This window comes from Homo sapiens, chromosome 2 (assembly GCF_000001405.40).
Source record: "Homo sapiens chromosome 2, GRCh38.p14 Primary Assembly".
NCBI classification, from domain to species: Eukaryota; Metazoa; Chordata; class Mammalia; order Primates; family Hominidae; genus Homo; species Homo sapiens.
The window spans coordinates 129,702,924-129,763,871 of record NC_000002.12 but is presented as its reverse complement, the minus strand read 5'-3'; the positions used below and the strand labels follow the sequence as shown (position 1 = coordinate 129,763,871).

The 60,948-nt window shown below is 47.9% G+C and overlaps 1 long non-coding RNA gene across 1 annotated transcript, besides 8 other annotated features; it reads left to right on the top strand.

Moving 5' to 3' along the window:
• Positions 4,957-5,579: an enhancer, noted in NCBI's record as "OCT4-NANOG-H3K27ac-H3K4me1 hESC enhancer chr2:130515866-130516488 (GRCh37/hg19 assembly coordinates)". NCBI's record gives its function as "activates a minimal SCP1, AML or CMV promoter by ChIP-STARR-seq in naive H9 embryonic stem cells {active_cell/tissue: H9 hESC(naive)}" and the evidence as "EXISTENCE:reporter gene assay evidence [ECO:0000049][PMID:30033119]".
• Positions 5,580-6,201: an enhancer, noted in NCBI's record as "OCT4-NANOG-H3K27ac-H3K4me1 hESC enhancer chr2:130515244-130515865 (GRCh37/hg19 assembly coordinates)". NCBI's record gives its function as "activates a minimal SCP1, AML or CMV promoter by ChIP-STARR-seq in naive H9 embryonic stem cells {active_cell/tissue: H9 hESC(naive)}" and the evidence as "EXISTENCE:reporter gene assay evidence [ECO:0000049][PMID:30033119]".
• Positions 15,540-16,152: an enhancer, noted in NCBI's record as "H3K27ac-H3K4me1 hESC enhancer chr2:130505293-130505905 (GRCh37/hg19 assembly coordinates)". NCBI's record gives its function as "activates a minimal SCP1, AML or CMV promoter by ChIP-STARR-seq in primed H9 embryonic stem cells {active_cell/tissue: H9 hESC(primed)}" and the evidence as "EXISTENCE:reporter gene assay evidence [ECO:0000049][PMID:30033119]".
• Positions 18,513-19,012: an enhancer, noted in NCBI's record as "H3K4me1 hESC enhancer chr2:130502433-130502932 (GRCh37/hg19 assembly coordinates)". NCBI's record gives its function as "activates a minimal SCP1, AML or CMV promoter by ChIP-STARR-seq in naive H9 embryonic stem cells {active_cell/tissue: H9 hESC(naive)}" and the evidence as "EXISTENCE:reporter gene assay evidence [ECO:0000049][PMID:30033119]".
• Positions 19,013-19,514: an enhancer, noted in NCBI's record as "H3K4me1 hESC enhancer chr2:130501931-130502432 (GRCh37/hg19 assembly coordinates)". NCBI's record gives its function as "activates a minimal SCP1, AML or CMV promoter by ChIP-STARR-seq in naive H9 embryonic stem cells {active_cell/tissue: H9 hESC(naive)}" and the evidence as "EXISTENCE:reporter gene assay evidence [ECO:0000049][PMID:30033119]".
• On the top strand, positions 19,982-20,904 carry LOC124907889 (uncharacterized). Its single transcript, XR_007087236.1, has 2 exons — positions 19,982-20,094; positions 20,617-20,904. It is a non-coding gene; the product is annotated as an uncharacterized LOC124907889 (long non-coding RNA).
• Positions 22,123-22,319: a silencer, noted in NCBI's record as "fragment chr2:130499126-130499322 (GRCh37/hg19 assembly coordinates)". NCBI's record gives its function as "represses an EF-1alpha promoter that drives an FKBP-Casp9 reporter gene in an ReSE screen in phorbol 12-myristate 13-acetate-treated (for megakaryocytic differentiation) K562 erythroleukemia cells {active_cell/tissue: K562(+PMA)}" and the evidence as "EXISTENCE:reporter gene assay evidence [ECO:0000049][PMID:32094911]".
• Positions 52,022-52,966: an enhancer, noted in NCBI's record as "H3K4me1 hESC enhancer chr2:130468479-130469423 (GRCh37/hg19 assembly coordinates)". NCBI's record gives its function as "activates a minimal SCP1, AML or CMV promoter by ChIP-STARR-seq in primed H9 embryonic stem cells {active_cell/tissue: H9 hESC(primed)}" and the evidence as "EXISTENCE:reporter gene assay evidence [ECO:0000049][PMID:30033119]".
• Positions 52,967-53,912: an enhancer, noted in NCBI's record as "NANOG-H3K27ac-H3K4me1 hESC enhancer chr2:130467533-130468478 (GRCh37/hg19 assembly coordinates)". NCBI's record gives its function as "activates a minimal SCP1, AML or CMV promoter by ChIP-STARR-seq in primed H9 embryonic stem cells {active_cell/tissue: H9 hESC(primed)}" and the evidence as "EXISTENCE:reporter gene assay evidence [ECO:0000049][PMID:30033119]".

Below are 60,948 nucleotides of genomic sequence, written 5' to 3'. Positions count from 1 at the left end.
GACAGAAATGCAAAACATGTCGTCAAGGAAAAGGCTGTCATCTCTACAGAGCCCCGTCCAGGGAGCCCTGACACCTTGGCCGAACCCACTCCACCTGTGGAAGCACACACTTAGAGGAGGTCTGAGGGTGCTCTCTGGGCAGCCCCATGTGCCCACCCACCCCTCACTCCATCTCCTTCCACCCAGATGGTGCCCAGTGCTGGTCATGCCAGGCCCTGTGGTGGGCACGGAGGTGCTGAGGTCAAGCACACAGGGGCACTTTCCATGCCTGGAGGGTGCGTTGGAGAAGCCCTGAGGTTCCAGGCTCTCAGGGCGCCATTTGGCATCCAGAGGGTGGCATGGAGTGTGCGTTGCTCATCTAAGTCATGATTCTACTGTTCTGTGGCAGACAAATTCCACAAATGCTTCATCTCATGGGACACTCTCCCCATTGCCCAGGCCACGTGGTTCATGCAAACCTGTGGTCAGGGCTCTGCTGGGCACAGTCCATCCTGCCACAGCCCAATGCGGGCCCACCCAGCCTGGCTGCTCCCTAGTGGGCTGAGCACTGAGCCACGTAACCTGCAAGGGCTTGGGGGCTTGGTGACCTTCAGAGGAGCACTGTCAGCTGCTGCTGTCCTTCCATGGGGATGCTCGCTGGGTTCACACAGGCAGGCACTAGTGTGTCATGCTGCTGAGCTCTTCCTGGTCCCAGGTAACATTTCCCCTTCTCTTTCCCCCACGCCTCTGCTCCCTGTGGGATGGTGTTAGGTGGGCGTCAGGAGGACGGCAACTTACGGCCTAAACTGTTCACATCAGTCAGGGCAGTAAGAGGGCCGGTAAAGTGCACTTGTTACATGGAGAGGCTTTGGGCCAGACAGCCTGGTTTTGACACCTCCTTGCTGTGAGACCCTGGGCCACAGGCTTGACTTCTCTGAGCCTCTTGGCATTTTTTTTTTTTAATCCCTCTCTGGCAGAGGAGGGGATGCTCATCAGATATTCTGTCTGCTCCCCACACTTCCTAGTCTTTTTGGGGGTCAGGCTGGGACAGGTGACTTGTTCTGGCTAATGAGCTGTGAGAATAAGTGCTGTGTATCACCTCTGAGCAAAAGCCTCCAGGAGCCAGTGCCCACCCTCCAGGGAACTGTGCGTTCTGGTTGATTCAGCTCCAGCCAGTGGTGCCTCCTCCACCTGAAGCCCTGAGGGAGATTAGACTTTGTGCAGTAAAGCCACTGGGATTGGGAGCATTGTCACCCTGGTGTGACAAGCCTGTCCTGGCCATGCTATCTTCTGCCACCACACTGTGTGTGAGGCCCACGGAAGGCCCACAGCAAATGCTGTCTGTTAAATGAATATACACGGCCTTACCTTGTTCAGGTAGCAGCAGACTAAGAGGACCTGGAATTAGTGGATTTCCCAAGGTGCCTCTTATCTGACCTCTGACATGTTCTAGAACATTCTACACATTAAAAGCCACAGAGCCCAAGGGGTTCAACAACTTTCCCAGGTCATGCTCTGGAGAAGCACCTTATGTGTTGTCAATGGCACTTCTCTTTCATCATTTAGCTGTTCCAGAAAGCATGCTAAGCACCTACTCTGCACTGTACACTGTGCTTGGGACTTGGCTGCAGTAAGCCTAGCTCCTGCTCTCAGCAAGCTGCCAGCAGTGGGCAGGAGCTGGGCAGCAGGGCCTGGTGATGGCAGTGCTGGGGTGTCTGAGACCAGCCCTGCAACCCTGCTCCATAGTGCCTGCACGGCTTTCCTGGTGCAGGTGCAGTTTTGCATCAAACATTTATTAAGCAGCTACTGTGTGCTAGCACTGTGCTAGGCTCCAGGGACCCATATTGCTGTGAGCTTAGTCCTGCCCACTAGAAGTGCTCAGTCAGGAAACAGGAATGTATAACAGCATTTCCGACTGGCTGTGGTGGGCCCCTCCTTCTGCCTTGTGATTCCACCTAGCTCCACAGGTGCCCAGTGATGGAGCCAGAGATATCACTGCATGGCCCCATCTCCCCTACAGGTGAGTGTCAGTGCTGGGCCCGGAGGTGCCCTCCCAGAACAGATGGCACCCAGCCATCAGCGCCTGGTCCCACCGGGGCTGTGACAAGAGGGTGCACGGCTGGCCATCTCGGACAAGTGGGGACAGTCCTGAGGGGTGTTCTGTGCTCCACAGGGCCCTGCTGCTTGGCCACAGCTGTGCAGCCTGATCAGCCCGGCTTCTTCCTTCCCAGGTTCTCCAGGCCTAGTGAACATCTCCTACCCAGGTGACATAGAATCTGCTGCCACTCGGTCCCCGTTGCCGATGATCAGCCCCTATCCCTCAGAGGTCCTCAGATACTCCCTTCGTGTTGTGGGCCACTGCCTGCATTTGGGCACCATCTTCCTGGACCCAGGTGCCTGCAGCAGCTGCTGCACTGTGGGTCCCCTTGCCCCTGGGCTCCTGCAGTTCCACATCTATGATGAGTGAGTCTTTTCTTTTCTTTTCTTTTCTTTTCTTTTCTTTTTTTTTGAGACGGAGTCTCGCTCTGTCGCCCAGGCCGGACTGCGGACTGCAGTGGCGCAATCTCGGCTCACTGCAAGCTCCGCTTCCCGGGTTCACGCCATTCTCCTGCCTCAGCCTCCCGAGTAGCTGGGACTACAGGCGCCCGCCACCGCGCCCGGCTAATTTTTTGTATTTTTTTTAGTAGAGATGGGGTTTCACCTTGTTAGCCAGGATGGTCTCGATCTCCTGACCTCATGATCCACCCGCCTCGGCCTCCCAAAGTGCTGGGATTACAGGCGTGAGCCACCGCGCCCGGCCGCGAGTCTTTTCTAAGGTTCCAGCTGACTAGTCACAACTCCCTAGATCAAAACTGTCCTGCTAAAGCTCAGGCTCTGCTTCCTGGAACGCAGGTCCCTGAGTCTCAGTCCCTGCCCTGCTGTGGCCCCATCATTCCCTGAGTCTTGCACGCCCTGTCTGGTGTTAGGAACGGAGAGGGTCATGCCTCAGCCCTGAGCCCTGCTGTGCTGGGATGTGCTCCAGAGCTTCTCCTGGATGGTGAGGTCCTGCGGAGCCAGGCCTGGTCTTGCTCACCTGGTCACCCAGTGGAGGGGCTGATGGCGGGCGGGGGCAGCCTGGCGGAGGCAGGTGGTGACCCTTCAGGAGCTGCCTCAGGACAACAGGCTGCCTTTGCTGGCATCAGTGATGATGAGGGTGGGTTGGGGCTGGTCTCCTGAACATCTGGGCTTCTGAACATGTTCAAGGACCCCCGGGGAACCACTGCTGTTTTTTTTTTTTTTTTTTGAGACGGAGTCTCGCTCTGTCACCCAGGCTGGAGTGCAGTGGCGGGATCTCGGCTCACTGCAAGCTCCGCCTCCCGGGTTCACGCCATTCTCCTGCCTCAGCCTCCCAAGTAGCTGGGACTACAGGCGCCCGCCACTACGCCCAGCTAATTTTTTGTATTTTTAGTAGAGATGGGGTTTCACCATTTTAGCCGGGATGGTCTCGATCTCCTGACCTCGTGATCCGCCCGCCTCGGCCTACCACTGCTGTTTAACGCCAGTGCTTGGCCCCGGCTGGCGTATGGTGACCAGTGTCCGTGAGAGACTGAGGGATAGCATGGACCCTGGCAAGGAGGTCACATATGAGTGAAGTACCTGAGACGCTAGTGCTCTGAGGGCTGGAGAGGGGACCGGAGCTTCACACATGGGGACCTCCTTGAAAGCCCAGTAGGAGCCCTGGGGGCCGAGCGAGAGTTTGCGTTACCATGGTTGGGTGTGGTGGGTGGTGTGTGTATGTGTGGGTGTATGTGTGTAGTGTGTGTGTGTGTATGCCTATGTGTGGTGTGTGTGGTGTGTATATGTGTGTGTGACGTGTGGTATGCATGTGGTATGAGATGTGTGCATGTGTGTGGTATGTGTATGGTGTGTGTGTGTGGTGTGTATGTGTGTGGTGTGCATGTGTGGTATATATGTGCTATGTGGTATATGTGTGTGTGTGTGTGTGGTGTGCCTGTGATGTGTTCATGTGAGTAGTGTATGTGTGCTTTGTGTGGTGTGTTCACGTGAATACTCTGTGCTGTGTGTGGTGTGTTCTTGTGAATGGTATATGTGTGGTATGTGTGGTATGTTCATGTGTGTGGTATATGTGTGGTGTGTGTGGTGTATGCATGTATGTGTGCACTGTGTGATGTTTATGTGTGTGGTGTGTTCATGTATATGGTATATGTGTGGTGTGTGTACGTGTGCAGTACATGTGTGTGTGGTGCATGTGTGGTGTGCTCATGTGAGTGGTATGTGTGTGGTGCATGCATGTGTATGGTATATGTGTGGTGTGTGTGTATGTGTGTATATGTGTGGCATGTGCTTGTGTGTGGTATGGGTGTGGTGTGTGTGTGGTGTATGCATGTGTGTGGTGTATATGTGGTGTGTGTTGTGTGTGTGTGTGTGTGTGTGTGTGTGCACACCCATGGGACATGGAGTGCTGAGGGCATAGAGGGCACCCAGGGGTTAACAGGTGCTGGGTTGGGTCTCAGCTGAGATCCCAGGATGGACTTGCCCACAGATGCCATGGACCCCCGGGGGGCCCTGTCTTCAATTCGCCCATGGTGACTGTGCGCTGCTGATGGGGTGTGTGGGGGATGTGTGGAATTGGGGGAAGCCTGGTTCTGCTGCTTCCCACTCCACAGGATGCCCCTAGGCACCTGGTGTCCTTACAGGGGATGAGCCATCCTTGCAGGGAACCCAGGGAGAGGCTTCCTCCACCCGGGTGATACCATATTCGCTTCCTCACCCAGCCTCCAGGACGGTGGGGCTGTGCTTCCTCCACCCGCGTGATACCATTTGTTTCCTCACCCAGCCTCCAGGAAGGTGGGGCTCTGCTGTCTACAGACAAGCATGCTGGGATTGCAGAAGTTGGTTGCCATCCTCGGGTTGCAGAACCACCAATAATAAGAAAAGTGAGCGCTCGGTCCTGGCTCCTGCAGGCAGCTGGGCTGCTGTGGGTGCTGGGTGAGGCAGGGGCTGTGAGGGTGTGGGGCATGGGTGCCCACCCTCCTGGACGCACACTGAACACTCACAGCACTCTGCTGGGGGTCCTCGCCCGACCTTGCAGATGAGCAAACTGAGGCTCAGATAGGCTAATGTTGCTGGAAAGTCGCTGGGCTACTTGGAAGGCTTGGGATTGGAGCCCAGGGGAGGGAGCCACCAAGAGCGGCACTCTCCCTCCGGTGTGATTTATGAGACGAGCAGGGCTCCTTTCGTTTTCAGCAGAGTTACATGTTTTCATTCCTGGATTAGCTTCAGCTTCTCCAGGACCCCTGTCAATTAACTGTGCTTGGAGCTACACTTTTAACAAAATTACACTTAATCAGACTATCTGTGGCCACGAGGGGGAATCTGAGAGGCTGGGATGCTGTCTCTGAGCTTCGGGTAATTAAAAATCCAGTATTCTCCATGAAGGAAAAAAGACCTAGAACCACGATGGCCTGAAAGTAAACATGATTAAAAAGTCCTCCTTCATAATCCTCATTCTCCTTTCCATTGCTGAGGTGTGGAAACTATTTCTTTTCTAGTCCTGGGCTGAATGTCAAAATTTACATTTAAATAGGCCTGTATTGTAGCGAGCCTGGGCCCTAATGAGAGTGTTAATGTGCCTAGTTTCAGAAGTGCAGCTTGATCAGCGTTCAGCCTGGAAACCGGTTCCAAGCTCTGTAATGCAGGTCTCTGGGCCAGAAGCTGCTCTGCCTGAGGCAGCGTCACGTTTTGCAGGCCACTTCCTTTGGGACCTCAGCAATCGAATGGCATCTTTATTCCCTGGTTCTCTGAGTGTGAGATGTGGCTCCTTTCTTTCCTCCTGCAAACCCTGGGGCAAGAGTGGGGAGGAAAGTGGGGTCTGTGGAGCCTGGGTGCTTTTCCACTCCCCAGCTGGAGCAAGCTGTTTGTCCATATCCACTGTTGCCACACTCCCATCTCTGGGGACCTGGGCAGGCTCGGTATGTTGAAGCCTCTTTAAGGAAGACCAGCTTAGCAGCTTAGCTGACCCTGGAATCCTAGAACACCCAGAGATGTCTTTTTAAAGGGAATGGCCACTTCAGCCTATACTGACAAGCGTTGTTGTGGCTCACGGTCAAGAGACTTTGGATTTGGGCAAAAAAAAGGAGGTTGAGCCGGGGCCTCTCCCAGCATGTGGTTCAAGGAACACATCTGTAGGTGTCTGATGCAGAGCCCACGAGGTGGCTTCAGCTGCAGCCACCATCTACTGTGGACCCACAGCTGTTGGCCGGCGTGGCACAGGTGCTGGGCACATCAAGGCTGAGTCTAATGGCATCGGTGTGTAATCGTCCCTCTCCCTCTTTGCAGATGGCAGATGAGGTGCTGGGTGGCCCCTCAGCCACCCCCAGGCCACCATTTAAATTCTAGTCAGAGCCAAGATTTGAACCAAGCTTGCCTGGTGCCTGGACCCACTAAGGGCAGAGCCATTTTTTGTGAAATTTCTCCCCACAGGTTGGAGACAGATGTCTGGGACACTTATTCTGGGCACATTCGGGAGAGAAAGCAGAGGGCTGCCTGCAAGAGTGGAAAGACTCCCGCAGTGGCTGGTCAGGCCACCCTCCCTGCCCCCAGCACTGTTGCTGGATTTGCTGGCTCACGTGCTCTTCCCCTCTCGGCAATGAAACCACCTTTGCAGAGTTACATGTAATGAGAAAAATCTAACATGACAGACTCCATCTTGCTTCTAGCCTCACAGGCTAAGTTGATTTTTTTGCTTATTCAAGTTTGGAGGCCAAGAGAGCTATGAAAGGAATTTGGTTTGTAGTTAAACTTTGAGGCAAGGAAAACTGACCCCTCCTTGTTTGGAGATTGAACTGCATCTATAAGACAAGGTTAGGATATGGTAGGGCCTGAGCTTTGCTGGAGAAGACTCAGAGGGAAACCATGACCTGCCATTGGTTTGCTGCCCCTGAATCAGGTAATTGGAGATTGCAAGGTTGGTTAACTTCCCCATCTACTCCTATAGATAACATCACTATTGTGAAATGTAAGGAATGGGTCTTTGAGATGTTTTGCAGATTTAGCATTTTGGCAGACCAAAAGACACCACCTGGACTGTGATCCCTTTCCCAGGAACCGACTTGGCTGCACAGAGACAGTGCTGACACTCCTGTGGTTTCATCCCCAGCCCAACCAATCAGGATTCCCTATTCCCTAGGCCCCTGCCTACCAAAGCATCGGAAAAACCCTAGCCTCTGAATTCTCAGGGAGACAGATTTGAGAATTCTCTCCCCACCTCCTCATTCGGCTGACCCTGCAATTATTAAATTCTTTGGTGCAATTCCTGCTAGTCTCAGTGCATTGTCTTTTTTGGGCAGTGGGCGAGAAGAACCCGGTTGGGCAATGACAGCAACAACAGTTCAAGATGTCTGCACTGTTCTCCCACCCCAAGCTCCTCCCTCACCCTCGGCGGGTGACCCCACTTCTCTGGGAACATGGAAGCCATTCTGGGGTTTCTCCAGTTTCCATCCGCAAGCCTGGCTGCCACCTGGCATCTGCAGCCATTTCTTCTTCCCTCCTTTTGTTACAGTGGAGGGCTGTGCTCATTCTCTTTCTGAGGCTGTCGGCCCTTCTGGGCTCTGGGTTCCTCCCCTTCTTTCTGCTCAGGGAACTCGCCTGTCCATGAACCCCTTACTCCCGCATCTCCAAACTCTCCCACCTCTTCCTTCCTACCCTTACATCTCTCTGGTCTTACACAGACAAAAACCAGCCAAGCAAACAAGAGAGTCATGTCCTCAGAGCCGAACTTCTCGAGTTCTCCTTCATGCCTCCCCCGTGCCCGTCTGCCGGCATTCCCTCCCTGCATGCATTCCCTCCATATGTGGTCTCACAGCTCCAGAGACCCCCAGGGATGGAGATCGTCATCTGCTCATCTTTAGCCCCATCTCTTATGGGAGCTTCAGATCCTATATCCAGTTGCTATCTGGACATCTTCACTTGGGATCCCCTGAGGCACCTGGAATTAGAGTGCCTGAGACCAAGTGGACCCTTGGGAGTTTCAGCCTGGCACACTCATGAGAGCATCTGCGGAAGCACTGGTGTATTTTAATTGTCTCTCTCCTCTCTCTCTGCCTCCCCGCATTAGACAGAACAAATCATATGCATTGGTTTTGAGTTTCTTTATCTTCAACAAAGGGTTACAGTCTCCATCTTAAGTTCTTCCTGGTGTCTCCAGAGAAGTGACTCTCAAACTGGGGCATGCATCAGAATCACCTAGAAGGCACTGAAACACAAATTGGTGGACGTCACCCCAGGTTTCAGATTCAGCAGATCTGGGCTGGGTCCTGAGAATTTGAACTTCCAATAGATTCCCAGTCCTGGGGACCACACTTTGAGAACCACTGTTTTTAGAGGATCAGATCAAATACTTGAAGAAAGAACTTCTCTTAGCTTAGAGCAAAATTGAACGTTTGCATGGACTTCCCTGGCCCCCTTCAGTTCTCCTCAAGTCCCCTGCAGGCCTCCAAGGAGTATCAGCCATAGAACATCCATCCTCGGCAAGGATGGGGCCAGCATTAGATATCTCTCAGCTTAACAGGAAAAGAGAGAAGATGGCAGAACAAATCATCAAACGATCAATTTACAATCGCCTAAGAGAGCAGCAGCTACACCGTAGCAATCAATACTCAATGCAGACGTGACGATTGAGAGAATGATTGATCTCCCTTCATCAGGACCAGCTCTTCTTGCAGCAGGGAGGGTGCCCTGTCCTCCAGGGGCATAACTGAGAGCCCCCCCCACAACTCTGCATGCACTTCCTGAGCCACAAATGTGCCAGGCACTGTGCTGAGTGCCGAGGTCAGAGATGGCAGAGCCCGCCTTTGTCCCAGGCATCTGGGGAGAGGCCAACAGACATTCCACATGGTGGGTGCTGAAAGGATGCACTTGTACTGAGCACCAAGTGTGTGCCAGGCCCTTATTCACAGCCATTGCCTCACCTGTGTTTGCAGAGGCCTGTGAAGGGGGTGCCTTTATCCCCGTTTTGTAGGTGAGGAACTGAGCAGGCCACACGTTTCTAGCCAGCACAGGGGATACAAGTGCTGTCTATAAAGAACTTACAGTTTATTTAAAGATACAAATCTATGACACAGAGTAAAATAATTGCCCAAGATTTGCCTGGACTGGACAGGCCAGCCTCGGAGCGCTCCCAGCCTCGCTGAAGTTAAATCCCTGGATTGAGGGGAATGGCGCAGTGGAGCACCCGCCCTGGGAAAGGGTGGGAGCAGTTGCAGCGAGCAGCGCAGAGCGGGCGCCGCACCTGGCATTCGGAAGGCACGTGATCACTTAAAGCGCCAAGGAATGTACTCACCTGTGAAGAGAAATGTACAGCTGGCATCTAACTGGAAACGTCCAACTGGGGTATTGGCAGACACAACTGCAGCTGATCCATTTTCTTGTGAGAAAATTAGCAGGGTTCCCACCAGACATGATGAATACATCAATTACAGCGGTCGGCCCTTATCCACGGGGGATACGTTCCAAGATGCCTGAAACCACTGATTGTGCCGAACCCTATATTCACTGTTTTTTTCTATGCACACATACCTATGATAAACCTTAATTAAAGTAAATTAGGTATAATAAATGAAAACAATAACTAATAATAAAATAAGACAATATGCTGCAAAAAGTTATGTGACTGTGGTCTTTCTTGATTTCAAAATACCTTATTGTGCTGTGCTCATCTATTTCCAGATTGTGGTTGACTATGGGTAACTAAAACATTGGAAAGCAAAACCTTGGATAAGGGGGACTCCTGAAATAGAATCCTGTGCAATGAAACAGAGCTTCCTGTTGGACGGAGGCAGTGAAAATCACAAACACATATACAATGCTTACTACATGTCAGCCACTGTCATAAATCTTTTTTTTTTTTTTTTTTTGAGATGGAGTCTCACTCTATCGCCCAGGCTGGAGTGCGGTGGCACGATCTTGGCTCACTGCAAGCTCTGCCTCCCGGGTTCACACCATTCTCCTGCCTCAGCCTCCCCAGTAGCTGGGACTACAGGCGCCTGCCACCCCCAGCTAATTTTTTATATTTTTAGTAGAGACAGGGTTTCACCGTGTTAGCCAGGATGGTCTCGATCTCCTGGCCCCGTGATCTGCCCGCCTCGGCCTCCCAGAGTGCTAGGATTAGAGGCGTGAGCCAACGTGCCTGGCCCACTGTCCTAAATCTTTACGTATGTTAGCTCATTAAATCCCTACAACAACCCTATATGGTGGAAAGTATTATTTTCCTCATTTCACACATAAGGAAACTGAGGCATGGGGAGGTTAAAGGACGTCTCTGAGGTCACACAGCTATCAAACATGCCTGGAGGCTTAGAGAATGTGCGGAATGCTTGGGGAAGAACATTTAGGTGGTAGTTTTCAAAATGTGGTTCCCACACCGGCAACTTCATCACCACCTGGGAATGTCGCAGCCCTCTGCATTTCACAGCTCTCCAGGTGAGTCCGGTAGAGGATAGAGTGTGAGAATCTCTGTTTCAGAGCATGCAGTGGCAGGTAAAGATGGCTCGCAGGAAAGGAGACCGAAGGAGGAGAGCTTTATCATCTTCAACACACGCTGATGGGATGTATTCCATGTCTGGCTTGGAAAACAATCTCTTCCTCTCCACTCTATTGGCAAAGTGGGCAGAGCTAGTTCCCCAGAAGGCTTGCATACTGAGGGAACAGCTGGTTAAACCTCTCCAGGGGAGGGGAGTTGTCCCTCAATGTTTGGCCTTGGGAGGGAAGCTGGTTGAGGGAGATGAGGGAAAGCGGAGAGGAGGAAGGAAGATTTGCAGAAAAATTGCACTGTCTGTGGGCAGGATACTCCAGGGCCCTCTTTCCGAACCACTCAGCCTCCATCTCGGTACCTCCCACCTTTGCAGAACTCCTGAGCTCCCTGAACGGCTCCTTTGCCGCCTCGCTCCTGGGCTGGACACACCGTCCGGCTTCCTTTGAGGTTCTAGCTTGTCTTCCTTTTGGCTATGGTTTGCATGAACCCTCAGCCAAAGTTTTCTTTGAGAATTATCAAATAGCATCATAACATCCTTCAGGGAGCTTCCCCCCTGCCCCTACGCTACCCGCCTAACCCGGAACCACTCTTTGTTGGGCCTTGCCAGCCTCAGAGACTCTCACTGAACTGGTCATGATGAATTCTGGGATGGGGAAGGGGCCCCTGTCACAACCAGCTCATCCTCATGGCAAATTTATCATCTCTAAGTTGTTTTTCTGCTAAAAGCATCTAAAAGGAGGCTGCAGAGGTTTATATCTTAATACTTGTGCTGTGAGTTCTTGACTTATGTGTGTGTGAGGGTTAGTGTGTTCATGCTTGCCTAATGGAGGGGCAGTCCTGGGGAACTGAAATATTTAGATTTCTATCTGTCAGACCCATTAAGTTATAAAGTGCATTTCAAATTGAAAATACTGTACAAGGGTTATTCCTGCTGTCTCAGGAATGTTTCAGTTAATTGGATCTTAATCTGGAGTCATAACCCATCTTGAATCGCTCCAGGGATTTTCTGCAATGAAGGCATGATTCCTGCTCTGCGGTCATGGCCATGCCTGCCCAGGCAAGGCTAATATAGAATACATTAAGTATTCAAAACACCTCACACAGGCAGACAATCTCACCTCCTCAGGTCAAATGACCCCAGGTGGTTTCTCCATTGCTATCTTTTTGCTGTGACATATTTAGACGATTCCTTCAGTTCCCCACAATGTTTTCCAGTGGGTATCAAGCTATTTTCTAATTTCACTAAGCCCAACTGTACTTGATGGAAATTCTCTGGACACTTTAGGAATTCTAAAGGTAAATAACTTATTTCTTTAAGCTATCCTAATGAGAAAATGATCTTACAAACTCTGAGTATTAACTTTTAAAACAATTTCAATAAAAGTTTAAAAACTGGGACTTGTGGGTACTATATCGTTTGAATTCTTGCATGTCTGAAGATTTTTCCACCTGCCATTTTTACTGCTAGTTTTACTATTTTTTAAATTTAGATTTTAATTTTAGATTCAGGGGTACATACGTAGGTTTGTAACAAGGGTATGTTGTGTGGTAATAAGGTTTGGGCTTCTATTGTTCCTGTTACCCAGATAATGAGCATAATATCCAATAGGAAGGTTTTAAGCCTTTGCCCCCTTCCCCCTCTTCCTCCTTCCTTCATTTTTGAGTCCCCAGTGTCTACTGTTTCCATCTTAAGTTCATGTGAACCCAAGATTTAACTCCCACTTATAAGTGAGAACATGTGGTATTTGGTTTCTGTTCCTGTGTTAGTTCACTTAGGGTAATGACCTCCAGCTGCAACTATGTTGCTGCAAAGGACATGACTTTGTTCTTTTTCTACGGCAATGGTGTATTCCATGGCATTATGTACCACATTTTCTTTATCCAGTCCACCATTGATGGGTATCTGAGTTGATTCCACATCTTTGCTATTGTGAATAGTGCTGTGATGAACATATGGGTGCAAGTGTCTTTTTGGTATAACAATTTACTTTCCTTTGCGAATACATCCAGTAATGAGATAGCTGGGTTGAGTGACAATTCTATTTTCAGTTCATTGGAAATTTCCAAACTGCTTTCTGCCTAATTGCATTGCCACCAACAGTATATAAACATATAATTTTCTCTACAACCTCTCCAACAGTTATTATTTTTTGACTTTTTAATAATAGCCATTCTGACTGGTAAGAGGTGGTATCTCATTGTGGTTTTGATTTGCATCTCTCTGGTGATTAGTAATGTTGAACATTTTCTCATATGTTTGTTGGCTGCTTGTATGTCTTCTTTTGAGAAGTGTCTGTTCATGTCCTTTGCCCACTTTTTAATGGGGTTGTTTCTTTCTTGTTGATTCATTTAAGTTCCTTATAGATTCTGGAGATTAGTCCTTTGTCGAGTACATGATTTGCAAATATTTTATCCCATTCTGTAGGTTGTCTGTTTATTCTGTTGAGAGGTGTTTTTTTGTTTGTTTCTTTTTTTTTTCTTTTTCTGTGCAAAAGCTCTTCAGTTAAGTCTCATTTGTCTATTTTTGATTTTGGGGTCTTCATCATAAATTATTTGCCTAGGCCAATGTCTAGAAGAGTATTTTCTGGATTTTCTTCTGGATTTTTGTAGTTTGAGGTGTTACATTTAAGTATTTAATCTACTTGCATTAATTTTTATATATGTTGATAGGCTAGCCAGTTTTCCCAGGACCATTTATTAAATAGTGTGTCCTTTCCCCATTTTTTTTTTTTTTTTTTTTGTTGACTGTCAAAGATGAGTTGGTTATAGGTATGTGGCTCTATTTCAGGAGTCTCTGTTCTGTTCCATTCGTTTATGTGTTTGTTTTTGTATCAGTACCATGCTGTTTGGGTTACTGTAGCCTTGTAGTATGTTTGAAGTTGGATAATGTGATGCCTCTGGCTTTATTTTTTCTGCGTAAAATTTCTTTGGCTATTTGGGCCCTTCTTTTTCCTTTTTGACTGTTGTTGCTTTAAAACCTATTTTATCTGATACAAGAATAGTGACTTCTGCTCTTTTTGTTTTCCATTTACATGATAGATCTTTCTCCATGCCTTTACTTTGAGACTATGGGTGTCGTGACTTGTGAGATGGGTCTCTTGCATAGAGCAGAAGGATGAGTCTTGTTTTTAATTACCAATTTGCCACTCTGTGTCTTTTAAGTGGGGCATTTAGGCCATTTACATCCAAGGTTACTATTAATATGTGAGGTTTCATTCCTGTCCTAGTGTTGTTAGCAAGTTACTTTATAGGGTCTGTGGGCTATGTGCTTGTGTGTGCTTTCATGGTAGCAAGTATCGTTCGTTCCTTTATTACCATATTTAAAACTCCCTTAAGCATCTCTTGTTGGGCCAGTCTGGTGGTGACAATTTTCCTTACTGATTGTTTTTCTGGGAAAGAGTTTATTTCACCTTCGTTTATGAAGCTTAGTGAGGCAGGATACGAAATTCTTGGCTGGCATTTTCTTTCTTTCAGAACGCTAAAAATGGGCCCCCAATCTCTTCTGCCTTATGAGGTTTCTGCGAGAGTCAACTGTTAGTGTGATGGATTTCCCTTTATGGGTAATATGACACTTTTCTCTAGCTGCCTTGAAGATTTTTTCTTTTGCATTGACCTTGGCTAGTTTGATGACTATGCGCCTTGGTAATGGTCATCATGTACAATATCTCCAGGAGTTCTCTGGATTTCTTGTATCTGCATATTGACCTCTCTCACAAGTTTGGGAAAATTTTCCTGAATTTTATCCTCAAATCTATTTTCCAAGTTGCTCCTTCTTTTCTTAAGTCATTTATTTGGTGACTTTACAAAATCCCATGTTTCTTGAAGGTTTTGTTCATTTTTAACATTCTTTTTTCTTTATTTTTGTCTGACTGGGTTGATTCAGAGCCCCAGTCTTTGAGCTCTGAAATTCTTTCTTCTGCTTGGTCTAGTCTGTTGTTAAGTCTTCCAACTATGTTTTGAAATTCCTATAGTGAAATTTTCATTTCCAGAAGTTCTGTTTGGTTCTTTTCTAACGTAGTTATGCTGTCTTTCAAAACTTGGATAATTTGTTCTGTTTTCTTTGTGTTGGATTTCAGCTTTCTATTGGAGCTCATTGAGTTTCTTTGCCACCCACATTCTGAATTCTCTGTCATTTCAGACATTTCATTCTAGTTAGGATCCATTGCTTGGTAGCTGGTGTTGATCCTTCGGAGGTGATGAGACACTCTGGCTTTTTGTATTGCTAGAGTTCTTGTGTAGGTTCCTTATTATCTGAGAGAGCTGCTGCTGCTGCTTCTTTCTTTTATGTTGAATTTGCTATTCTTTGAATGAAGCTTCTTGATTTTTAAGCTCTTTTTTCTCTTAAAGGAATGACTGTGGTGTATACTGTGTATGAACCATTGGCTTTGTCTCTGGGCGCTTTCAGTGTGCCAACGCACTGTACGTGTTCCTTGATTGCATACAGGTTCAGGCTGTTGTCCAGTAGGTGGAGCTTAAGATTAAGAGTTGGCAGGTACGGGTGGGGACAGAGGCAATGGAGAAGGGTGAAATGCACGTTCAGTGAGGATGGAGCTGCTGGAGCAGTCCCAGAAGCAGTCTCTTTTAGCCCATCCTCCCTGAACCCAGACAGGAAGAGCTGCTGCTGAGTCAACAACAGTGCATTAAGGAGGGAGGGCAACAAGGAAAGACCCCTCTCTGAGTCTGTTTCAGGCCAACGGTAGTGTCATGCCTGCATTTCCTTTGACTCAAGGGAGGCTTTGGCGGGCTGTGCTGGGTCCATCACTCTCTTAGGGGCCAAGGCTTAGCTCTCTGGGTCTGGGTGTTTTCACTAGCAAAGAGCCTGTCTGAGTTCCTTGGTTACTGTGGCCTCTGTATGGTGGCTTCCCCAGATGCTGGTTGTAGTGGCATATGCTGGGCGTGTGGGCAGGCCTGTGCCTCTTGTGGGGGCAGGGAGGCAGCAGTCTCAGGAGCTCCTCTAGTTCCCCATTGCTCTGCGTTGGTGTTAGCAGATTTTCTATTGTGCTGCCCCATTTGGCCTCTAAGCCAACGAGTGGCTCGGTGGCTTGTATGGGTAGGAGCTGGCTGTGGCACAAGCACCAGCTCTGAGTGGGAGTCCAGTGGGCAGCCACCAGTGCCCAGAGATGTTCCTAGGCGTGGAGCTAGAAAACCTCTTTGGCCCCAAGTAGCTCTGCATGGGAACCTCAGGTGGCTGCCTAAATTCCTAATCCAGGAGAGGGTGGGTTCCAGATGCCTGGCGGCCTGCCTGGGCATGAAGCAGAGAGGGCTCTCCTGTACCAGGATCTCTGCTCAGGAAGGGTGGGGCAACTCAGGCTTCTCATCTGGGTGAGCAGGTGCTCTGAATGCCTGGGGATGGAAAAGAGCGGGTCCTGATGCACCACAATTCCAGAGGAGCAGGCTGGGACCCCGGCAATGACGTGCACAGACCAGTTATAGGTTGCCAACTAGGCGCTGGCCACAAGTCTCTGGGACGAGGAGAAACCACGCTGCAGCAGCTCTCCTCCCACCTCAGACCTGTGACAGGGAAGATCACAATTCCAGTGCCTACTGCTGGGGCACTTTCCACACTTGCCATGAATTCTGGCTGTGTAGGCCCCTAACTTGCTCCAGAGGAAGCACTCCAGTCTCTGGCCTGAGACCAAAATGCATGCATGGCCATGCTGCTGGGTTGCCAAAGAATGACTGACTCTGTATGAGCCTGGATTAAAAAGGCCATCCTGCTCTCAGTCCCAGGTCTGGGAAAATGCCTGCAGCTTTTCTAGGTGTCTTTCTTTCTCAGTGTCTCCAAGCCTGTCTCTGAGTCAGCTCCAGGACTTGGGAGAGAAAAAGTGCTCCCCTCTTTGTGGGTTGCTTGGATCCCTAGGGGATAGGGGAGGTGTTCTGCCCCTCGCAGGTCCTGGGGCTTCACTCACTTTTCTCAGTGGCTGGATGGATACTGTCACGGGGCTTTCTGCCTGCCTTCTCCTCCCTAGGATCTGGGGTGTCCTTCACTGTTTTGTGGATTCCTATTTTCCTTCTTGAGTTAAAACTCAGAGTTGGTCTTTATGCACTATTTTGCTATTTCCAAGTAGCCAGGGCAAGCTAAAAGCCTCTAATCTGCCATGTTAGGGAAAAAACTAGTTTCATGCATGTTATAAGAAATTATTTTCATCAAATTGATACATTCCATTTTATGCTACTAAGTTAAGTGAGACTTCCAATGAGAAGCAGCGCCCACTTCCCACCCATCCCAATCTCTGGCCCTGCTTGCTATGAACAATCAGTTTCATTTCTTGTGGTTCTTACCTCCATATATAATCTGCACACACTGGATAGTTAAAAACATATGTATTGTGGTAAAATCCCCATAATATAAAACAGTTAACCATTTGATATGGTTTGGCTCTGTGTCCCCACCCAAATCTCATCTTGAATTGTAACTCCCACAATTGCCATGTGTCGTGGGAGGAACCTGGTGGGAGGTAATTGAATCATGGGGGCGGGTCTTTCCTGTGGTGTTCTCCTGATAATGAATAAGTCTCACGAGATCTGATGGTTTAAAAAATGGGATTTTCCCTGCACAAGCTCTCTCTTTGCCTGATGCCATTCATGTAAGATGTGACTTGCTTCTCCTTGCCTTCTGCCATGATTGTGAGGCCTCCCCAGCCATGTGGAACTGTGAGTCCATTAAACCTGTTTCTTTTGTAAATTTCCCAGTCTCAGGTATCTCTATCAGCAGTGTGAAAATGGACTAATACATCATTTTAAAGTCAACAATTCAGTGGCATTTGGTACACCCGTTCACAATGCTCTGCAACCAGCACCTCTATCTAGTTCTAAAACATTTTTGTCACTTCAAATTATGACCTCACACCCATTAAGAAATTACTCCCCATTTCTCCCTCCCTCCTGCTTTTGGAAATCACCAATCTACTTTCAGTCTGTATGGATTTATCTAACGGGGACATGTCATGCAAATGGACTCATTCAATATGTGACCTCTTGTATCTGATTTCATCCACTTAGTATATTGTTTTGGAGGTTCATCCATGTTGCAGGATGTATCAGTATTTCATGTCTTTTTATGGCTGAATAATATTCCATAGTATGGATATATCACAATCTGATTATCCATTTGTATTAGTCTGTTTTCACACTGCTATAAAGATACTACTTGAGACTAGGTAATTTATAAAGGAAAGAGGTTTAATTGACTCAGTTCTGCATGACTCGGGAGGCCTCAGGAAACTTACAATCATGGGAAGGAGAAGCAAGCACCTTCTTCACAAGATGGCAGGAGAGAGAGAGAGCGCAGGGGAAACTGCCACTTTTAAAACCATCAGGTCTCATGAGAACAGCATGGGGGAAGCCACCGCTGTGATCCAATCACCTCCCAACAGGTCTGTCCCTTGACACCTGGGGATTACAATTTGAGATGAGATTTGGGTGGGGACACAGAGCCAAATCATATCACTGTTCATCCATTGATGGACATTTGGGCTGTTTCTACCTTTGGGCTACTGTAAAGAGTGCTGCTATGAACATGGGTGTATGTGTATTTGTTTGAGTATCTGTTTTTATTCTTTTGGGTATGTATGTACATAGGAGGGGAATAGGTGGATCAAATGGTAATTCTATGTTTAACTTTTGGAGGAACAGCCATACTGTTTTCCATGGTGGCTGTATCATTTTATATTCCTACAGGCAATGTACGAGGGTTCAAATTCTCCACATCCTGCACAACACTTGTTATTTTATTTTTCTGAGTACTGCCATCCTAAATGGGTGTGAAATGGAATCTCACTGTGATTTTGATTTGCATTTCCCTAGTGACTAATGATGTTAATTTTTTTAATGTGCTTAGCCATTTGTATCTCTTCTTTGGAAAAATGTTCATTCAGATTCTTTGCCCATTTTAAAAATTGGGCTATTTAACTTTTTCTTATTGGTCTGTAAGAGTTCTTCATATATCTGGATACAAGTCCCTTATCAGATAAATGATTTGCAGATATTTTCTCCCATTCTCTTTCTCCCTCACCTGCAGGAAGCCTCACCTACAGGAGCCCTTACTTGTTGAGGGCCATGGGCCCTCTCATGTTATTATTTAACTAATATCAATAGCCCTGTTTCTGTATGGCGTCTTTGGACTCTTCCTGGATCCTGTTCTTCTCTCAGGAAAGCTGGCCCTGGGTTGGGCTTTGCTGCTCTGTCCCCTCTTCCTGCATTCAGGTACTTTGTGGAGCTTTGACCCTAGCAACACCTCCAGCTAATGTTCTGGGACAATCTACTCCTCTTTATTTAGATCCCCTCCCACCGCAGTGGCCCAGTCACACAGAAGGACAGTCATGCTTGTTTATCTACTCATAAGAGAAGGAGGAAACATTTCTTAGAGTGGAACATTGGCCATCAGCCTTCCTGGGCCTGCCGCGGGCTCACTGCTGTGTTGATTCAAGCTGTCCCTCAGCCTGGGTTAGCAGTGGGAGAGCTCTGCGGGTCCACTCCTTCCTGCAGGTGGAGCTCAGGCTTGGCCAGTGCTGCCTCTGGACACCCGCCCAGGCTACTCCCCCTTCTACTCTAAACAGATGTTAGCTTGTCATTGTGTTCACAGGCCGGCCTCATGTGGAGCCCCTAGGAACTGGTCAGAGACTTGAGCTGGCTCTGTTCAAGGGCTCCCCCATTCGCTTGATTATTCATTTATTCCACGAACGTTTCTGGAGGACCTGCTGTGGGCCTGGCACAGGTGACACTGTGGGGCCCTCTGCTATGGACTGAATACTTGTGTTCTCCCAGAATTTCCATGTTGAAATCTAACCCCCAGGGTGAAGGCATTAGGAGGTGGGGCCTTCAGGCCTCTGGGAAGTGATTGGGTTCTTGCGAGGGTGGGGCCCTTGAGAATCTTGAGAATGGGATCAATGCCCTTTTAAAAGAGGCCCCAGAAAGCTCACTGTCTCCTCCCGCTATGTGAGGCGCAGCAAGAAGGCGCCTTCAGGTGAGGAATGGATGGGAGGGTCTCACTGGAGGTAGGAGGCTGCGTGGTGGCCCAGGATGCCTGGAAAGGCCCTCAGGATGGTCTCTGCACACATCAAAGATGACCTCATCTATATGTAAAGATGTTTCTGTGAAAAGCAAAAACCAAAGCAAGCCCTTTCCCACCTGCAGAAAGGCCGTGTCATCTCTGCTGAGGCTCACTGCCCCAACCTGCAGTGATAATTAGCGCCTTTTCCATCACTTGCTCATGCTCAGTGGTGTCCAGGGTTTTTATTAACACAGGATGTCGTATCTGTATTTCACAAAGCTCATAATTGCATATGCCCCGTGCCTGTCTCCAATTCCTTTAAAATGTACCAGGCAATGCGCATTGTATTATCTACAATAGACACATTGATACCTTCCTAAATTAACACTTTGCATTTCTTCAGCAGATGTGAGCCATGAAAAATAGTCCAGCACATTTTGATTGTTCTGTTAATTAAAGTGTTTCTCCCCTGAATATAGAAATCAATGGTTAGCAGGCCCATGAATAATCTTTGGGGCATAATGAAGACTCTGATGGAAAAGAGGTTGTCAAGAAAGTTCTAGAGGAGGACTTTGGCCACAGCGATCTTGGGGTAAGGAGGGAGGATCCGGGACGCTGTTGGTATCATGGCTGGGGTGTCTTTCCAATGGAATAGTTGTATCTTGACACTGTTATCAGAATCCACACATATTCATGGGAATCTATGTGGTTTAGTTGCTTATAGGATGAATTACACACAGAGATAGGCTGGCTGACCTACCTAATACTACAACATAGAAATGCTTTTTTCTTTTAGCTAAAGTCAATTTTGTGTGTGTGTGTAGGGGGAGTGGGGATCCTAGGTCATTCGTTTGTCCACAGTAAATTTTATTGACTAAGAATCTGCTAATTGCATTTGACAGTTAATGGTTCCATTCATTTATCATGTAGGTTCATGCTTCCTATGTTCTTATTTGAACCTCACAACACTTGTGTAAGGTTTGAAAGACAGGTGTTAAAGCCCTCACTTAATACATGGGGGAAACGGAGATGGGGGTTACAAGTTCTTCCAAGTTCACCTGGAGTGTGAGCCAGGTCCCTTAGTCCAACACTGACTTCCCACGTCCTACCCCAGGAACAAATGTGCTTCGGGTGTGAGGAGAGACTTGCTTAATCAGAAGACTTTCCAGCTTCACTGCTCTGCAAGAATGTGGACAGGACGGAGGCCCACCTTCCAGAAGAAAACAGTAAGATCCGAGGTTTACGTTTATCCCTCATGCTTGAACTTTGTCTCCGACATGCAGCAGTAGCCAAAGACAAGACCTCAGAGCAAATGCACTGGAAACCCCGTCCCCAGGATAATCCCCTTTGAGGACTCGGCTCACAAATCCGTTCGTTATTAATACACATATGCATAACTGTATCCTTCTGTGTCCTGAAGGCTTTTGTCCTGATTCTCCACAGAGGCGGAGCCAGTACCGCTCCTCATTTGCGGATGAACACCTGCAGAGCACAAAGCCTCTGCACTCGTGGGGGCTGCAGACTGGGAGCTGCTCCTCGGCCCTAGACAGAATGTTTCTTCAATCCCTTTCCTGGTACCCACAGCCCGGCTGGATATAGTAGGCGAATCCTCCCCATCTAAAATGGCTCTGAAATCAGGCTGGGGAGAGAGAGTGCAAAGAAGGTCAGTACACTGAGCAAGTGCTCAGCTGGGACTGGGCGCCACCCTCCCAGACCTCACCTGCTTCACCTGCCACACGCAGCCACACGCAGCCACACAGCCCCTGATGGAGCCCTGTGCTAGGGAGGCTGGGAGGGGTGAAGTGGCCGCGGCTGAGGTGTGAGAAAGGATTGAGGAGGGTCCCCGTGGGCCTTAAGCCAGGCGTGCCATCATACCTGGCCAGCTAGAAGCTGAGAAGACCTTGGCCAGAGGTCTGCTGCTGTCACAGGACCTCAAACTGAGAAGCGTGGAGTCCATCCTCCTAGGAACAGTATAGCGCATCCCCAGGCGAGGCTGCAGTGGGCCTTCTGTGCCCTAACTAAATTGCCAGCCCTGGCTGTTAGAGCCTGGGGCGCTGGATGTGTGGGGAGTTCATTTCTTTTCTTTTTTCTTTTTCTTTTCTTTTTCTTTCTTTCTTTTTTTTTTTTTTTTTTTTTTGAGACAGAGTTTCACTCGTGTTGCTCAGGCTGGAGTGCAATGGTGTGATCTCAGCTCACTGCAACCTCCGTCTCCTGGAGGTCAAGCAATTCTCCTGCCTCAGCCTCCCAAGTAGTTGGGATTACAGGCATATGCCACCACGCCTGGATAATTTTTGTATTTTTAGTAGAGACGGCCACGTTGGCCAGGCTGGTCTTGAACTCCTGACCTCAGGTCATCCGCCCACCTCCGCCTCCCAAAGTGCTGGGATTACAGGCGTAAGCCACCGCACCCGGCCTGGAGTTTATTTCTCGAGGACCATGGTGTCCTGGCTCGTGCCTGAGCAGAGCTGAGCACACTGCTGTTCCTCTCCCCTGTGCTCCTTTCCTGGACCCTTAGGGTAATTGCTAGCCTCGGAACCGCCGGCCAGGAAAGCCGGGGCAAGTGTGGGGGTAGAGCAGTGTGGGCAAAGACTGTGGTGGCTGGGCTGGGTTGCAGCTGGGGAACAGGCAGGAGGAAGGGAGGGCCAGGGCTCTCTAGGAGTGCGCCTTAGTGTGGGAAAGCAAGCTGCCCAAGGCAGGGTGCACTCAGGTGGGCAGGGCAGAGGCAGAGGCCAGGTGGGAGGCTGTGTGCATCCTGCCTTCTAGGGTCTGTATTCTGAGGCTTTGACATCTAGTGTCTTGCTGACACTGAAGGGACAGCTCCTCCCAGGGTGTCAGTTCCTAGAGACAGGGAACAACTCTGTGCCTTTCCCATGCGAACCAAGCAATCCAGAGTCTTACCCACTCCTCTACGGGACTCTCATACTCCAGGCCACTGTCCCCCTTCCCTAGTCACCCCAAAGTCAGGTCAGAGAACTAGGGACAGCTGCTGCAGAACAGAGCCCCGAGGTTATGCAAAGCAGCCAGTCCTGGACCCGCGGACCCTTGCCTCTCCTCTTTCTTCCCACAAAACCACAGTGAAGACTCCTGCCCATGTTTCCCCTCCTTCTGCCTCCTGACCCACCTCCGTGTTTCTCCGTGGCCCAGTGTGGGTGATGTGCCTCCTCTGGGAACTGTGAGTACAGACTATCTAATGGCAGTCACCTCCTGGTCTGCTGGGCTTCATATGCCTTGGATTTTCTATTAATACACTATATTTTTAAGGCAGGGGCTGCAGAGACTCATGTTGGGGACCCGGGGCCAGATATACTCCTGCTCCCATGGCCTCCCAGCTGCTCCCTGGCCCAGGGTAAGAGCCAATTCCCTGCCCAGCTCTGCCATGCCTGTCTTTGGTCCTCAGAGTCCACTTGACTCCATCTTCAAAATATATCTTGGCCATAAATGCTCCTCACTGTGCCCACCTGGTCCAGCCCAGCACACCTTTCACCTGGGTTATGGTGGTAGCATCTCTACTGGGCTCCCCACCCCATCTTGTTTGCTGGGGTCCATTTCTTGTCCAGCAGCCAGCGTGCTGTTTCTATGCACAAAGGAGATCCTGGATGCCCCTGCTGGAGCCTTCCGGAGGCCTCTTCTGATGCCCAGGAGAGAGAGCACAGCCTTCTCGCGGTGCCCTGTAGGGCTCTGCGTGCCTTGGACACTGCCCACACTCTGGCCTCATGCCCATCCACACGCACCTTCTTGTCTCTCTCAAACATGCCACATCCTGTCTCAGGGCCTTGGCATCTGCTATTCCTGCCATTGGTGTGACTTTCTCTCACTTCTGCACACGATTGCCTGTTTCTTGTTATTCAGGCCTCTCCTCAGATGTCACCATCTCAGCGAGGCTGTCCTTGGCCACCCCTAATAGCACTTCCCTCACCTCTCCATGACACCCATTTCAGCTTCTCCATATCTGAAATTATCCTCTTTATCTGCTTAAGTGTTTATTGGCTACCTTTACCCAGTAGACTGAAAGCTCTTTGAGGGCAGCCGCTCTCCCTCATCCACATCGTGTTTCCAGTTTCTAGGACAAGGCTCGATGTTAGAAGTCAGTGAGCTTGCCTGACTGCTGGACTGCAGGCTGCTCTCAGACGCAGAAACACTGCCCCTTGTATTTCCCTTGGCTGTCTTTTAAATCACATCTCGTATATAAAGTTTTCATAAATGTAGCTCTATTTTCTAATGTGTAGCTATGGTCCTCTCTTTGGAGACAGACCTGCACGCTCTTGTTATCCCCTTCCATGGTGTGATATTCCCAATAGAACCAGAGTGAACGTTGTGGATCAGGGAGGCTACCTGGGGCCTCCAGCACTGCAGAAGCAACATTGAACTGCTCAGAATGCACGCCCTCTCCAGAAGGCTCCATCCCTCCCAGAATGCCAATTAAGGTGGAGAGGCTCCTGTCCCAAGAAAAAATAATCAAGCACCATGTCTTGGAAACAAATCGACACCTGGTCATAGGATCTATAAAACAAAGCGAGGTCTTAATAAAGCAGAAGGGAAATAGATCAAAATCTAAGACAAATGGAGTGTTCTTTGCAGCAAACTCATTCTTTCTTCCTTTACGTTCCCTCAGCTCTGGAAAGCTCTGTAATTAAAAAAAGTCAATATATGTGGGACTTTAAATAATTGATTGATGTTTAAAGCCCTGTCAGAAAGCTCTGTAGTAAGGCATCAAGTAATATTGAGTTTCCCCAGCAGAAGCATCACACGAATAGCCTGCCGGCCATTAATATGCACGCAGCCCTATGATAAACAGTTGTGGTTCTTTTTAATTGGTAAATAATTACAGGGACTATAAAACTGTGAGCTGTTACCCAGTTTCACATTTCGGTTAACCTCCTCCATACCGCGGGGGCTGGGATGGCCTAGCCCTATGTGGGCACAGGGTTGTCCATCAGAACCTGGGGAAGGTAGGGTCCTGGGGACAGCAGAGCTCTGTTCCAATACAGGGATCCTATCTTCTGGGGGAAAGCTCTTCCCTGTTTTCTGGGAAGGCATTTGGAAGTATTTTTCCTCTGCCCAAGCAGAGGTGCTTCACAGTTTGGGGCAAACTGAGTTTGAAGCAGTGGTGGGAACCTTGGGAGGAATGCCGGGCCAAGGCTGGGCTTGGGGATGAGTTGGAGAGGAGGTGGCGCTGCGCTCCAGATCTTGGAGAGCTGTGAGAAGTGGGGAACTAGGCCGCCTTCTGTGGACTGTGGGAAGTTCCAAGCTCCCTGGGCCACAGCCTGGCACTACCCCTCCGGGAAAGGGCAATTCTGTCTTCTCGCCCTCCCCTGCACAGCCTTCAGGGCCAGCTCAATGCCACCTCCCCATGACGCCTGCCCATGGTGTCCCAGCTGAAAGCCTGACAGCACCACCCGGCTGGCCCAAACCGTCTGCGAACACGTGGGGACGTGGGGACGTGGGGACGTGGGGACGTGTGGCTGGGGGAAGGTCTTGTCAAGGCCACATTTTAACATAATTGTTCACTTGAATTTCTCCTCTATGGCGTGCATTTTCAACAGGGTGATATCGTCCTCCAGGGAGAGAAGATTGGTTCCTGGGAGTGCAAATCAACAGATTTTACAATGGTCCATGGCCTCCAGGCCTTGGTCCTACATGGCAAACTCATTCCTCAGTGCTTAATTTCTCTCTAATTAAATTAAATTACTGCACATCTGACATCGTCACTGACATTACTTCTCTTTTCTGTGAACAGCTTTAACAATCTCTACTGCTTTTCCTATTCGTTTCCTTAATTTCTCTCTTAAAATTAATCTCAGTTTTTCTTCTTAGGGGGTGATGATGATAATCACAGTGAAAAGTTGAGAAGCGCTGCCCCGAGGAGGGGTTGAATCAGCTCTCTGGCCTGTGGCATAATCCCAGGTCACAGCTGGCTTGAGGACCCCAGGGAAACATGGAGGAGCACCTTCGAAGGGTCTCAGCAGGCAGAGTCTGCCCTAAGATGCATCCACAGAGGGTCTGGGCCAGTTGGGTGGTGCTGTGAGGCTTTCAGCTGGGGCACCGTGGGCAGGCGTCATGGGGAGGTGGCATTGAGCAGGCCCTGAAGACTGTGCAGGGGACGGCGAGAAGACAGAATTGCCTGTATCGGAGGCGTAGTGCCAGGCTGTGGCCCAGAGAGCACAGAACTTCCCCTGTTCCCTGGGATGGGTTCAGAATGGAAGGATGGAGCCCAGGAGGTGTCTGAGGCTGGAGAGGGGGACAGATGGGCTCGTGGGTCGTGGGCTCCACCTTGGGATCTGGATGTGGAGAGTGGCTCTCCCTCTGGACTCTGAGATGGTGAGGCCCTGTCCCAGCCTGAGCCCTGTGACCTGAGGGCTGGAACGTGCATGCCTTCTGCTTCACAACCTCCTGTAGAGTGAGCACTGTCCCCGCAGGAGGGCAGGAGGGCAGGAGGGCAGGAGAGCAGGAGGTGCGAGCCCCAAGGTCAGGGAATCAGTGGTTTTCAAGCAGTGGTCCAGGCAGGGCTGAAGCCAGGGAAGCAGTCTGTGGGCCATCCACTCCCAGCCAAATTGTGACATCGTCATTATAATAACATCTCTGCCCAGTGAGCCCAGGCTGCTCAGGTTGACCAGAAGCTTGCCAGCCACTTGAAGCCCTGGTGAACTCCTGCTTGCCTTCAACACCCCATGCAAGTGCCACATCCCTGGGAAGTCTCCCCACCTCCAGGCCCCAGATGAAGAGACCTGTTGGCCCTGGGTGGTGAGTGTGGGCACCTCGGCTCCCGCATGTGGCAGCAAGTCTTAGTTTGTTTGTTCTTCTGTGCCAACTTGACTCTGAGTTCCTTGAAGGCATCACCAGAATTCCAGTGCTTAGTGGAGGCTGCTTTATAGTATTTGTTCAGTTGAATTGAATATCCTTTAATTTTTCAGTTTATTTTATCTAACACATCTTTTTAAAGACTCAGGAGGAAAGAGACATATCTGGCCCCAAATTAAGGATGCTTAGGTGAGATCACATCTCTGGTGGTCTGGCATGATGGTGGTGGTGTAACTGGTCTACTCTCAGAGAATGGGCCAGTGGGACCAATGTAACTGGTCTACCCTTAGAGCAGCTGAGGGTAGGGAGGGTGAAAGCCCACCTGCCTTTGGGTGAAGAGACCTGGTTCTGGGTTCAGATCTGCTGCTCTGTTCATTTATACAATGGTAATAAAACTAATAATCCCAATAGTCCCTGACCAGCTCACACTAAGGACTTCTTCTGAGTCCCAAGAAAGCTAACATAACTAAGAACAGATGAGATTCCCATCTGGGTCTTTTCCACCAAGGACCAATCCTTTAGAAACCCCTACTAATGGTAGAAGAGGTGGCTCCTCAGAAAGCACAAAGACCTCACGTGTAGGCTTGGGAGCTACCAAGGATGGTGCCACAGAGCTCCATAAGGTCAGGAGCAGTGCCCAGAACTTGTCTGCTACTCTCTGAAGCCTGTCTCAGGCCTGGGAAGGTCATAGAGACAGTCAATGAAGACAGATGCTGCCCCTTCCTTTAAATGAACCCAATATGTGAAAATTGAATCTTTTATAAAGAAACAGGGAGACTTATTCATAAATATCCACCTCCTTAAATAAATATAAAATAAGATTTAATTTTCAAAAATTGGTTTGATTTTTCAAGAACCATATTCATGTACATATTGTCTAAACTGAGTACATCATTATTCATCTTGGTCACATGGAGCCCTAAGAGCATATACACATTCAAGGGCTTTGTTTCTTCACTGTAGAGGGAGGGTTTAAAGGTTAGACCACAAAAGCTAATTGCTAATCATCTCACAGAGGTTTTAAAAGAGTGCCACCATTTCTCACTTGTCCTGGAAAGTTTTACATACAGGCCCACTTACAGAGGAGAGGTGGATGTAAAGATCCTTTTTCCCCCACCAAAATGAAGGTCTTTATACTCTAAGGTTAGGCTTTCAACAGCTTCAACAATCTGCAACACAGTCTTAACTACAGTAATGAACACTACCACCACCACCACCACCATCACCATTACCATCACCATCACTATCATCATCACCACCACTATCACCACCACCATCATCACTGCCACCACATCACCATCCCTGTCACTGCCACCATGACCACCATCACCATGACCACCACCATCACCATGACCACCACCATCACCACCATCACCCAGCGCCACCATCACCACCATCCCTACCACCACCACCATCACTACCACCACCACCACCACAATCACCACCATCACTATCACCACCACCACCACCATCATTGCCACCATCACTATTATCACCACCACCACTATTACTATCACCACCATCACTGTCATCACCACCATCACCAAAACCACTATCACCACCATCATCACTATCACCACCATCACCATCCCTACTACCACCACCATTACCATTACTATCACTGCCACCATGACCACCACTGTCACCACTACCACCATTGCCACCGCCACCATCCCTACCACCACCACGACTGTGACCACTATCACCATCATCACTATCACTACCACCACCACCACCATCACTACCATCACCACCATCACTATCATCATTGCCACGACCATTGTCATCATCAGCATCACACATCATCACCACTATCACCACCATTGCCACCATCATCATCACTATCACCACCATCACCATCATCACTACTACCACCACCATCACCACCGTCACCCACTGCCACCATCACCACCATCCTTACCACCACCACCATCGCTACCACCACGACTATCACCACCACCATCACTACCACCACCACCATCACTATCACCACCACCACCATCACTACCACCACCACTATCACCACCACCATCACTACCACCACCACCACCATCACTACCACCACCATGACTATCATAATCAACATCACCAAAACTACCACCATCACCACTGTCACCAGCATCATCATTATCACCACCATTACCACTATCACCACCATCACCATCATCACTATCACCATCACCATCACCATCATTATCACTATCACTACCATCACCACCACCATCATCATTACTACCACCACCATCACCATTACTGTCACTACCACCATGACCACCATCACCATGACCACCACTGTCACCACTACCACCACCATCGCCACCACCACCATCACCATCATTATCACTATCACAACCATCACCACCACCACCACTACCACCACAGCTACTATTAATAAAGCACTTTGTGTAACATGATCTTATTTCTTTCAGAATAACAATATAAGGAAGGAATCATTATTTCTATTTAGTAAGTGAAATGAAATTTAGGGAACTGAAGAAAATTTGAGGGATACTATAGAACATTCCCATTCCATCATTCACTTAACAAATAATTACTGAGGCCCTCGTATCCCAGATATTGTTTTAAATCCTTTTACTAAATTAGTTAAAAAAAGGAATTCTTTGATTTTAAAAATGAAAAAATTAAAAAATACTAAGCACAACCTCAGTTGCTCTGTCATTGCCGGCCTGCATGCCAGCCTGGACGAGGCAGCTGGATCTGTGCTGACCTTGCCCATCTGACTCGTCCACCCTTGGGACTGACCTTTCTGGTCACTCTGCCCATCCCCTTCCCGACATGTATCTCCCTCCACCTCTCTGGCTGCTTAGCCTCAGCATGTGTGCTCTGACTGCTATTGGCTGTACCCTTCTCCTTTCAAGCCTTCTCATCTTTGTGGGGCAGTAATTACTTGACCCAGGAAAATTACTTTAACGGTTATTTGTCATCCGGGCCTCCTTCTCTCACAGCTGCAGCTTCTGATCTGTTGAGTGAGCAGAATGTAAGATGATGATCCTGCAACAGCTGAAAAAGTCCTGCAGGGGTTCATCGGGGTCCCCGCAGAGCTGCCAGGATCTTGGTCCCATTCCCAGCCCACCCCAGCCAGAGGCTCATCGCCCCTAAATTGCTACCTTTTTCCATTCCCACTCCAAAGCTTGCAGAAGAGCCACTAGCTCCATTTCCTTCATTTCCATCTATTTCATCTTTGGGGGCTCTAGCCTGTCCTCCCCAATGCATACATGACTGTCTTTTTACCCAGGAGCATCACCACTTTGGCCCGTTGTCTTTCTCCAGCTACTGCCTCAATTCCTCCTCAGCCGTCGCATTTCCTGAAAATGTTGTCTATTGTTGTGTGTTTGCTTCTTCACTTCTCTCTTTTGCTCAACCTAGTGAGTTTGGCCTCTGACACATCCCCAGTGCACTAGCACTTCATGTCCAGAGTCACCAATTAGTTGCCAAATGTGATGAACACTCGCAGATCTCCTCTTCTTTGTTCCTTCTGCAGGAGTGAGGATTACTGAGCACCGCATCTTTGAAATGCTTTCTGATTATCCTCTCACTCTTTGCGACCCCTCCCAGTGTCCCAATTCATGGCTGTGGCAGTCCTAGCGCTGCTCTGACACCAGGCTTGCCATTCCCTTGGCACATAGAAGGCTGCTCTTTCTCATCTTCTTGTGCTTGGGGGGCTCTGTGGTTGGATCTGAGCAGTGAGCTGTGAGTGGAAGTGAAGGGTATCCTGTTGCAGCTGGGACATTTAACTGCTGCCCTGCAGCCCTCCAGGGATTTCTTCCCCTCTCTGGCCTGGTAGCTGTCCTGTCCATCTGGCTCCTTACACAACCACAGCGAGTAGAATTCCCCTGCTAACCCACAGTGGCTTTATAGTTTCACCAACAAAATAAACCTGTATTGTTTTGAGCCTCAGAGGTTTGGGAGTTGTTTGTTGCAGTAGCTCAGCCCAGCTTATGTTGACTGATACATGGCTATTCTCTGTGCTTTAATAAATGAATGAATGAGTGAATTTATGCATTCATTCAGAAAATGTTTATTGAGTTTCTATGCTGTATTGAGGTAGAATACAGCAGCAGGTACTGATAGCAGACAAATGTGGTGTCTATCCAAAAGGACCTTACATCCCAGAAGGAGGACAGGCTGCAGACAGCTGAATGATATAGAAACAAGATAATTGCATACTGTGCCATGAGAGAGATACTCAGGGAATGGGAAGGAGCACAAACAGGAGGAGGGGCTGCCCTAGGATGCACTTTGTGGGTAGAAGGAACCCCAAGAGCAACTGCCTGAAGGTGTTTGAGAAGAGGGACAGACATGTAGGAAAGAGGGGCAGGGTGCACTTGGTGAGGCTGGAGGAGGAGGGCCAGGGACAGGAGAGAAAGTGGATGGTGTCGCAGGAGCCAAGAGGACACGGATTTTCAGAGGGAACATTCCCCTGCACTGAATATCATGAGAGGTCAGTATGGTGGGGAGGAACTGAGGCTCATCTAGAGAAAGTAGCAGAGCGAGTGGGAGGGGAAGTAGAGGCAGAGAGTTGGAGAATTCTTTTGGAAAGTTTTATGTGAGAAAAAAATAACAAGAGAAATGAGGAAGTCTTTAGAAGGCATTGTTTGTTTTTCCATGAGACAGTCCAGAGCATGGCTGATTGCTGGTGAGGATGACCCAGCAGATAGGGAGAGGCTGAAGAGCTTGCACCTGGATCTGCGCCCGTGCAAGGGTCGATGGCCATGGCTGGGATGCAGAAGCGCTGTCTCAGGGGAGACTGGAGGATGAGGTGCTGGACGCACGTGGGTGACTAGGAACTGGGTCTCTGGTGTCCGTCTGTGGTCCTACCTGCTCCCTAATCCCTAGCTCCTACACCAAAACCAAGCCTATTTTCTCTCCCCTTCCCAAATCTGCTCCTTTTCTAGGCCTTGCCCAGTCATAGGATTTAACTCTCAAGAGCTGATTAACTTAATGTTTCTACTGAGAATAATACAATGTACTATCAACACAGATACCTCCATTTATCTGTTTAGATAGTAATAACAGTCATCTTCCCTTGTGAGATGGCTTATATATCAAACAGCTGTCACATATGTCCTGGTATTTCCTTGCAGGGGCTCCCTGGGCAGGCAATATGGGTCTGACTTTACGGAGGAGGAGGGGGAGGCTTAGAGAGCTGGGAACTGCTTGTCTGCTGGGTGCTTTTCATTCTGGGATACCTGTTTTCGGCTGCTGTTCAACATTTTGACCTGTTGTAAAGAAAATGGAATTGTCAGTGGATGCTGATTTTAGTAATTTGGGAACAGAGCTAAATTTTCAAGTTCGTGTGTGCACTGGCTCTATTTCTTTAGAGTGACATGCTTAAGAAGCAAGGAGGAATGCACTAAAAGGAAAACTATTTCAGGTTAAGGAAGTATTAGCCCAGAGAGCATGGGGATTAAGGGATATAAATATATTCTGTACACAGCATGGTGCATAGCTCAGAGACATGGCTGGTTGGGTTGTACAATGGAGAGGAATTCTTTACAAAAAAAGTGATCTACGTCATCGATTATACCCCTGCAGCCAGAAAGAGCATTTCCTTTCTTCTTTCTCTTTTAATTTTTCTGGTGTGTGTTGGGGGTGCCTTCACGTTGTCTGCTGTTATCATAGGCTCACATCTAATAATCCAGCTCTAAGAACTGTACCCCAGCAGACCTTGGCATTATCTGTGCCAAGGTACAGCCTCCGGTCACGCCTGGTGCTCTGCCTGGTTCCCACAGTGTCTGCTGTATTTACTGTTCTTTATTTTTAACTTTTTTTTCTTTTTGGAGATGGAATTTAACTCTCGTCACCCAGGCTGGAGTGCAATGGTGCGATCTCGGCTCACTGCAACCTCTGCCTCCTGGGTTCAAGTGATTCTCCTACCTCAGCCTCCTGAGTAGCTGGGATTACAGGCACCCGCCACCAAACCCGGCTAATTTTGTATTTTTAGTAGAGATGGGGTTTCACCATATTGGCCAGGCTGGTCTCGAACTCCTGACCTCAGGTGGTCCTCCCACCTCGGCCTCCCAAAGTGCTGGGATTACAGGTATGAGCCACAGTGCCTGGCCTTTATTGTTCTTTAGAATACACTGCATTTGACTCTTCTCTCTCCTTGGCTGAAACTCCTTGGGAACAAGGACTGCTTCTTCTGCAGAGTAGATGCTGAGTAAATACTTACTGAGCACCATGTTTGTAGACATCAGCAAAGACTGGATAATCACTTCTCACTTTACACCTGAGAACCTGAGGCCCAGACATGCCCAGGCTTGGTGAAGTACTGACGCGAACGGAACTTGGTTCTTTTTAAATCTGTCCCTGCCGGGGCTCCCCCAGGCCTCTGCACTGGTTCCCCTGGGTGGTCCCTACTGCTCCACTTCTCCTCCTGCTGCCCAGAACTGACTTTCAGGACTTCCTTGTGGGCTAACATTTCAGAGAACATTTATCCAAAAAGCAATCAGCTCCTCCTGCTTAGCAGGTGGATTGCACTTCCCACCATTACAGAATTTCCACTTTTATTGGGTGATTGAAATGCCAAATCCCCAGGCTGGCAGAACAAATTAGGCTACTAACCATTAATACCTGCATGTGGGCTGTTTTCACTGTTAGCAAAGGACAGCTGCCCAAATTGTTTATCCTTGATGTTGGTGGGTATTGCAGAAAAAGAAAATTAGCTGGTGTTTTAGTAACTTTGGGGACTATTAAGGAGGTTTCCTTTTTGCAGGACTTCTCCAAGCTATGGACATGCTAACATACAACGTGACCTTCCCAAATAGCATTTCTAAGCATGCTTTTTGCAGAGCAAGCTTCTTGGGGTTAGCTTTGGATGGCTTTGCTCCATGCGAAGCTCCGGAAGAAACACAGTGCTGAATTTGCCTGAAAGACCCGGGCTGGAGCTGTCCCCATACTCACTAGCTTAGTGGCTCTGTGTGGGCCCTGGATTGCATTGTGCCTGGATCTCCTTATGTAAACATTGTGAATTACCTCCACCACACATTTAATGAGAAAGCATGAAGGCTGTTATCTAATGAAGAAAACTGAAACTATAAAACATTAGCATTTCATTGACCACATCACATCAGTGTCATATATTCATTAATTCCTTAAGACTTTGTCAAGCACCCTTTATGAAGATGCAGGGCTCTGGAGCTTGTGGAGCTAAGATGCAGGGAGGTCTGCTCTCATTGCTGGATTCCAAACTCAAGGCTCTGATGGATGGTTCCAGAGGCAGGCGCCTGCCCCATAGCTCTGCTTTTCCTGCTCTGCTTTGCGAACGTAGGACTCAATAGGGAAAAAAGACAACACATACTCTAAATTATCCTTGCATTTTGGGAATAAAACTTGGTAACTATTGGATGTGAGTTGTGTGTATTTTGTTTATGATAGTTACATCTTTGTTCTTTAAGTAAAGTTGGTTGTGTGGTTGTCTTCATGTGCTTCTTTCTCTGTACCTTGTGTGATCCTTGGGTTTATTTTGTCAATGTTGTTGTTGTTTATCTACATTCTTGTATGAAAAGCTTGATGGATTTACTTCCTATGTTTCTCACTCCTCATAATGCCGTCATGTTGAGGTAGAGCAGGATGGCAGGTCAGCAGGTCTGGAGGCCACATGCGAGGTTGGCACTGGGCAAGTAATGGATGAGTTCCTGGTGTGCAGGTGGTGGCTGTGGCTGGGGTTGGCCAGCATGACACATGTGGAGGTAAGAAGTGAGGACAGAGGCATTCTGAGAAGCTCAGACATCTTGAGTCAGGGCCCAGGAGGGTGAGTGCCACAGAGGCTGAGGAGCAGCTGGGGAGGCTGGAGATGTGGGAAGGTGGTGTGAGAGAGGCATTGTCACAAAAGCCAGGGAAGAGGCTGTTTCTAGAAGAGTCAGATTGCTGGGTGTCAGCGGCGCTTTTGCATTTTTTAAAGTGTCATTTTGATTGCATTTGTAGGGACTGATACTGTTGAATGGCTGCTTCCGTTTTGTAGCTGGGATTTTTCTTGCTATAGTTCTAAATGTCTTTTCCACAAAATAAAGAGGAATTTTTGAGAGACCAACCCTGGGGGAACTTTTCATTAAATTCATTAGCAGCTGAAGTGGGCACTAGAAATTTGAAGTTATGCTAATGAAAGTTTGTGTGATTGTGGGGATGAAGGGGAGGCAACATCTAAACAACCCCAGAATGATTCTACCACTCCGCGGTTTTAGTATTCATCGTGCACCTTTAAGTGCTATGTGTTCTGTGCCTGTTAATCACTGTTAATGACAGCGTGCATCTGGGATCTGGGCAGGACGCTCTGTGGTGAGGATGACAGTCGCTCACCAGCCTTAACCAAGATGAAGTGGTGGTAGACACTCCATTTAAAGTCTCATTTAACATTTTTAATTAGCCTCACCTTGGGTGGTGAACGCAGTTTGCATAATTCATGAGAGGGGTTGTGGTGGGAAAGAGCATGGCAGAAGGAAAGATGCACAAGCACGTTGATTTTCTTTTAGAAAATGCAGAAACAGCTGGCGGAAGAAACTGCAAAGCACAAAAGCACAGTTTTTATGTCAGAGCTTAAAAGGACCTCAGAGAGCCATCCTCTGGTTTGCTGCTGTCTTTACACAGTGGGGGAAACCAAAGGGCCAAGATGTGATGCAGTGGGCCGAAGATATCTAGGTCCCTGTGTGCAGCCGCCCCTGGCTTGGGCCTGGTGCCACCTGGCCCAGCATAGTCTGTTCCGCAGCCTATGCGGCAAGCATTTGGAAGGCTCACCTTTGACTTCCTCTCTCCACTGAGGGTTTTCCCTCTATGTGGGCCCCCCTTAAGTTGTCTGTGCTCCCCTATTGCCCTTTTTGCTTTTTTGAGGAGGGCCCATGCCCAGGCCTCACCCAGCGCCCCTCCTAGAGCTGTTCCCAATGACCACAGGTCCGTCTGCACAAACAGGGAACCCTGCTGGCTTTGACCCCATCACCCCTGCATGGTCAGGGGTGAGTCCCCAAGGCCCTACCATCTGCCTTGTATTGAACCTGTCAGAGGCGTTTGAACCAGAGCAACTTCATCTTCAATAGGAGCTGGGTAAAATGAGGCTGAAACCTACTAGGCTGCATTCCCAGGAGGTTAGGCATTCTGAGTCACCGGATGACATAGGAGGTCAGCATAAGATACAGGTCCAAAAGACCTTGCTGATGAAACAGCATGCGGTAAAGAAGCCGGCCAAAACCGGCCAAAACCACCCAAAACCTAGATGGCCACAAGAGTGACCTCTGGTCATCCTCACTGCCCATCATATGCTAATTATAATGCATTAGCATGCTCAGAGACACTCCAACCAGAGCCATGACAGTTTACAGATGCCATGGCAACGTCAATTCCCATATATGGTCTGAAAAAAGGAGGAATCCTCAGTTGTGGGGACTGCCTACCCCTTTTCCGGAAAGCTCTTGAATAATCCACCCCTTGTTTGGCATATCATCAAGAGGTAACTGTAAGTATCCTTAGTCGAGCAGCTCTGCCTACAGAGTAGCCATTCTTTTTTCTTTTCTTTTCTTTCTTTTTTTGTTTGAGACAGAGTCTCACTCTGTCACCCAGGCTGGAGCACAGTGGCACAATCCCGTCTCACTGCAACCTCTGCCTCCTGGGTTCAAGTGATTCTCCTGCCTCAGCCTCCCGAGTAGCTGGGATTACAGGCGTGTACCACCATACCTGGCTAATTTTTGTATTTTTGGTAGAGATGGGGTTTCACTATGTTAGCCAGGCTGATCTTGAACTCCTGACCTCAAGTGATCTGCCCGCCTCGGCCTGCCAAGGTGCTGGGATTACAGGCGTGAGCCATCGTGCCTGGCTGGAGTAGCCATTCTTTATTCCTTTACTTACTTAATAAACTTGCTTTCACTTTACTCTGTGGATTCTCCTTGAATTCCTTCCTGTGTAAGATCCAAGAACCCTCTCTTGGGATCTGGATCAGGACCCCTTTCCAGTAACAAACTTGCACAGAAAGCTGGTGACCTTCTCTATGGAGCTGTTCCCACAGGCCCAGGATGAGAAGGGGCAGGTTTGTGTGCTGTCCAGGCCCACAGGGTGAGCTGTCCAGCCATTGGTGCGATCCTGCACCCCGCAGCAACCTTCACAGAATCACACATGTGGCTCTGCTGCTGCTCCACCTTCCAACACTTATGCACAATGTGTCCTGTGGCCAGTGCTGCCTGGAACCACACAGGTCAGGTATCCTGGGAAGTGTCGTTCCAGCTTCATCCCATAGACATGGCACAAACTGCCACTGGAACGCTGGGAACAGAAAACAGTATTTTAGGGAAGATGGTGAATTTATTTTTGATTATGTTGAACTTGAGGTGCCTCTATGACCGCTACGAAGACCTCTGGTAGATAGAAGACAGTTCTGGAATACAGGGATACATTTGAGAGAGCTGATACTGACAATGGAAAAACCAAAATATTTAAATAGTTTATTCTAAGCTAATATGAGTGACCCCAGCCTGGGGAAACACTCTCAAAAGGTTGTGAGAAAGTGCGCCTGTGGCAGTCAAGTGACAGTTTGGTTTTATACATTCCAGGGAGACAGGAATGTCAGTAAAATCCTAAATCAATACATGGGAGATTTATGTAGGTTTGGCCTGAAAAGATGGGACATCTTGAAGTGGGGGCTCACAAGTCATAGGTGGGTTTAGGGATTATTTAGTTGGCAGTTGGTTAAAAGAGTTAAGCTTTGTCTAAAAACTTGGAGTCCATAAAGGGAATGCTTTTTTATTTTTATTTTTATTTTTATTTTTTTATTTGAAATGGAGTCTTGCTCTGTCACCCAGGCTGGAGTGCAGTGGCGCGATCTCGGCTCACTGCAACCTCTGCCTCCTGGGTTCCAGCGATTCTCCTGCCTCAGCCAGGTAGCTGGGATTACAGGCATGTGTCACCATGCTCAGCTAATTTTATGTATTTTTAGTAGAGACAGGGTTTCACCATGTTGGCCAAGCTGGTCTTGAACTCCTGACATCAAGTGATCGGCCTGCCTCGGCCTCCCAAAGTGTTGGGATTACAGGTGTGAGACACCGTGCCTGGCCAAGGAATGCTTAAGATAAGGGCTGCTGTTATCTGTCACGTGGTGCCATGCCAGAGTCAGGTTTACAAAAGTGAGCCACTGTATACTGAGTCCAGAAGACCTGTTTAACAAGGTTTTATGGCTTGTAAGGCATGACTCTCTGCAGGACCCTTTAGAAAGGAATCTGAGTAAGGAGAAAGGTCGGAGTCTAGTTCTCAAAACCATCAGAAGGGTAAGGTTGTTTTAGGGAAGAAAAGTCCTGGAAAGTTCCAAAGTCTATGTTAGCCAACTTGACTGCATAACAAACAACCCTGAAATCTCAGTGACTTGGGATAACATTTATTTCTAGCTCATGTTACATGTTGGCATTGTAGGGAAGGAAAAATAATTTTCTCCCCAACCCTCATGAGTTCTTATTTGGAGTAGAACAAAAGCAAAACAAATTTATTAACATGCATATTTCATGGGAGACACTCAGGGGATGTGTAATCCTCAAAGGGGTGGCTTTGGATTCTAGCTTATTCAACATCTTCAACAAAGAATTGTACATTTTTAGAGAAGTGACAAGACAAGGGAAGGACTCTGAGTCCTTGAGGCAAACAAATGGCAGATGAGACTCTTCAGCTGAGCTTGCTAACATCTCCCGGCAGTCAAGGGTCTCAAGTTGTCTTCAGTGCTTAACCTCTGTCCTCCTTGGTAGAGAGGGGAAGGTGGTGGGTTACCTTCTGTGTTTGTAAATATACGTCCTGCTTTTAGGCAAGAGGGAGAGCAGAGAGCTCTCCTGCCTCAGCTTCTTCTTAATTGCCTTCAGCTCAACATTCCTCGTGCAAAAGAGGCATGTTTTGGTGGGGGCATATTCTGGTCCTCTCCGTGCTGAGGTTGGTTGTACCGCTTGTCTCTGTTTGGCTCTGATTCCAACATCTCCTCCTTCCAGACCTGACTGAAGGAGTAGGCACTGCAGGAGCCAGGGAAAAGCAAGGTGAGATGCAATTGCTTTTTAAGCTTTGGCTTGGATGTGGCATATATAACTTGCACTTAGTCTCCTTTTGCCAAAACAAGTCCATGGATGTAGCATGTGCCCATGTATAAATGGGGCAGAGATGCACTCCTCCCACAGCAGGGCAACTACTTAAATCAGGGGGAAAGAGTTCATAAAGGTGAGCCACCTTCAGGTAACCAGGAGGCAGGTAGGTTGGGGTGTGGTAAGAGCAGAGAGTGTGAGGACCTGGTAGGGGATGAGGGGCTGCATCCGCTGCAAACTGTGCCTGAGTGTGGCCTTAATGCGTTAGCGTTAGTCCCGGGGAGAAATCTCGCTAGGCATTCAGTGTGCTTACTTAACTGAATATGAGTTGTAAATAATTGATTTCTCCTCCAGGCTATAATTTCCAAAGGCACCCTTTCATTTTCTTATTAATGTGTGGATTAGATGAGGAGGAGCTAAATTAAGATGCTCCGTTATTCAAGGACACCTTCAACCACGGCTTAGAAAGAACCAGGAACACTCACCATCCGGGTCACACACTTGTACATTCGTTTGGTCATGCAACAAAGACTTAAAACTAAAGGCACGGTTCCTTCCAAGAGCAGGCCTGGTGGATCCCATGTGGAAGAGCAGGAGGGATAGTTTGCACAGAGCATTGCTGAGGACAGAGGCTGGGAGTTTGGAAGCCCTGCCTCCTTGGCCATAGTCCTGAATTCACTGTGAGACGCTGGGGAGGACTGAGAGTAGGTAATCTCTGGGGAGAGACATTCTGTGTCAGGGATGGGCAAACTTTTTTGTAAAGGGCTGGAGCGTCAACACTTTAGACTATGGGGTCACGTAGTCTCCGTTCTAGGTAGCACCATACTCCTTTGCTGTCATTGCCCCAGAGCGGCCATAGACCATACATAAATGAATGGGCATGGTGTACTCCAGTAATACTTTATTTACAAACCACATGGTGGGCTGGACTGGGTTTGCTGGCCCCTGTTCTAGGTGCCTGAGTGAGGCCACAGCCTGCAGGAGGAGCCTGTAGAGGTGGAAGCTAGGGTGGGACACCAGCCCAGGGACTCGAGATGGTACCTGGTGGAGGTGAACAATGAGGGTCTGGCGCATTCGGAGGGCTGGGGCCCTGCTTGTCCTCTGTCACTGCCTTAGGCCTGCAGCGTTTCCATGCTCCTTGGGCAGCCTTGTTGCTGGGCAGCTGCAAGGTAAAGGTCACCCAGAGCCCCAGGTATGCCACCCCAATTCCATACAGTTCCCTCTCACAGGAACCTGTGGCTGAGGACAGGATCCTCTGCCAGGTTGCCATCCCCAATCCCCTTGGTGGGCGTGATGCAGCAGGTGAATGCCCAGCCTGGCCTCCTCTCTCCTGGCATCCTCCCCGAGTCTAGTCTGTGAATGCCCAGCTTGCCTGGAGCAGAGCACTCTGGGTGAAGGCTCTCCAAATCCAAGCCACCCTGGATGACTCTCCCCACCCCAGCAGTCAGAGCCTGGGAAGCAGAATTGGAGCAGGGCCACCTAAGGGCCACAGACCACAGGGCTTGAGGAGGTCCCAGGACATTGGGGTCAGAAGCCCAGCAGGCAGCATCTTGAGGCAGCCAGCGAGGCGGAATCCCTGCAGCCTGCCAGCCTTGCAGGAAGGGGATGGCAGAGCCAGCACAGTCCGATGCCTGTTCCTGCAGGGCTCCCAAGCCGGGGGTGCCTGCTCTCCCTTGCCCCATCTCTTGGGAGCTCGGCATGTCCCAGCAGGGCACACAGTGGAGGCTCAGCCATCTGGACCCTCCAGGGAGACACCTGCCGTGTGGAGGGCTGGGTACATCCTGATAACCTGCAGGTTTCAAATGACCCAAATATTCCAAAACACCTACGGAGGTTCTAGCCACACAGAACAAGTGAAAACAGACTTTCCATGGGGACATGGGCTTTCTGCCACCTCCTTGGCCCCTCTCCTCTTGGTATGAGGCCTCTCTGGGGCTCCTTCTTCCCAGTCTGCAGTTGCTTCAGCGCCTTTACAGAGAAGTGGAGCTGCTGCATTTCTCTAAGTTCTCACGTTCCTGCTGCTTGCCTTAACATACTGGCCTCCGGCAATGGATGCCTGGGAAACACATCAAATAGCACTAAATAAATACGAGAAAAATGGTTCCAAAATTAACCACAGGCCGGGACCCAGTGGCTGGTCTCCCTCTGGTCCTGCTGTGAAAGGGCCAAGCTGGTCTCACCAGGTACACGTGTCTCACCTTGGATGAATTCCCCTGACTTAGCTTTCATAGTAACAGCACAGCCCTCGGTGTGAAAATGCTCTGAGAGGTACACCCCAGAGGCCAAGACCCATGGAAATAAGACATCCTTCGGGCGGGGGCGGCAATAAAAAAAAAAGAGCTCCTCTGAGAAACACAAGGTTTGATCTGACTTTCCCACTGTTTCCTTCCCCCATCGTGCACTTTCCTCAAACCTTAGTTTGTTCTGAGAGAAGGTTTATGCTCTTTTCTTTGAAAATTAAGGACTTGGACATCTGATGCCTGGCAGCATGCATTTATTTTGTAAGTGGAAGAAAAGTCCAGGGCTCAGTCTGAGTTCATGCAGGTATTCATCGAGTTATCCCTTCCTTTCCCCCATCCCCTACCCACAATCACTGAGCACCTTCCAAGACAGCCCTCAGCCCCGCACCTCCCCGCCCTGCCTGGCGCAGCAGAGTTCTTTCCCGGCCCTGAGGATCCTGAGTGCAAAGAGCCCAGGGCGTTGGGAACTGGCTAGAGGGAGACGGGAAGGGGCAGGGACGCTGCACGCATGAGCAAAGTGCAGCGGGGCCTCAGGCTCTGGGGAGAGGAGAGGACAGTGAGGAGCAGAGGTGGCCCAGGAACCAGGAGTCTGCCATCTGCCTGCCCTGTGGTCCTCCCTCTAACTCCAATTCTCCTGTAGTCAAGGGCAGGAGTCAGGCACAAAGGCTGGGGTGAGGCCCCACAGAGAGGCCGACGCCCCGCTGAGGAAACGGGGGTTTTAACTTTGCTCTCCATCAGGAAGGCCTCCTCATTGGCCTGGCTGGGCGAAGGCTGCAGGACATTCCAGGGAAGAACAGTGACCTTTGCTGAATTTCTCGCATGGGCCAGCAGTGAAATTCCTCAAGGGCCATGACGAGTGTTACTGGCATATTTTACAAATGAGGAGACCAGGTCGTCAAAGTTCAGATAGCTGGGCCCCAAATACCATAGAGAGCAAGGGGTCGGTCCGCAATTCAGACCCTGGCTCATTTCACTGTATAGACTGTGTTCTTCCCAGCTTGGTGTTGGCACATGACTGTGCGGAGCAAAATGCAGGAGACCCACATGCCTGCCTTCCCGCACCTCCGACAGCAGTAGGGGTGGCAGCTTCCTCCTGCGCTGTTGGCCCTGACTGATGACTTCCCAAACCTCCGACAGCAGTAGGGGTGGCAGCTTCCTCCTGCGCTGTGGCCCTGACTGAGGTGTGGCCCTGAGGGGACCAGCTGCTGCGGGGGTGGGGCCGCTGGGCCTGCCCTGGGAGTGGGGTGTCCACGTGGGCGGGGTCTGCCGGTACAGAGGAGGTGTGCCTGGGCCCCTGTGCGTGACAGGCCCCGCTGTGGAGACGGCTCCCGCCCACCTCACCCCAGAAAGGCAAGCCTAGGCAGCCATCCCCGTCCCCAGCCAGAGGGGCCCTTCAGTGCAGGACTTAGGGAAGAAACAGAGTGGTTATATGAGAATAATTGAAGCCACCCCATGAAAAAGAACTATATATGGTTTACTACAGAATCAACTTACACATATATATGTTTCCACCTCTCAGTTTGCAGTTGCTCCTGGCTCATCCATATGTGTGAGATATTTAATATATACATGTGTATATATATATGCAGATATGTATGTGTGTATGAATGTGTCATATATGATGTATGTGTGTATATATAAGCATATATATGATACATGTGTATAGATATTGCATACAGCACATTCATACACATAGATCGTGCATATATACACACATGCATAGTATATGTCATATAACACACACACACATGCACACCCTCAGTGTCATTCTCCCTGTGGCAATGCCATGCCTGGCCCGGGCATCGGTGACAAAGCACATGCTTCCTCCTCATGCACAAGTCCCCACCTCTCTCTTTGCAGTTGCTCCCCACTCATGCAGTAAGCACTGAGTCCCTGCCAGCTGTCATTCTAAGGCTCCAGTGATAGCTTATTCTAATGTGAAGATGGAGAAAATGCTGAAATAGAAAGGGGCTTATGTTGCCTCAAGGTTTGCTCTGCAAAATGCCTACACCATGTCCTGTTACCTGTTTCATTCATGCCCATCACCTCCTATTTGGAGGTGGAGAAGACATGTTTAATGATTTGCTTGTGGCTGGAGGAAAACATGCTCCAGGTGAGCCATACGTTAACAATCCCTCTGCTGTGTGGGGGTGTGCTCTAGCCGTATCTACTATGCACCCCTCTTCTGTGGCTGGTGGAGCAGTCCAGGGCCTTGTTAGTTCACCTCCTATTCTCGGCTTACACCCAGGGAGATGTGCTAAATGCTTGGCAGTCAGGATGGCTGGACCCAGCCCACCAGGAGGACAGACCTGTCAGCAGGGAAGGGCCGGAGTACTGGCTGCACTGGTTGGACCTCCACACGGGACATTTGTCCATTCACTCTTCTAGAAACACACCTGTCAGCCCACCCCCTAGCCACATGCGTTTATCAAGGGCCATGGAACAGGTGCACATGTGTCCTACCACTAGGCTGTGTGCACCAGTGTGTTCCTTCATGTGTTGGAATCAAATTTAATCTGGCTCCAAATGAATTGCTAAAAAATTCAGTGTGGTCATATTTAAGATGGGGTTCAAGTTATCACTGCTAGGGTTTTTCAAGGGTCCTGCAGAGGTTATGCAGACCAGGATATCTATGGAAGGGCCTCTATCTGCTACTGACATTGGCACTGTCCAAGGTGACGTGCCCACTAGCAGCTGGTAAGCTCTGACCACCGAGCCCTGCCCTGTGGAGGGGCCGGCTCCAGGCTCCTGATATCACATGCCCTCCCAAAGCCTTAAGCCCATCTTTTTCCATATGCTGGACTCCAGCGTTCACTTTCAGTTCCCCAAGCCATCCCTCTCACAGACTAGCTCCTTTCTTTCACAAGCTGTGGCCTTAGGAATACCACGTCTCCCAATTTGACGATAGACAAATAGCATCTTGATTTTGTGTGGTTACCTGAGCAGGGAAGGAACATGCTGCGCATTCTTGCTGATGACTTTATATATAAGAGTCACCTGCTCAGATAACCACAGGGCCAGGCAAGTCATATAAATCAGTGATGTACCTGCTGTAAGGCAATAAGGAGTAGTGTTGACTGTGGCAAACTGATAAGTACACGCTCTGCCCAAAGTCACTGAAAGAATTCTCTTCCAGGTTAAATAAAACCCATTTGTGGGCAAAATTGAGTCCACAGGCTACATTTCACAGTGTCCAGCTTACAGGAAAAGAAATGTAGCAAATGTTCCCATTATGTTAGCCTCCTATAACTTGTGGGAAACTGGTCATTTTTATCTCTCCCTCCAAACTCAACCCTGTGATCATTTCTTCTCTCTAGCCTTTAACTTTGTGCCCCAATAAAATTGTGAGAGCATTTCCTCTGCATTGCAGTTATCCATGATTCAATTTCAGTTTATAAGATTCCCTTTCTAATCCTTGTTTCCTTCTTTTTAATTTAATTTTTATTTTTAGTTGACAAATAATAATTGTATATACTTATAGGGCAAAATGTGATTTTTCAATACATGTATACATTGCAGAATTAGCAAATCAGGCTGATTAACAATACTCATTACCTTACATACTTCTTTTTTTTTTTTTGTTTCGTTTTGAGACGGAGTTTTGCTCTTGTTGCCCAGGCTGGAGTGCAATATCACCTTACATACTTATCATTTCTTTGTGGTGAGAACATTTAAAATCTACTCATTTGGTAACTTTGAAATATACAATGTTCTATTATTAACTATAGCCACCCTGCAGTGCAATAGATCACCAGAACTTATTCCTCCTTTCCAACTGAAACTCTACACCCTTTGACTAACAGTCCCCTCTGCCTTCCCAGCCCCTGGGAACCACCATTCTACTCTCAACTGCTCTTAGTTCCACTTTTTTGGATTCCACATATAAATGAGATCATGAGATGTTTATCTTTCTGTACCTGGCTTATTTCACCAAACGTAATGTTCTCCAGGTTCATTCACATTACAAATGACAGGATTTCCTTCTCTTTAAGGCTGAATAATATTGTGTTGTGTATATACACCACATTTAAAAAATCCACTCTTCCATTGATGGACACTTAAGTTGATTCCATATCGTCGCTAGTGTGAATGGTGCTGCAGGGAACGTGGGAATGCAGCCATCTCTGACATACTGATTTCAAGTCTTTTGGATGTATTCTCAGAAGTGGGATTGCTGGATCATAGGACAGCTTGCTTTTTAGTTTTTTGAGGAACCACCATACTATTCTTCAAGATGGCTGTACTAACTTACGTTCCCACAGACAGCATACAAGCGTTCCCTTTTCTCCACATCCTTGCCAGCACGTATTATCTTTTATCTTTTTGTTAAGAACCATTCTAACAGGTGATATCTCATGGTTTAAGTTTGCATTTTCCTGATGATTAGTGATGTTGAGCATTTTTTTTCATGTATCTGTTGGCCCTTTGTAAGTCTTCTTTTGAGAAATGCCTATTTAGGTCTTTTGCCTATTTTTAAATAGGGTTATTTGTTTTCTCGTTATTGAGTTTCTGATGCATTTTAGATATGGGCCCTTATCTGCTCTAGGATTTGTAGATATTTTCTCCCAGTCTGTAGGTTGCCTCTTCACACTATTAATTATTTTCTTTGCTGTGTAGAAGCTTTTTAGTTTGTCTATTTTTTCTTTTGTTGCCTACTTTTGGGGTCAAATCAAAAAAAAGTTATTGCCCAGACCAATGTTGTGTAGTTTTCCCCCATGTTTTCTTCTAGTAGCTTTACAGTTTTGGGTCTCTCATTTAAGTCTTTAGTCAACTTTGAGTTGATTTTTTGCACATGGTGTGAGATAAGCATCCAATTGTATTCTTTTATATGTGGATATCTAGTTTTCCCAGCACCTTTATGGAAATGCCTGTTAGTTCCCCAATGTATATTCTTGGCATTTTTGTCAAAATCAATAGAATGGAGATGCATGGGTTTATTTCTGGGCTGTTTATTCCTGTTCCATTGGTCAGTGTACCTACACCTTTCTTGCTTCTCTCTTCTTGATAGTTACAGTTGCTGTCCAGAGAACATTTGATATCTTACAAGTGAAACAAAGATTTAAAAAAATCAGTAACAGGACATAAATGTGATAGCAATAAGTCCAGGAAGGAGGTGTGGAAGTGATGGTTTCATGGGAGGTTCATTGCTTCCCTTAAAAGGGCCGGTTAGTCTGGGGTCAGTAAAAGGTGTGGGTGTGAGTTAGAATGCCCTAACACTCGACTGCGGCAGGTGCAATCTGTCACCGAGTAGGGAGGAGCTGAAGCGAGTGGACCGTGTCTCTAAGGAGTGCCGTGTTTATGCTGCAGCCAAGCTCCTCAGAGAACAGTTTGCTGACACTCTCCATTGTGCAGTCAGTTGTAGGAACAGTGAGGCTCTTGGTGATAACCAGCACCTCCCAGGAGGCATCAGAGTCCCAGCGGGAGGCAGATGGTTCACTCCAAACCAGGAGTTTGCAGCAAGTTTACAACGGAGGGATTCTTTGCAACAACCTAACCAGGGAAGCTTTCAGAGAATAAGACTGTGTCCTGGGGCTGGCAGCTGCAGGGAGCTTCACTGTTCCCAGGTTTAAAGGGGTGGAGAGGGCGAGGTTTCCAGAACCTGGAAAGGAACTGGTGTGGAGAGGGCTTCCTGGCAGGAGCTGTGGCTACTGGGAGGGGGATGTAGCCCACCCCATTATCCCTATCCTTCTTCCCCACACCGGGCTGACCCCAACAGGAAGCCAGGGTTGCTCTTGTCAGCTGCAGATTTGTGGAATTCAAAGGCCTTGACGGCTTCACTTGGGGCAATTGTTTGGTTATGAGTACCTGCTGGGGCCCGGGGCAGGGTGCGGCTGAAGAGAGGGAGTGTTTCTAACTGGAAAAACAGGTGGCTGGCAGGGAACTTTGGGGGTGCTTCTGAGTTGGGTGAGCCCCTTGGCATCCCTCATCCTGGACCAGCCTATCGTGTGCAGCGTGGCTGCAGGTGAGCTGGGATGCTTCATTGGTTACCGCAGGACATTGGTCAAATGCCCTTGGAATTGAGCACATTCAGCCATCAGATCTGGGCCTTCCTTGGGATCCTGGCTTGGGGGATGAGAGGGGGTTAGACAGGAAAGTATAGGATAGAAACTAGTGTATGTGCACATGCACGCACTCACACACATACACTCACATGCACACACTCACACATACACCTACACACACACCCACTTAACCTGCACACCAGACTGTGGGAGGCCCCTTTGGATCTGCTCCTGCCCCATCTCCTCTGTGTGTCTTTCCTTCCACAACCCTCTCGCCAAGACCTTTCCTTCCCCACTGCCCTTGCTCTACACCCAGTCCTGCTCAGTTCCCTGCTGCTCCCTGAGGGAGCCTCACCTGCTCACTCTCCATGCCTCTGCCTGTGCCGCTCCCTCTTTCTGGACAGTCTTTCTTCTTGTTCACTTGACGTGGAGCTTTAGGCCATCGTGGGCTGATGGCCTCCTCCAGTGGTTCCAGGCAGCCACGTGCTTGTCTGCCTTAATTTCTAACGCAGAGGGACTCCTGCAGAAACCACGTGTTAGCCAACTTTGACACTCAAACCCATTTCCCATGAGCACCTCTTATGATTTTAAAGATGCTTGTTTTGATTTCTAATAGACCTTTAAGATGGAGACCCTGTCTGCCATTTTACTATCCCCACCAGATCTGTGGGGCTTGACGGGTTAGTCTGCCCCCTGGTTCTCAGGATGTGGAGAGACAGCTAAGTATCAGGGTAATGGGACTCCTCTTTCTGATAACTTGGTGCATCAATCTGTGATGATTGGTTTTCTAATACCAATTAATAAAAAAATTATATTTGAAAAGGTAGTTTAGGAAATCCTCTTGAATATTGCTTGTTTACTTTTTTGAAGACAAGTGGTTTCACCACTTCTATATAGGTTGAAATTGCGCTTTGACTATTTCCTATTCTGGCAAATTGAGTTTTCTGTCTTTAGTTTCTGCCTTTTGTCTATTCTGCACATTGCTACCGTATTAACTTTCCTGGCCTTTTACAAATTAAAACATACATTTTCTATTATAAAAGTCATAGGCATTCATTATAGATACTCCCCAAAATAAAGAAAAGTCGGAGCAAGAGAGTTTTTAAGATCACCCTTGACCTTCATATCCAGAGACAATCTCTGTTGGTGTGAGCTGTTGTACAACATCAGCAGTCCAGGCTGTAGGTGCTTTGTGATGCCTGTTGTTTTGGGGTGGGTACAACACAGCGGAAGTCTCACAGTTGTGGTAGATGGACCCCCTCTTCTGCATATGTGGACCTGCATGGACCTTAAGCCTTCTGGATCTCGTTTCCCTTGTTGATAAGTTGGAGGGTGACAGTAACTGGGATCTAAGGTTTGTCAGGTTATTTATGTCCTTCCTGACACTTAGTGAGTGGGAAGTACACACTCAGTGAGTAGGAAGCAAATAGAAGTGTTCTAGTGCTCCTTCTAGGCATTGAGTCACCAACTAAGCCATTGTTATTGGGAGAGCAACGGCATCATTTAAAAACTAGGGATAGGTTTATGCGGGGTGTGGTTAGTAGGTGCCTCAGGTGGCCTAACGTGCAGTACAATTATGCATATTGCACAAGCAGCATCTTAAAACAACAGTATAAATGAGCGGATGCGCTGTATAATAGTTGTGTAAACATGCAATTCTAGTCTAAATATGACAAAATAAATAAAATAGCAAAATACATTCTTTCAAAACACTTTTTTATGAAACATTAACTGTTATTAATTATTGCTTGACTTAATCTATCATAGATTTGACTTAAAATTTTGTCACTGTTAATTTGATTTTTAGCTATTTCTTTTTCTAATACTATGATCCTGGTATTTTTCTAAAAAATATACTTTTTTTAATGCAGACTTCTTCTTCCCACAAAAGTCGCATATTTGTTTTTTCAGAATTGTGTTTTATGGAAAATAAAACTGAAGTTGCTTTCCATAGATGCTTCCTGTAGAATATAATGTTTACATTGAGGAAATTATCTCTACAGGTACTAAGGTACCCAGTAAGGTTAATACATCATGCAGGATATTATAACTTTTAATTTCTGGCAAAACTATGTCAGCCCAAATATGTCAATAGGAATTAGGAATTGTCTTATGGCCTTGCTTTTTTTTCTTTTTCAAAAAATTCTATTTTATTTTAGGTTCCTGGATACACGTGCAGAATGTGCAGGTTTGTTACATAGGTAAATGTGTGCCATGGTGGTTTGCTAAGGTGCTTTTTTGAACAAAACTTTTTTTTTTGAGATGGAGTCTTGCTCTGTTGCCCAAGCTGGAGTGCAGCGGCACAGTCTCGGCTCACTGCAGCCTCTGGTCCCCAGGTTCCAGTGATTCTCCTGCCTCAGCCTCCTGGGTAGCTGGGATTGAACAAAACTTTTTATATGGCAAAACTAATTAAATATGTTGTCTCTATTTATGATTCTTTGAAAGGGTTTGCTAAATTTAGGTGTTGCAAAATCATGGAACTTCTCAATTTTATTTCATTCTTGTTTAGAATAGAAATTTATGCAATTAATACTATACCTCTATCAGTTGAGATCTTCCAAAACATTATACAATTTCAGAATAAAACCTTATGCACAGTTTGAGCTTTCATTGTTTAATTTGTTCAGCTTACTTTTGAGGTGGATAAATTTCAAGGGCTTCCCGTTTATTTTCAACAATTACATTTTGATAAATCTTCAAACACAGTGTTTTTGTGTTTCTTTGGTTGAATACTTTAATGATTTTCAACTATGGTTGATCTAAATGCAATTAGTATTTCAGGGACTCATTTACAAAAGGGTCCAATACGATTGTTAGCTCTTTAGGTGGGTGTACTGGATCTTTGAAGTCTCAAATATTTCTAACATTAGCTTGATGACAGCAAAGAGAGAAACTCTGGACTACACTGGTAATTTTTTGTGCGGGTTCCACATCAGTGTTGCTATAAACATTTTGAAGTTCAGTTTCTCTATGTACAAATAAAAGTATTTAAACATGTGAAAACTGTAATTTCTATTTGAATGGAATAGTGCAGCTTGCTTGAATGCAATTATCAGTTACATCACAATCTATTGCAAATATCTTCTGTCAAACACATTTTTTAAATTTAGTAGGAATATTGTTTTTAACACGTACTGTGCTCCAACACAATTTGTATTCATGCCATCATTGCAAAACAATCATTTTATCTTCAGTGTTGGACTTTTATGCTGCATTTGTAAAGGCAGTCCTACTAATGTGAAATGCCTCACCACTGACAAAATGAATGTACAAAAGTTGGATGCTGATTCCATAGATTGACAAGAAGATCAAACCATTATTGGAATTAAATGCTTTTGTATCTGAAGCACCTGAGGACAATGATATAAACCTGGGATCATTTTGTCATGTGTGATGTGCTTCTGCTGAACAGCCTATCGATAACTATCACTTTACATTTTGTAACTTCGCAAACACTTGGAATCATAATGAAGAAAATATATCCTGGAAGAACCATCTGTGAACCTAAGTGAAAGTCATGCTTTAAAAGTGATATGTTGTTAAGCTCCGGCCTGATGGCAGAGACTCTGGAAGAGTCTTGGAGTCAGGAACTTACCAATGGGGCCCACAAGGTGTCATGGGTTGTGTCTCTGTCTGGGGCTTAGATCTCTTCATTTATGAATTTTTGCAGTCTGTGTGGTGGTTTCCAGGGTCCCCTGCACCTCTGGCCACTGTGGCTGTTCGTGTCCTCCCATCCTTTCTCATCGGAATTCAGGGAGCTGGGTGACCTTCAGCAGGACAGGCTGCTCAGGCTTTGAGACACACCACCGCTGGGGCAGTGACGCTAAAGATTCTCTTATGGCGGGGGGCCCACCATGTTGTCTCGCCAATGCGTGAGACACACACGTGGCTTCTGTTCCTAAGTCCCTACTAAATTTTTCTTTCTAAGAAAAAAACAAAAACAAAAAATACTCTCTGTTAAACTCTTAAATATTTGGAAGAAGCTTTCCCTATTTTTTGGATGGTATGATTGTTGCTAATTTTTCTGCTCTTTAGGCGCATCTCTGGCAAGCATCTTTGTGACTCTGGCCTTTTTGCATTGATAACACTGGTCACTATTCATGGAGGGGCTGTTGTGGTTCAGCACAGGCCACTGAACTATGCCGCCCATTTCATAGACAAAGGAGCAGGAGGTGAGAGGAGACAGCTGCATTTTTCCAGGAGACTTGAAGGGTAAATGATGGGGTCAGGATTTGAACCCTGGCACCTCTGAAGTTTAAGGCTGCCCTCTTTCAGCTATGCCATGGATATGTTTCCAGAAATGTGACTGGGTTAAGTGACATGAATGTCTTTAAAGCTCCTGGGGCATGCTTTTACCTGCTCATGAGCTGTCACAGACACTCAGAGATCACAACACACAAGCCTGTGATCCCAGCCCCAGACAGGCAGTGGTGAGGGTGCAAGGAGCAGAGAGGCCGCCTTTCTGCGGGAGCCAGGCTATAGCTCCTCACGGTGAACGGCAGTCACCAAAGCATGGGATGCCTGGGGCTGGCCCCGTCAGTTCCGCTTTTCTTGCCCTCTTACTCCCTGGTCCTCAGGCTCTGCCACACGTCCTCTGGCACCAAGAGGACTTGGTCTATAGAGCTCACTCCCTCTGTGTGGCCTTGGGCCAGCCTCTGGAGTCCACCTCCAACCCCTCCCCTACCAGGGGTGAGGTCACAGCCCTTCTCTTCCTAAGGCATCTGGGGAGAGCCAAACAAAAGAGCAGATGCTGACATGTTTGGAAATACCACAAAGAATTGTACTGTGGAAAGTGTCAACGTAATTGATAATAATAATATTTCAGCACAAACGTTCCCTGCTGGGGCTGTTTCCATTGCATTTTAGAAGGCAGATGATGGTATTCTTAGATCTTGCCACCTGTCATCCTCCCCAGGCACCCTCTAGACTAAAAGAAGTATGTCATGGGAGGCCTTTCACACCAGAGATTGGGGATGAGGAGGATAAAAAGAGATGTGTGTGACAAGCGTTGCAGGCTTGTCATGGAGGCGATGGTCTGTGGGCTTTATCTTTATTCATGTTCCTCCGAGAACCACTCTAGGGCCTATGGTGTCAGCCTACTGCATGGCCAGGGGCCAGTCCCTCCTGTGACCCCTCACCTCCCCAGCTTGCCAGCTTCTAGTGCCCGGGAGGCTGGAGTTCAAACTGTGTCCCCAGGGTGCACTGCATCTGCTGGTCCCTAAGGCAAGTCTTTGCATAGATGAAAGCTCAGGGTTAGCTTTCCCAGAAGACATGACTCATCTGTCCTGTCTTCATGGCCCACTGGTCTATTGGCAGAACAAGCACCACCCCAGTGCATGAATATGGAATCTCCAGGATGATGACATTCCTTCCTGCATTCAAGTCACCAGGTTAGCCAGTGCCCACAAACTGACCTGCAGTTCATTTAGTTCAGGGCATATTTATTGTGCACCGGGAACAGCAGTGGTGAGGATGATAATGACAGCGGCAGTGGTGGCCGGGGAGAGCGCCCCCACCACTGAGCAGGGTCTGCCTCTGTCCTGATCTCACACGTGGCACTGTGGTGCAGAGACACTCAGGACCAAGCTCTGCAGGCTGATCTGGGGTACACGGGAGAAGGGAAACCCCTGCTTGGGTTGAGCTCACTACCCTGCAGGGACCCTGACCAATACACACTTCTTACATGTGATGATTTGGACAGAAATCTTATTTTCTTTTCAAAACTTGCTCCCATGAGAGAGACTGCATTGTTGATGAATACCGCATTTCTCTCCCTTGATGAGCAAACTCGGGGACCAATAATATTCGATAGGGGTGGGGCGTGCAGTCTCCACCCAAACCCTCTCTGGGCTCTTATGATGGAGCGATGCGGTTGCGTGGTGCGGGCAGTGTGCCTATGCACCTTGGTGCCGCTCCACGGGGCCACTTGAGGGGCGGTGGGTGGTGTCTTGTTTGCCGGATAAGGAGTGGGACTGCCGGGGGCCAGAGCTGAGGGAATGGGGGGTTATAGCTTGGGAAAGAGAAGGAGGCAAGATGGGAAGGGTGGCAGTGGGGAATGGATATGGGGAAAGGATAGAAAAGGAGCAATAGCCTGGGGGTTCTGTTCCTTCTGTTTTTGCCGTGTGGCTGCCCAGCCCTATTCAATGTTCAGTCAAGTCATCATTTCTCAGCGGGAGGTGCGGTGCCTCGGAGTCGTTGTCGTGTTTGGAGGTTTTGACTGCGGCCTGCCATGCTGGGATCCACCTGGAACGGGGTGAGAACAGAGGGCTCTGGATGGAGAGGAGAGGAGGCCGGGGAGAGACCGCGAGTGTTCCTGGAGCCTGGCGTCTGAGCAGGCCCTTGGAGGAGGGGCAGCACTGATGGAGAGGAGGCTCAGCACTGATGGAGAGGAGGCTCCTGCGGACGCGTGGCGGGAACAGCTTCCTCCCAGAGTTCCCTGCAGCCCAGAATGGGGAGGGGGCACCCAGGGTCGGGGCAGCGGAAGGCCCTGCCTGCCAGGCAGGCTGATTGGAACGCCCTCCTGTGAGTGATGGGGGTCCAGGAAAGTTTGGTGAAGACACCTGTGAAGTAAATAAAAATATTTTATCCGAAAATATATTTCTTTGGCATATTTTGAGGTGGCTGTCAGGGAGCCAGCCAACAGCAGTGGCTGCAAAGCTGTCTTTTGTGGGGAAAATTAAGTCTGTAGAGAATCCGCGTGGATGCAGCCAGGCCTTTCCTTGTGTAGATGCAGGGAGATTAACCGAGAGCCTGCCACCTTTAAAGGCCTGAAAGAAACATCTACCTTCTATTCTCTCCAAAGGCTGCCACCTGTGAGGCTTCATCTACGCAACAAGGCCTTTGCCAGCAGGCGCCCTCCCTCCCTCCCTCTGCCCTCTGGCCATGTCTTACCACCATCTCTTGGTCCTGGCTGTACTCTGAGCCGGCAACTTTTCTGTAACCTTGAGGTGGTGCATAAGCCCTTGCACTCCATCCGGGGGTGGGAAGTCCGCCTGTGGTTCTTCCTGTGCGCGTGTGAATACATTTGTATGCCTTTTCTCCAATTAATCTGCCTTTTGTGAGTTGATTTTCCAGCAAACCCTCAGAGGGCAAAGGGGAGGTTTTCTCCTGGCACCTACTGCTGGGCAGTCATCACGTGCCACGTGCGGTGAGGGCGTCCCTAGGGAAACAATGGGGCTTCCTCAGAGAAGTGTTTTGGTAGGTGTGGCACCTGCATCTGGAGGGGAAGGCTCAGAAAGGGTGGGGTGAACCCATCAGGATTGCAGGCCTCCAGGGGCCGCGTGAGGGCTCTGGAAACCTGGGAAGCACCTTGAAAAAGGAGAAGGTGAAAGGAGGGTAGGAACACCTGGGCCCAAGAAAACAAAACAAGAGACCAGCCACCACTCCTCCAGCACACAGAGGCCCCGGCTCCTTCCAGAGCTGCCTCCAAGCCTGGCCTCACACCATGCGTCCTGGGTGCGGCTGCAGGGGTGAGGGGCCTCTGTGAGCACAGGAAGCACGACCCTCCCTGGGTGGATGTGCCCTTTGCCTCCTTGGTCAGGTCCCCAGAAGCCAAGGTGTCAGTGGCACCTGGTGGGGCTGTGGGCCTCACCTCTGGTCTGAATTCAGAGCACAGGCTTTGGACTAAGGGAGGCCAGCACGTGCACCCACTCCCTCAGCAAAATCATGGGTTTGCTGGGGGTTTCTGGTGCTCCCCACCACCCTCTCTGCCTTTTGTAAGTGTTCCCACCCCCAGCCCTTGGCTGCTGCTGCATTTGTGTTCTCTTTGCAGCTGCTCTGGGGGGATGGGGGGTGCTAGTGTGGTTGTGGCAGCTGCTCCTTGACTGGGCCAGTGCTGCAGGCAGCAGGACTGTGGCAGGGTCTTCATGCCCTGCAGTCCGGCTGCCCAGGAGCTGCGGACATCATCATGGCCCCAAGCTTCTCAAGAGGGGCTGGGGCTGCCTCCAGGGCTCACACGGTGCACAATTTCTCAAAAGAGGGCTCTGGGGCTTAGCAGAAAAATCCGTGAGTAATGAGCCAGGGAGAGTGGGAGTTCATGGAGGCTCTGCAGAGCACGGTAGCAGAGTGGCAGCCCAGCCTGGAGTCACCAGGGTGAGGGCGGCAGCCCCCAGCAGGCAGCTCCCCACTGGGCCACAGCAGATGGTGGCTGTGAGGCAGGAGAATAGGGCCTGGAGGCAGGGAACTAAGGACTTCCTAGAACGAAATCAAACGGAGACACTTCAGCTGTGACATGAAATATCCTCTCCATTTACATGGGGCATACAGTGAGTAACCAGTGGAAACCTCTAGAGGGTATTTAAACCCCAGAAAATTCTGTAACGGGGCCCTTGAGCCCTTGCTTGGGCCCGTTCCCACCCTGTGGAGGGTATTTTCATTTTCAATAAGTTTTTGATGCTTCATTCTTTCCTTGCTTTGTTTGTGCATTTTGTCCAATTCTTTGTTCAAAATGCCAAGAACCCAGCCAGCCTACTTCTGGAGCTTTTGTCTTCCTGAAGGGGGAGCTATTCAGCACTCCTGCCATTTGCTCCCATAGCCCAGGGTGCCTGGTCCCCTCCAGGCTCCCAGGTAGGTTCTCCTGGGGCTGGGCCTGAGCACCCTCTTGGCGCGGGCTCTTCCTCACCTTCCTCAGGGGTGCTTCGGTGACCAGTGACTGCCTGGCAGCCGGCAGCCCCATACTGACATGGAGAGGTGGTACGGGTGCTGGGACAGCCCGGGCATTCAGGACCACGCAGCCTGAGTTCCAGTCCTGCTTGCAGCTGTGTGACCTTGGGCAGGGCCACCTCACCCGCGAGGCACTTCCTTATGGGTTACACGGAGCTGGCAGTACTTAGCTCACAGGACTCACGTGCAAGTGTCAAGTGTAGAAAGTTTTTAACGCAGCCTCCACAATGCCTGGCCCCTGCCTGGTGCTCTGCGGTGGAGCCTGACCATGCGGTTGTAGCATGGTTCATATTTATCACCCTCACAGACGTGAGCCCGCTAAAGAGCCAATGCCGACCAATGCTTGTTTGAGAGGACAGCAAGGTTATGCTGCCTTAGCGTAGGTGTAGGTTACATTTCAAGCCAAGCAAATCTGGTTCTTTACTTCAGAAGCTGACAGCTGCCTCCCTCCTGGTTTCCTCCCAATGGTGAGGCCAGGGGTCCCTGACCCTCCCTCAGCCCCATTAGTGCAGGGAGTGTGATCTTCCCATGCGCCCTCAGCTTGGTTTCTTACTAGCTGCATGACCTTGGCCTAGTTACTTAACCTTCCTGAGCCACTATTTTCTCATCTGTGAAATGGGTTGAAAATGCCCATGTGGCACTAGGTGGAGATCCATGGCTCCTTTTGCTCCTGCTGCCTCTCAGGGCCTCAGCCCTCCTGTCTCTGCCTGTGGGAGCTTCCCCCAGGGAGCCCATGCAGGCAGGGTTTGCGGGTGGTCGAGGGAGTCCACGTTCAGGCCTCTAGGGGCAGCTCTGGTTCTCTTTGCAGGGTGCATCCTTCAGGCCTCATCCCTTCAGCCCTAAAGGGATTCATCAGGGTGCCCATGGAGGGCCCCAAGGAAAGCAAGGTTAGTGACACTGAATGACCCACTGGACCTGTTCCATCCTATTTCTCTCTCCAGAAGTGTAGCTAGCATGCTGCTAGTGTCTCATCCTCATGCATCTCTATACCTCCCCTATGTGCTTATGCATCCTTAAGAGCAGCACTGGGGGGTGGGGGGTGGGGGTGCCGTGACTCACACCTGGTAAACCCGTCGCTTTGGGAGGCGAAAGCATAAGGATCACTTGAGCCCAAGAGTTCAAGTTCAGCCTGGGCAACACAGGGAGACCCTGTCTCTACAAAAAATTTTAAAAAGTAGCCAGGCATGGTAGCACACACTTGATATCCCAGCTACTTGGCAGGCTGAGGCAGGAATATCGCTTGAGCCCAGGAGGTTGAGGCTTCAGTGAGCTATGATCGTGCCAGGGCATTCCAGCAAGGGTGATAGAGTAAGACCCTGTCTTCTAAAAACATAATGTAGCACTGCTTTGTGTGTTTTTAACTTCCTATAAGCAGCATCATGCTTTACATATTTTTCTGCAACTTTCTTATCCCTATCACTATTGTATTTGAGGCTTATCTATGCGAATGTTTTAGGACTAGATCATTTCAATATTGATCCAGATAATATGAATATTTTATTGTGTGATTTTGCATAAACATGGCTTAATTTATTTGCTCATTTAGGTGATTTCAATTTTTCTTTATTACAAAGAAACCTGTCCTGTTCATGTCTCTTCATGGATATAAATAAAAGATTCAAGAAGACAGGTGCTCGTCATAGAATTTCTGGACCTTCCATCCTAACCAGATAACACAAGAGTGCTCTGTGAGGCAGGAAGTCTTCTTACACTCACACCTGCGGTGGGAGCATCCTTGTTTCATCACGTCCTTCCAACGCTTGGCATTTTTAGGCTTTCGATATTGCCAATCTGATGAGTGCAGAACCTAGGCAGTTCTGATTTGTATTTTTCCACTTGCTAGTGAAGTCAAGCATCTTTTCACAAGTTTACAGCATTAAGGTTTCTTCTTCTGTGAGTTGCCTGTTCACATCTTTTGCTCACTTTGTTTTGCTTTCTTTGTCTAATTTCCTGTGATTTTTATTTTTAAATTTTCACTTATTTGCCAGGGTTCATAATCGTTGCTTGATACTAATCCTTTTTATTTATATGTAGAATGATCTATGGTATATCATGCTGGCTGGACATTTCTGAGAGTGAGAAGAGGGCATTGGTAACAATGACACTGAGCAACAGATGGGGTAGGGACTGTGCCAGGCAGACCAGGCAGATGGGCCACCCATTCATCAGAATGGCCTCCACAGACTTCATTGTTGATTTGATTTCCAGCCTAGGAAATAATTGTTTTTTGTTTTTTTTTTTGGTGTGCAACTTTTATTGAATAGTTCATCTTTACCCTTCTAATTTCTAAAACTATTCTATAATTTTAAAAATTCTTTCTGGGCTCTCTTTTCCATTGTATTCTTGTGGTAAAATACCATTCTGTCTAAATTACCTTAGCTTTATAGCAGCAGTGGTGATTGTTAGGGTATCTCCATTGGTTTTCCAAAATTATCTTGCCTATTTTTCATCCTATGTGTTTTAAGAAGAACTTGTCATGAAACACACACAAACCCTACACCCACATATTTACACACACACAAACATACAGACATACACACATATGCAGACACACATAGGCACATTTAAAATATTTGCAATTTTATTGCATTTATAAAGTTTACTATATTTATGAAAATGGCATATCTTCCTACTTAATCAGGTACTTATTAATATAAGGCATGAGAAGGAGAATTTCTTTCTGGAGAAAGAAATTTCCTCCAGTCCAGAAGGAAATTGTCAGAACACTTGGTAGCTGTCAGAGCTACCAAGTTCAATGGAATGGCCAGGTCCCTCCCTGACTGCTCTACAGTGAGGACCATCAGGCCAAAGGGAAGACCTAACTTAAGGAATAATACAAGAAAAGATCCAGAATTGAAGGACTAAGTTGCCAGATCAAAAGAACTAGATAATTATTAAATAAAGTATTAGTTAAGATGGCATTGCCAATAGCACCCTTGAAAGAAGACAATGAGGCAATGCCTTAACATTTTCTATCAGTCTCTATCTCTCGCTATAGAGAAAGATCTGTTATTCTCAGTTGCCATGTTCTATAAAGCTGCCATGAAAACTGGACTAGTGAATACTGAAACATTACTCCTTAGGGAAATATGTACATATTGTATTGCACATAGATTTTAATCTTAAATCCTAAAACAGCACATCCTGGTAGATTCTATCTTCTTTTTTTGTAGAACAGAAATGAGTTTTGGAACTCTTAAGTCATGTGCCTGAGGACGCCCAGCTAGCAGGTGCCTCTTGGGATTGGAACCAAGCTTGTGCCACTGCCCCGGCTGGAGCTTCTCACACAGCGCTGCACTGCACTGCACTGCCCTGCCCCCTCTCTGGTCATCTCTGAGAAGGAAACCAAAAGGCAGAGAGCCCTGCCCTATTCAACCACAGGGGAGGGACTTATGTGAAGGGCGACTCAAGTTTTTCCCAGATCTGCATGTCCCTGAATGACCATAAAATCTCCGCAAGTATTGATTTCGAAGGTTACCAATAAATTTTAGTGAGTAGGTGAATTCATAAATATGAACTCCATGAATTATGAGTTTTGACTGTGTGTGTGCGTGTGTATAAAACATTATTGGACTTATGTATCCTTTTGAAACTTGCTTTTTTCTTTCAGTATTATTGTTGTGAGTTACATCTGTGTTCATACATGAAAATCTAGTCTACCTGTGCTACTGCTATATAGTATGTGTATATTTGTAAATTATACACAGTTTGTGTGTCCTTTTGCCTGTGGAAGGAGATTAAGATGCGTCTAAAATAAAGATGTTTTTGGTCATCTACAATCCTAGAAAATTGATCTCCTAGGCATCCTTTTAAAGAAATCTGTCTGAAAGATGTGCCCCAACAAAATGAGGGAGTAAATCAAGAAAATGGAAAACATAGAATGCAGGAATCAAGGGACCTCACACAGGAGAGAGGTGAAGGCAGTCCCCTGAAAGATGGTGAGGGGAACTCTGCAGATGGCAGCCAGGTGCAGAGGGCCCCAAGGGAAAAAAGGAGCTGATGAACTTCTTGATGCTTTTGACATTGGAGAGCTTTGGGTTACTGTAGGGAAAGGCACATAGAAAACTAAACAAGCAAAAAAGGACTTATTAACTCCCACAAAAATAAAAAAGGTGTAAAAGAAATAAAATGTCGTCATGGTATACTTTCTGAATTAGAAACAAAAAACTTCATTGTTATGATAATTTAAACCTCAAGTCGTCTTTTATACAGAAAGTGTGAGGAAATCACAATGGCAGGCCCAGATAGTGGTGAGCCTGTGTAAGTGTGAAGGGAGTGAGTATGAGAGGTAAGTGCTTCTCTTCTGCAGCAGGAGTTCATAGACAACATCTCAAAGTGAGGGTCAGCACAAGCACACAGGACACAGGAGGTGCCACACAGCAGGAACAGGTGCGGGGACTGGGGCCTGGCCTCTGAGCAGTGGGCTTCCAGAAGAGGAGAAGGAGGGAGGGCCCTGCTCCCGCCTCCTCTAGGTCCTGTGGTTCTGTTTGACTTTCAATCTTTGTGCATGTTCTGTCTTTATAAACAAACAAACAAACACAAAGCCCACAACTTAATTTTTAAAAATCCCCCTTAAAAATCTATCTTCTAAGGGTAAGAATATCTAAAGAATTCTTAAAACTCGATAAGGAGAACAAAATACTGGACTTAAAAATAGGCAAAGGATGTGAATAGACATGTTCTCAGAAAAGATTTACAAATGGGCAAGAAGCACATGAAAAGATGCTCAACATCACTAATCATTAGGGAAATGCAAATCAAAACCACAATGAGATATCATCTCACACCTATTGGGATGACTGCTATTTAGAAAAAAAAAACAGAAAATAACAAGTGTTGGCAAGGATGTGTAGAAATTAGAACCCTCATGTACTGTTGGTGGGAATGTAAAATAGTATAGCTCCTATGAAAAACAGTATACTGGTTCCTTAAAAAATTAAAATAGAATTATCATATGATCCAGCAATTCCACTTCTGGGTATATACCAAAATGACTTGAAAGCAGGATCTTGAAGAGATACTTGTATACAGCCCCATTATTCACAATAGCTAAAATGTGGGAGCAACCCAGGTGACATGGTTTGGCTGCGTCCTCACCTAAATCTCATCTTGAATTGTATCTCCCATAATTTCCACATGTTGTGGGAGGGACCCCGTGGGAGATAAGAATCATGGGGGCTGTTTCCCCCATATTCTTCTCCTGGTAGTGAATAAATCTCACAAGATCTCATGGTTTTGTAAGGGAAACTCCTTTTGCTTGGCTCTCATTCTTTCTCTTGCCTGCTGCCATGTAAGACATGCCTTTCACCTTCTGCCATGATTGTGAGGCCTCCTCAGCCATGTGGAACTGTGAGTCCATTAAACCTCTTTTTCTTTACGAATTACCCAGTCTCAGGTATGTCTGTATTAGCAGTGTGAAAATGGACTAATACACCATGTGTCCTTTGGTGGATGAAGAGATAAGCAAAATGTGGCATATTCATGCAATGAAATACTATTCAGTCTTGAATAGAAAGGAAAGGAAGGAAAATTCTGACATATGTTAGAATTTTGAAAAGAAAGGAACTTCTGACATATGTTACAACATAGATGAAACTTGAAAATGAAACTGGCCCACCTGTTTCTTGTATAAACATAGACATTGACCCTTACTGGTCTTAAAGCTTGAAACTTACATTTGTCTTATCTCAGT